The sequence below is a fragment of the Macrotis lagotis genome, chromosome 6 (genome assembly GCF_037893015.1).
Source record: "Macrotis lagotis isolate mMagLag1 chromosome 6, bilby.v1.9.chrom.fasta, whole genome shotgun sequence".
Taxonomy (NCBI): Eukaryota; Metazoa; Chordata; class Mammalia; order Peramelemorphia; family Peramelidae; genus Macrotis; species Macrotis lagotis.
In genome coordinates this window covers 136,857,539-136,929,627 of record NC_133663.1, presented here as the reverse complement: position 1 = coordinate 136,929,627, position 72,089 = coordinate 136,857,539, and the positions used below count along the sequence as shown (strand labels likewise).

General features: G+C 33.3%; 1 pseudogene; it reads right to left on the bottom strand.

The window, feature by feature from the left end:
• Positions 1–31,683: 31,683 nt before the first annotated feature.
• LOC141491840 (gamma-aminobutyric acid receptor-associated protein-like 2 pseudogene) lies at positions 31,684–32,527 on the bottom strand (annotated as a pseudogene).
• Positions 32,528–72,089: the final 39,562 nt, after the last annotated feature.

Genomic DNA, 72,089 nt, shown 5'->3' with positions numbered 1-72,089 from the left:
AGATTCATTCCAACTTGGGTTGAAAAATCTAACTTACTCAACAGGGAAGGAGATTATAGGAAACAGGATACATAAGGGAAGAAAGGAATGATACAAAGGAAGGAAAGGTATATGTGAAAATAAACTGAAAGTTTAATTCCTAAAAGAAAAGTCATAAAGGAAAGGTAGCAAAATTTTGGTGAGGAGGAACAAGAGAAAAGGGAAAAGATAAATATAAATGGAGAAAGATAGCATGGAAGGAAATACAGAATTAGTAATCTTAACTGTAAATGTTAATGGGATGAGCAGTCCCATAAAACAGAAATGGATAGCAGAATGGATTAAAAACCAGAATCCTATAATACATTGTTTACAACAAACACATTTGAAACAGAGAGATACACACAGTGGAAAAGTTAAAGACTGGAGCAAAATATATTATGCTTCAGCTAAAGTAAAAAAAAACCTGGGGTAACTATCCTAAACTCAGACAAAGTAAAAGCAAAAATCAATCAAAGGAATACAGAAGGAAATTACATTTTCTTAAAAGGCACCATTGTTATGTCATTACTAAACATGTATGCCCCTAGTAATATAGGGTGTAGATTCCTAGAGGAAAAGTAGAGTGAATTACAAGCAGAAATAGGCAGCAAAACGTTAATAATGGTAAAACTCAGTCTCCCTCTCTCAGAACTATATACATCAATCAAACAAAAAAGTAAATAAGAAGAAAGTTAAGAAGGTGAATGAAAGCTTAGGAAACATAGATATGAGAGACTGCTGGAGAAAATCTAATGGAGATAGAAAATAATATACCTTTTTTAAAGCAGTACATGGTAATTTCACAAAAAATGATTATGTACTAGAGAGCAAAACCCATAATATAAAAAGCAGAAAGACAGAAATAATAAATACACACTTCTCAGACAATGATGCAATAAAAAAATTGCATGGAATGAAGGGAAAGCTAAACCAAAAGCAAATTGTAAATCAAATAACTTTACCTTAAATAATGGGTGAATCAAATAGTAAATAATAGAAATAATCAATAATTATATTCAAGAAAATGGCAATAATGAGATATCATACCAAAATTTATGGGATGTAGCAAAAGCAGTTTTTAAAGCAAACTTTATATCTATAAATGCCTAAATGAATAGCATAGAAAAATAGGAGATCAATGAATTGGGTATGCAATTAAAAAAGATAGAAAAAGAACAAATTATTTATCCCCAATTAAGTACCAAATTAGAAATCCTGAAAATCAGAGGAGAGTTTAATAAAATGGAAAGCAAGTCAACCATTGGTCTCATAAATAAAACTAAGAGTTTGTTTTATGGCAAAAGTCAACAAAATAGACAAACCTCTCGTAAATCTGAGTAAAAAATGAAAGAAGATAACTATATTACCAGTATAAAAAATGAAAAGGGTAAACTGACCATCAATGAGGAGGAAATTAAAGAGATAATTCAGAGCTACTTTGCTGAATTGCATGCCAATAAATTAGACCACTTGAATTAAATGGATAATTATTTACAAAAATACAAACTACCCAGATTAACAGAAGGGGAAGAAAATTACTTCACTAACCCCATTTCAGAAAAATAACTTGAAAAAACCATTAAGAAACACCCTAAGAAAATTTCTTTAGGTCCAGATGTATTTAAAAATGAATTCTACAAAACATTTAAAGAAAATTATTTCCTATTCTACATAAACTATTTTAAAAAATAAGAGAGGAAGGAGTTCTGTCGAACTCCTTTTATAACACCAATATGACACTGATACCTAAACCAGGAAGAACCAAAACATACAAAGAAAATTATAGACCAATCACTCTAATGAATATTGATGCAAAAATTTTAAATATAATTTTATCTATGAGATTGCATGTTATTCCCAGGATAATACATCATGATCAGGTTGGATTTATACTAGAGAGGAAAGGATGGTTCAACATTAGGAAAATAGTCAACATAATAAAACATAACAATAGTAAAAGCAACAAAATTCATATGGTTGTCTCAATAGATGCTTAAAAGGACTGTGATAAAATACCACATCCATTCCTATTGAAAGCCCTAAAAGTTTATGAAATGTAATTTTCCTTAAAAATCATAAATACTATCTATCTAAAACCATCAAAAATATTATATTTAATGGAAAGGAACTCACAGCATTTCCAATAAATTCAAGGGTGAAACAAGGATGGTCAATATTACCATTACTATTCAATATAGTATTGGAAATAATAGCTGATGCAATAAGAGAAGAAGAAATTGAAGGAATCAGAATTGGCAAAGAGGAAGCAAAACTTTCAGTCTTTGCAGATGACTTGATGGTATACCTAGAGAACTCAAGAAAATCATCTAAAAAACTTCGTGAAACAATTAGCAGTTTCAGCAAAGTAGCAGGATATAAAGTAAACCCACATAAATCATCATTTCCACATATGAACAACAAAGCCCAAGATCAAGAGACAGAAAGAGAAATTTCATTTAAAATAACTGTAGACAACATGAAATACTTGGGAATCTACCCCCCCAAAACTGTATGAACACAATTATAAACTCTCCTTACCCAAATAAAGTCAGATCTAAATAATTTGAAAGTGTCAAATCCTCATGGTTAGGTTGTGCTAATATAATAAAAAAGGACAATTCTACCCAAATTAAATTACTTATTCAGTACCATACCAAACAAACTACCAAATACCATTTTTAGCGAGCTAGAAAAAATAGTAAAAAAATTCATCTGGAGAAACAAAAGGCAAGAAGATCAACGGAATTTATGTAAAAAAATATAAAGGAAGGTGGCCTATCTCTACCAGACTTAATGCAATACTATATAGCATCTGTCATCAAAATGGCCTGATAAAGATTAAGAAATAGAGCAATGTTCAGATTTTGTTTTTGTCCTCAATGGGACCAAAATAATTGTCTATAGTCAGTTTCCTTTTTCTCCTGTTACTCTTTCTGAATCCTGCACCTGGTTTGAGCTTCTTCCTGTGCTGTTGAGTATTATCGGGACACCCCTGCAAGGATATCTGTATGAGAACTTCTGACTGCTCTACTGGTCTGTTGAATGCTCACAAGCTCACCCATCTAGGGCCCCAGACTGCAACCAGGGTCTGAATATGGTCAAAGCCCCAAAGTCTTATCCCAGGGATCGAGGACAGTCCTTGTCAGTCTCCCTCCACTCCCTTACCTTCCATGGGATGAATAATCAAGGAGCAGTTGCCAGGTGGATCCTTCTGGGCAGCTCCACAGTCCTGCTCCCATTTCCTTGGATCTGGGCTGCTCTAATGGCTGCAGCTGTGCTGAGGAGGGCCATGCTGGTCTGGGCTTCATGTTCACTCTGGCAGAGGTCACCCTGCTGATCTTCCAAGTTGTATTTATTGCTCTCTGGAGTGGCAGGTCAGGAAATTGCTTCTGCTGCCAGGAGCTGGGGCTCCCGGGACCCAGGCTAACTGGGGCTGTTCCCTGAAGACTGGCTTCACTCTGGCAAGTTGCTGCCCCTTCAATCCCATGGAACAGAGCCTTTCCACTATTTTCCAGAATACCTTAGGCTTAAGAATTGACTCACTAGATCTTTCTATGCATTCTGACTCCCAAAAATTTAGTCATAATTTTAAAGTTTTTGATATAGTTTAAAGAGAGCATCTAAAAGAGGCTGTTCTCCTGTTGCCATCTTGGCTTCATCCCTCCAGAAGCACACTTTGCAAGAAATCAATACACAATAATTCAACTCCAAAAGAAAAAAAATAGAAGAAAAGGTGAAATATCTCATTGAAAAAGCAAGTGATCTGGAAAGAAGTAGCAGGAAAGTTAATGTAAAGATTATTGCAGTACCTGAAATTCATGATCAGCAAAAGAAAAATTGTCCTGATATCCTAGAAGCAGAGGATAAAATAGAAATTGAAAGAATCTTCTGATCTCCCCTGGAAAGAGATTAAAAAGCCCAGTAATATTATAGCCAAGTTCTAGAACTTCTGAGTCAAAGAGAAAATATTACAAGCAGCCAGAAGGAAACAATTCAATGTCATGAGGTGCTCAAGATTACCTAGTGCTTAGCAGCATCTACATTAAGGGCTCATTGAGTTTGGAATATAATATTCGAAAAGGCAAAAGAACTTGAAATGTAACTGAGAATCAACTACCCAGGAAAAGTGAACATCCTCTTCCAAGGGAAAAGATGGACTTTCAATGAAACAGGGAAATTTCAAATGTTCCTATTGAAATGAACAGAGCTGAACAGATAGTTTGATCTTTAAATACAGGGCTCATGTGAAGCATAGAGAGAATGGACGAGAAGGGTAAATTATGAGGGACTTAATGATGATGAGCTGTGTTTATTCCTGCATGTAAAGGTGATACTGATAATACTCATATGAACCTTCTCATTTAATATAGCAGGGAGAAGGAGCCATTGTAGATGAGACATGGGAGAGAGCTGAATTTGAAGATATAAGGTATTGCAAAAATGGAGTCAATAGGTGAAAGCGATATGTACTGGGAGTGAGAAAAAGGAGAGGTAGAATAGCTAAAATATCTCATGTAAAAGATATTTCATGTAGCTTTTGCAATGGTATGCAAAGGGGGAAGGTAAGGGGGAATGAGGGAAGCTCCACTCTCATCAGAAATGTCTCAGAGAAGAAACAGCATACACACTCATAGGGTATAGAAATCTATAGTAAATATGAGAGAAGGGAGACTGGGGAAAGGTGGGATGTGGATGATACAGGAGAGGGTAGATTATAGGAAAGGATAGTCTGATATAATACAGTTTACTTTTTACTTTTATGCAAGCTCGTTGGACCGGGTGGCCTGTCCTGGACCATTGGACTGGGTGGTTGCTAGGTCTCTGGTATGGGATGTAGGCTTGGGGCCTCTTGGCCCCAGGGCCAAAGCCCTGTCCACTGCACTACTTGGATGGCCCATAGCACATTTTTGAAGAGGGGCAGAGTGAAAGGAGAGAGAAAATATAGTAGATGGTATGGGGAGGAATGGGTGGAGAAAATTATAATCAACAACAGCAACTGTGTAAAAATATGGAAATAATTTCTATGATGGTCTTATGATAAAGAATGTGATCCACCCAAGACAGAGCTAATGGTATCAGAACATGCACTGAAATGCAAATTTTTTCTTTCTTTCCCTTTATTTCTCATGAAGTTTTATATTTTTGTGGGGGATGAGGTATTACATTGACTTTTAAACTAGAATATTTTATAAATTTATGAATAAATTAAAGAAAATATTAAAAAATTTTAAAAAGCAATAGAGTAATGGATCAGTGGATTAGGAGAGGTTCAAAAAAACTGCAGTGGATATCTACAGCAATCTACCATATGACAAAACTAAAAACATCAATTTTTGGAGTAAGAATTCACTATTTGATAAAAAAAACTGTTGGAAAAACTGGAAAATAGTATGTCAAAGACTATGCATAGATACACATCTTACAAACTATCCCAAAATAAGGTCAAAATGGGCATAGGATTTAGACATAGAGTGACACCACAGATAAATTAATAGACCCCCAAATATCTATCTATGAAAAAGGGATAAATATGTAATCAAATAAGAATTAGAGAACATTATAAATTGTAACATGAATGATTTTAACAATATTAAATTAAAAAGGGTTTTGCACTAATAAAATCAATGCTGCCAAAAGGTCTCATTTCTAAAATATATAGAGAATTGCATCAAATTTTAAAAATTACAAGTAATTTCCCAATTGATAAATAGTCAAAGGGTATGAACAGTTTTCAAATGAAATAATTAAAGCTTTAAATAATCACATGGGAAAATGTTCAAAATCATAATTGATTAGAGAAATGCAGATTAAAGCAACAATGAGATATTGTCTCATACCTATTAGATTATCCAAGAAGAGAAAAGGGAAGATGATCAATGTTGGAGAGGTTGTGGGTGGGTTTGGACATTGATGCACTACTGATGGAGTTGTGAATGGATCCAACCTTCCTGGAGAGCAATATGGAAGTATATAAAATAACATTAAAACTATCATATCCTTTGACCCAGCAATTCCAATTATAGGTCAATATCCAAAAGAAATTGTTAAAAATGGGAGAAGTCCTCCATGTTCCAATATATTCATAGTAGTTCTTTTTTTGTAGTAGCAAAGATTTGGAAATTGAGAGGATGTCAATCAATTGGGGAATGGCTAAACAAGTTAGGGTACATGAATTTTCTGGAATACTGTTGTTCTATAAGAAACCAAAAATGGTCAGACTCCAGAGAAGCATGGAATAACTTTTGGAATCTGATGCTGAATGAAATGAGTAGAACTGAGAGAACAATGTACACATCAACAACAGTATGAGATGAACAACCTTGATGGAAGCAGCTCTATTTGGAAGTTCAGAGAGCTAGGACAACCTGCCTTTGACTGGAAAAGGATTATATTATCCCTACCCAGAAGAAGAATAGCAAAAAGAAAGCACATAAAAAACCTTCTGAATCTTATGAACACTTTATCAAAATTATCTCTTATGTATCTTTTACCCCAAATTCTAAATCCACATGCCAAATATTACTAAAGTGTAAACATGTTTACCAAAATATATATGTGAAATGCTAACCTTACTATTCCATGCTGAGGGGAAGAGGGTGGGAATGGTGGGTGGAGAGGAATTTTGTAACTTGGAAATATGTGTGTACATTTGGATGAAAATAAATAAATTTTAAAACAGCAAATACAAAAATTGGGAAAAGGAATGCAAGAAAAAATTAACACAATGCAAGAGACAATTAAATTTTGCCACAAAAATGATGAAAGAAAACAAATTCTTTATAAATACAATTGGAAAAATGCCCAAAGAAAATAATTCCCTTAAAAATCCAATTTTTGTTCAATTGAGAAAGGAGATGCACAATGTAAATGAAGAAAATTCTTCTCTTAACAAAACAGGATTGAATATGTGGAACCTAATGTCTTCATGAGGCACCAAGAATCTGTTAAACACAATTTTAAAAAGTGAAAATAATGCAAGAAATATAGAATACCTCATTGGTAAAGCAACTGAACTGGAAAACAGTTCCAGCAGAGATACTTTAAGAATCATGGGATTACTTGAAAATCTTGAACAACATCTATAAAAAGAAAAAAAAACCAGAAATGCATACTTCAGGATATAGTTAATGAGAACTGCCCCAATAATCTGAAAACAGAGAGCAAAATTGTCACTGAAATAATAAATTGATTGCCTCTTGAAAACAATTTCAAAATGAAAACATCAAGGATTATTGTGGCCAAGTTATAGAAATATGAGATCAGTAAGAAAATCCTGCAAGTGACAAGAATAAAACAATTCAAATATAAAGCAACCACATTCAGCATTAGACAGGACTTGGCTACAGCAAGGCCTTTTCCAGAAGTAGCCTTTTCCTTCAAACTTGCAATCTTTTCCTGATAAAAAGAATAGAGCTAAATAGAAAATTTTGTTTTCAAACAGGAGACTGAAGAGAACCATGAAAAGGTAGACAGAGGAAAAGAAAATAAAAACTGTTATGCAATAAGATTAAACCAGTTATTTTCCCGCCAGGGAGGAATATTCTTATAACTTCTGAGAATTGCAACTCTATTAGAGGAAATATTTTTAAGTTGAATATATGGACATATATGGTATGTCTATGAATTTCATAGAATGATATACACTAATCTATAGCTATATATCTATATGTATATAAATATATATGGACATCTATCAGTTATATTTCATTAAAAATGGGTGCCAGTAAAAAGTTGAGATGAAAGAGGACATTGAATGTGATAAATTACATTGCATGAAGAAGTACAAAGGATCTACTACCTTAGAGATAAAGAAGGGAAGAGATGAGAAACCCTTGAGTTTTAGTCTCATCGTATTTGGCTCACACTCAGCTGAGTTTAGAATCAAATCTTACCTTTCAAGTATTGGAGGAAAAGAAAGATGAGGGAATGATGTACTCAAAGGAAGGAGGCAGAGGGAAAAGAGGAAGGGAAAAGAAAATGGAAGGGGGTGGATAGAGGGAGAAGGCATTCAGAAGCAAAATATTGGGAAGGAAAAATAAGATGAAAGGAAGAGTTTATTTTGGTTAAAAAATAAGGGGAAAACCAAATTACTAGTATCAAAAATGAAAAAAGGTGAATTCATCAACAATGAAGAAGAAATTAACACAGTTAAATTTATGTGGAGAGACAAAAGATCAAGAATATGAAATGAAATAATGAAAAATGCATTGGAAGATGGTCCAAAATTATATTTAAAGCATTAGGCATCAAAACTTTCTGGTACTGGCTAACAAATAGTGTGGTGGATTAGTGTAATAAAAAATTAAAACTGAAAGTTTTTCAGAAACAATGACTGATTAAAACTACCATTGAATGTAGTTGAAAAAGTAAATAAAATATTTCTCAAAAAAGAAAAGTAAAATTTGAAATTGGGAAAATAGAACTGGAAAAGATAATTTAAGAATTATTGGACTACTTGAAAGTCATGATCAGAAAATGTGTCTGAACAGATTTCAAGTAAACAAAGGAAAATTGCTCTGATATATTAGAGCCAAAGAGTAAAACAGTCATTTTATGAAATCTAATACCAAGGAATACTGTAGCCAAATTCTTGAATTATTAGATCAAAGAGAAAATCTTTTGGACAGTCAGAAAGAACCAATTTAAATATCAAGGAAATGCATTCAGAATTACTCAAGACTTGTAGCATCCATGTTAAAGTTTGGATAAGTCAGAGAGAAAGGTACTTTTATTACAATCAAGTATCTACTCTCTAGCAAATTTGAGTATACTATTTCAGGAAAAAAATGGACATTCATTGAAATAGATGATTTTCTATTTTTCCTGATGAAAAATCAGAGCAGAAAAGCTAATTTGTTCTTCAAACATGAGGTTCAATAGACATGCAAAGGCAAACCATGGTGGGGGGAGATAATGTTATTCAGTAATATTAAACTTGTTACATCCATACATGGGAGGAAGAAAACTCTTAACTCTTGAGAACTGAACCTTTTTAAAGGCATTTACTTAGACAAAAGGTATTGGCATAAGTTGTTTTTGATGGCATGGTCTAAAAACAAAATAAGACTTTTAAAAAAGGGATTTTACAGTGATAGGAGAAAGCAGGAGGCAGAACGGAATAAATTACATCATGCAAAGAGGTGGAACATATATATTACAATAGAGAAAAAGAAGGAAGGGGATGACAATTGATTGAATATTACTTTCATCTAATTTGGCTCAGTGTCAAACATATACAATCTGTAAGATTTAGAGGTATATCTCACCCTTTAGGGAATTATCAGGGGAGAGGGGAAAGAAAAGAGGAAATGTTAGAAGGGAGGGGAAAGGGAGGGGAAAGGGGGAATAGGAAGGGAAAAGAAAAGGGACAGGTGCTAATTGGAGGGGGTTGGAGGGAGATAGTATTCAGAAGTAAAACACTGATGAGGAAGGACAGGTTGAAAGGAAAAAGAAATATTCTAATGGAGGGAGATCAGATTGAGGTCGAAAAAGAGCAATTACAACTTAGTGTGAATAGGATGAACTGTTCCTTAAAATGGAAGCAGGCAGCAGAGTGAATTAAAAAACAGAATGTTCAATATGTTGTTTACAGGAAATATGTTTGAATCAGAATGATGCACACAAAATAAAGGTCAAAGCCTGGAGCAGAATAAATTAAATTCAGCAGAACAGAAAAAAGTAAGGGTAATAATTCGACATAGCAAAAGCATCCCCAACCAGAGAGAGAAAAACAAAACAAAACAAAGAACAAAACCAAAACAACAACTCTTCCAAATCTGATGAAAACTTTCTTGTTTTCTTTTCTTTTCTTTCTTTCTTTCTTTCTTTTTTTTTTTATTTTTAGGTCTTTGCAGGTTAATGGGGTTAAGTGGCTTGCCCAAAGTTACACACCTAGGCAATTATTAAGTGTGTGAGGCCAGATTTGAACTCAGGTACTCCTGACTCCAGGACCAGTGCTCTATCAACTGCACCACCTATCTTCCCCATGATGAGCACTTACAAAAAGTTATGTCTTACATATCTCTTTCCCTTAATCCTAATTCCTCATACCAAAAATTACTAATTTGTAAATATGTTTAATAAAATATTTATGTAAAATACTAAATTGGCTATTACCTGCTAAGGTGAGGGGGAGTGGGAAAGGAAGGTTGAGGAAATTTGGAAAATAATAACCTAATTATAAAGAATGCATTTATCAAACAGTAAATCATAGAAAGAAATAATGATTTCCTCCAAGATGACAATAACATACCAAAACTTATGGAATATAGCCAAAGCACTTATTAGAGTAGATATTAACTTTCTAAATGCTTTCATGAATAAACCTGAGAAAGGACAACAATGACCTGAACATGCAACTAAAAAAGTAAAAGAACAGACTTCTGGCCAAGATCGTGGAGAGATGACAGGCACTGTGATAAGTGCTCCTCTCTCCCCTCAAAATTAACATGAGAGAAATCTCTTCACAGAAATTTGATCAACAAAACACAGAAAGGGAACCAAAGTGAACACCTACCAAGAAGGTCTGTTTGAGGGGACCATGGGTGAACTGGTAGATGAGAGCAGAGAATCAGCATGGGGACAGCTGCTGGGGAAAGACAGAAGCCCAGCCTCAGTCTTAGAAACTTCAGTGAGTGAGAGGCAAGTGCAAGAACCAACTTTAGCTGCAGACTCTTTGGGGGTGGGGGGAAGGGAGGAGCCATGGAGGATGAGTTCCAGCACAGAGTCTCAGAGCAGCCTGGAGAACAACCAGCTGGGTCGGGGACCTGAGTTCCATACTTTAAGCAGAGTCATTTGCCCAGAACAAATAATGAACAACCCCCCCACCCCCTCAGGGCAACAGAGTTCACTCAAGTTTCCCTCAAGGGAAGGAGATTAACACCCTCCCCCAGGGCCCAGGCCAGTGTTCAAGGTCAACTCAGACCCTGCTGCTGAGGAACTCAAACAATCCAGAGACAGTAACCAGTGCCCCCCCCCCATGGTTGGCCCTTGGAATTACTAAGAAAAGTGAACAAAGACTCTAGGATCTTCAAAAGCTAACCTCTGAGAGCCAGTTCTGCCACCCCAAGCACAAGATCCTAGAAAGATGAAAAAAGGTCAAAGAAAGGGGGCCCCATAGACAGATACTTAGAAGTAACAAATACTAACCCAGAGAGATATAGCACTGCTGAGGAAAATATGAATTGGTCTCCAGCCCAGAAAGACTTCCTTGAAGAATCAAGAAGGAATTGAAAAATAAATTGGAAAAACTGAGAAAACAAACACAAGCGAAAACTAACATGTTGCAAGAGAAAATTAACATCTCACAACAAGAAAATAAATCAGTGGAAAATACACTTGGACAAATACAAATGGAAAATAATTCTCTCAGATTTTTAATTGGGCAAATGCAAAAAGAAAATGATTCTCTCAAATCCTCAATTGGGCAAATGCAAAAAAAGAAAATGATTTTCTTAAAAATACACTTGGGCAAGTAGAAAAGTTCTTCAAAAATAGAATTGGACAACTGGAAAAGGTGTTGCAAAAGATAAATGAAGAAAAATATTATTTTCTTCAAAAAAAGATGAAATTAGGTGAAAACTAATGACTTCATGAGGCAGCAAGATTGACTTAAACAAAATCAGAAAACCAAAAAAAAAAAAAAAAGAAAAAATGTAAAATACCTCATCAGCCAAACCACTGACCTCAAGAACAGATCAGGATGGGAGAACCTGAGAATTATTGGCCTTCCTGAAAACACTGAAGTGAAAAAAAAAAAGCCTGGACTTAATATTACAGGAATTAGTGATGGAAAATTCAGTGATATAATGAAACCAGAGGGCAAAATAGTTATTGAAAGAATACACCGATCCCCTCCAGAAAGAGATCTTAAAATGAAAACACCAAGGAATGTTGTGGCCAAATTTAAGAACTATCAGATAAAAGAAAAAAGAAATCCTGCAAACAGCCAGAAAGAAAATAAAATTAAATACATAGGAGCCACAGTAAGAATTACGCAGGACCTGACCACAGCAACATTAAGGGATTGAAGGGACTGGAATGAGATATTCCTAAAACCTAGGGAGCTTGGAATGCAGCCAAGAATCCACTACCTGGCAAAGCTGAGCCTTCTCTTCTAGGGAAAATGTTTGGCATTTAATGAAATGGGAAACAAGATTTCATGATGAAAAGGCCAGAGCTAAATAGAAAATTTGGACATCAAACAGGAGGCTCAAGAGGCACATGAAAAGGTTAAAAAAACTGCTATCCAATAAAATCAAATTGGCTATACAGCCACTTGAGCGAAAGAGTCTCATAACTCTTGAGAATTGTATCTCTATTAAAAACAATGATTTAAGAACGATACCTCCTTAAAAGTGGGGGCAGTAAGGAGAAGGGAGATTGGGGTAAATCTCATTATATCAAGAAGTATAAAATATCTATTGTAATTGAGAGGAAGGAGGGAGGAGGTGAGAACCACTTGAATCTTCATTTCATCAGACTTGGATTAAAGATAGCAGGGGGGGGCAATAAAGAATTAGTACTTATAGCTTTCAATGTGAATGGGTTGAACTCTCCCTTAAAACCAAAGCAGATAGCAGAGTGGATTAAAAACCAGAATCCTGCAATGTGTTGCTGACAAGAAATTAATTGGAAGCAGAGAGATGCATATAGAGTAAAGCCAAAAGGTTGTAGTAAAATATATTTTGCTTCAGCTGAAGTGAGGAAATGTGTAGCAATCCTTATCTCAGAAAAAGCAGCTGCAAAAATTGATTGTGTTAAAAGAGATAAGGAAGGAAACTATATCTTCCTAAAAGGTACCATAGATAAAAGTAATTTCAGTACAAAATGTGTATGCACCCAATGGGACAGCAGCCAAATTCTTAGATAAGATGTTGAAAGAGCTACTGGAAGATATAGACAGGAAAACTCTACTAGTGGGAGAACTCAAACTCTTGCTCTCAGATATAGATAAATAAAATCATTAAATAAACAAGATGGAAATTAAGGAGATAAATAGATTGTTAGAAAACCTAGGTATGATAGACCTATGAAAGAAATTGAACCAATAAATAAAACCAAGAGTTGTTTTTATAAAAAAAAATAAAATTTATAAACCTCATGTCAATTTGATCAAAAAAAAGAAAGGAGTAAATCAAATTGCTTGTATCAAAAATGGAAAAGGTGAACTCACCACCATTGAGATGGAAATTAAAATAATAATTCAGAATTATTTTGCCCAACTATATGGCATTAAGTTTGACAACCTATGTGAAATGGATGAAAATTTGCAAAAATATAAATTACCCAGATTAATTGAAGAGGAAATTAAAAACCTAAATAACACTATCTCAAAAAAGAAATTCAACAAACCATTATTGAACTCCCTAAGAATAAATCTCCAAGGCCAGATGGATTCACAAGTAAAATCTATCAGAAATTTAAGGAGTAATTGGTTCCAATTCTATAAATATTCTTTGGAAAAATAGGTGAAGAAGGGAATCTGCCTAACTCTTTCCATAACACCAATATGGTGCTGCTACCTAAACCAGGAAAAGTTATAACAGAGAAAGAAAATCTCCCTGATGAATAAATATATATATATATATATATATATATATATATATATATACATATATATATATGCAAAAATCTTAAGTAAAATTTTAGCTAAACGATTACAACAAGTTATCACTAGGATAATACATTATGATCAAGTAGGATTTATCCCAGGAATGCAGGGTTGGTTCAATATTAGGAAAACTGTTAGTATAATTAATTATATCAACATACCTATCAGAAATCATAATATTATGTCAATAGATGCTGAAAAAAGCTTTTGATAAAATACAGCACTCATTCCTAATAAAAATACTAGAGAGTGTATGAATAAATGGTTTGTTCATTAGAATAATAAACATTTTCTATCTGAAACCATCAACAAGCATTATATTCCATGAGGATAGACTGGATGCATTCCCAATAAGATCAGGGGTGCAACGATGATCCCCATTATCACCACTAATATTCAGTATTCACTTTCCTATTTGAAATGTTAGCCTCAGCAATAAGAGAAGAAAAAGAAATTGAAGGAACTAGAATAGGGAAGGAGACAAAACTTTCACTCTGCCAATGACATGATAGTATATAACTAGAGAATCCCAAAAAATCATCTAAAAAATTTCTAGAAGTAATTAGAAACTTTAGCAAAGTAGCAGGATATAAAATAAACCCACATAAATCTACAATATTTCTATATATGACTAGCAAGATACAGCAGAAAAAGCTAGAAAGAGATTTCCATTCAAAGTAACCTCAGATAAAATAAAATACCTAGGAAACTATCTTCCAAGGCAGACTCAAAAGCTTTTTGAAAACAATTACAAAACTCTTTTCACACAATCCAAATAAGATTTACATATCAAAGCAAACACCATCTGTTCATGGATAGGTTGAGCTAATATAATAAAAATGACAATTCTACCAAAACTAAACTACTTGTTTAGCACTCTACCAATGAAAATTCCAAAAAATTATCTTAATGACTTAGAAAAATTTGTAAGTAATCTTATATGAAGAAATAAAAAGTCAAGAATTTCCAGGGATTCAGTGAAAAAAAGGATAAAAGAATTTGGCTTAGTCTTACTAGATCTAAAATTCTATTATAAAGCACTTGTCTTCAAAACTATCTGATATTGGCTAAGAAACAGAGTTGTTTATCAGTGGAATAGACTAGGTACAATAGCAGGAAATCATTATAGTAATCTGCTGTTTGATAAACCCAAAGAGTCCAGCTATTGGGCTAAAAACTCTCTCTTCAATAAAAACTGTTGGGAAAATTGGAAGTTAGTATGGAAGAAACTTAGATTAAACCACCACCTCACACCCTATACCAAGATAAGATCCAAATGGCTACAGGATTTAGACACAAAAAAAATATTATAAGCCAATTTGAATATCAAGGAGTAGTTTACCTGTCAGATCTATGGAAATGGAAACAGTTTATGACTAAGGAAGAGATAGAGATCATCATTCAAAACAAACTATATAATTTTGATTACATTAAATTAAAAAAGACTTTTGCACAGACAAAACCAAAAAGAAATGTAGTAAATTGGGAAACAATTTTTCCAACTAGTATTTCTGACTAAGGACTCATTTCTAAAATATACAGAGACCTGAGTTAAATTTTCAAAAAAAAAAAAGCCATTCCCCAACTGACAAATGGTCAAAGGATATGCAAAGGCAATTTACAGCTGAGGAAATCAAAGCAATCTATTCTCATATGAAAAATTGCTCCAAATCATTACTTATTAGAGAAATGCAAATTAAAGCATCTCTGAGATACCACCTCACATCTCTCAGACTGGCCGATATGACCAGAAAAGATAATGATCATTGTTGGAAAGGATGTGGAAAACCTGGGACACTATTACATTGTTGGTGTAGCTGTTAATTCATCCAATTTTTCTGGAGAGCAGTTTGGAACTACACCCAAAGCGCCAGAAAAATGTGCATTTGTTTTGATCCAGCAATACCATTACTGGGTCTTTACCCAGAAGAGGTGATGAAAAAGGGTAAATACATCACTTGTACAAAAATATTCATAGCATGTTTGTGGTGGCAAAGGATTAGAATTCAAGTTAATGTTCTTCAATTGGGGAATGGCTTAGCAAACTGTGATACATACATACATAATATATATATATATATATATATAAAATGGAACACTATTGTTCCATTAGAAACCAGGAGGATGGGAATTCAGGGAAGCCTGGGAGGATTTCCATGAACTGATGCTGAGCAAGATGAACAGAACCAGAAAAACATTGTATGCCCTTACAGCAACATGGATGTGATGATCAACCTTGATGGACTTGTTCATTCCATCAGTGCAACAACCAGGGACAATTTTTGCCTATCTGCAATGGAGAATATCATCTGTATCCAGAGAAAGAATCATGGACTTTGAGCAAAGACCAAAGACTATTACCTTCAAATTAGAAGAAAAAAGTTAACATATTATGTAGTTTTTCTATTGCATAGTTTATTTTTCTTCCTTATGGATTTGATTTCTTTGTCATCACTTTCAACTGATATCAGTGTATGACATGGAACCATTATAAAGACTAACAAAATTCTTTTTGTGGGGAGTGGGGGAGGGGAGGGAAGCAAAAATGGGGGAAAATTGTAAAACAAAATAAATAAAATTTTTCAAAAAAAGTTAAAGAACAAATTAAAAATCCCCAATTAAATACAAAATTAGAAAGGCTGAAAATTAAAAGTGAAATTAATAAAATAAAAAGAAAGAAAATTATTGAGCTAATAAATTAAATCAGGAATTGTTTTTTTTAAATAAAAACATTAAATTTAAAGAAAGAGGAAAACAAAATTGCTAGAATCAAAAATGAAAAAGGTGAATCCACAACCAATGAACAGGAAATTTAAGTTCCAATTTGGATCTATTTTATCCAACTGTATGCTGATCATTTTGATAATCTAAATGAAATGGGTGAATATAGAAAAAATATCATTTTCCCCAGGCTAAAAGAGAAAATTAAATACCTAAATAATTCAATCTCATAAAAATCGAATAAGCCATCAGTGAAATCCTTAAGAAAAAAACTTCAAGGCCAGATGGATTCACATGTAAATTCTACCAAACATTCAAGGAGCAATTGTTTCCAATTCTCCATATACTATTTGAAATAATAAATAGAGAGCCCTGACAAATTCCTTCTATGACATGACTGCACTGCTGATACCTAAATGAAGAAGAGTCAAAAGAGAGAAAGAAAATTAGAGACCAATTTCTCTAATGAATGTGGTTGCAAAAATTTTTAAATAAAATTCTGGTAAAGTGATCAACATCAAGTTATCACTACGATAATACCGTATAATCAAACTTAATTTATACCATGAATGCAGAATAGGTTTCATATTAGGAAATCTATTAATATAATTGACCATATCAATAACAAACATAACATATTTTATGATTATCTCAAAGGATGCAAAAAAAAAAAATTTGTGACAAAATACTTCCCCCATTCCTACTAGAAGTTCTAGAGAGCATAGGAACAAATGGAATATTACTTAAAATGCAAGCAATATCTGTCTGAAACTATCAGCAAGAGTCATATGGTCATATGTAATGGGAATATGCTTGAAGCATTCCCAATATGATCAGTTATGCAGCAAGTATACCTGTTTTTAACCACTGTTATTCAATATTGTATTAGAAATGTTAGCTTTATCAATAAAAGAAGAAGAAAAAGAACTAGAAGGAATGAGAATGGGTAATGAAGAAACAAAACTGTCACTCTTTGCAAATGGTATGCTTTGGGAACACCAGAAAAATAAATGCCAAGTTTAGCAAGGTCGCAGAATATAAAATGAAGCTCCACCAACAAAACATTAGTGTCCCAGTTATCCTACATCCCTTCCAACATTGAACATTGTCCTTTCTGGTCATATTGGCCAGTCTGAAAGGTGTGAGGTGGTACCTCAGAGATGATTTAATTTGCATTTCTATAATAGGTAGTGATTTAGAGCAATTTTCCTTATCAATATGGATCACTTTGATTTAATCATCTGTAAATTGCCTTTCCTTTGATCATTTGTCAATTGAAGAATGGCTTTTGTTTGATAAATTTCATTCAGTTCTCTATGTATTTTAGAAGTGAGTCCTTTGTCAGAAATACTAGCTGTAAAAATTGTTTCCTGACTCAGTACATTTCTTTTTATCTTGGTTACAGTGTTTTGTTTTGCTTTGTCTGTGCAAAAGCTTTTTAATTTAATGTATTCACAATGATCTAGTTTGTTTTTAATGGTGTTTTCCATTTCTCTTCAGTGATCATAAACAGCTTTCCTTTCCATAGATCTGATAGGCAAACTATTCTTTGCTCTCCTATTTTCTTATAATATTGTTTTTTTTTTATGTCTAAATCTTGTATCCATTTTGATCTTATCTTGGTATCAGGTATGAGGTATTGGTCTTATCCAATTTTCTGCCATACTAACATCCAATTTGCCCAACAGATTTTATTGAAGAGAGCTTTTTATGTCTAAATCCTCTATCCATTTGCAACTTATCTTGGTTATAGGGTGTGAAGTGTTGGTCTAATCTGTTTCTTCCATATTAACTTCTAATTTTCCAAGCAGTTTTTATCAAAGAGAATTTTTATCCCAATAGCTGGACTCTTTGGTTTATCAAACAGCAAATTACTAAAATCATATCCTGTTAGTGTGCCTTGTCTATTCCACTGACTTACCACTCTATTTCTAAGCCAATACCAGACAGCTTTGATGAATGATTCTTTATAATATGATTTTGGATCAGGTAGGGTTAGACCACCTTCTTTTGCACTCTTTTCATTGAATCTCTGAAAATTATTGACTTTTTATTTCTCCATATGAATTTACTTACAATTTTTTCTAACTCATTAAAATGGTTTTTTTGGGGGGGGATTTTGATTGATAGGGAACAAGATAATTAGTTCAATTTAGGTAGAATTGGCATTTTTATTGTATAAGCTCAACCTATCTATGAGCAGTTGATATTTGCCCAGTTTTTTAAATCTGATTTTATTTGTGAGAGAAATGTTTTGTAGTTGTTTCCATAGAGTTTCTGAGTCTGCCTTGGCAGGTAGACTTTTAAGTATTTTGTATTTTCTGAATTTATTTTGAATGGGATTTTTCTTTCTAGCTCTTTGATGGTATATCTTGCTAGTAATATATAGAAATACTGAAGATTTATGAGAGTTTACTTTATATCCTATGACTTTTCCGAAGTTGCTAACTGTTTCTAGTAGTTTTAGATGATTTTTAAGGCTTCCCTAGGTATACCACTTGGTCATCTGCAGAGTGGGAGTTTTGTTTCTTCCTTCCCAATTGTAATTCCTTCAATTTCTTTCTCTTCTCTTATTGCTGAAGCTGATATTTCTTACATTATACTGAAAAGTAGTGGTGATAATGGGCATCCTTGTTTCACCTCTGATCTTATTGGGAATGCCCCCAGTTTATTCCATGAAAAATAATGCTTGTTGATCGTTTCACATAGATATTGTTTATTATTCTAAGGAATAGAAATGGTTATTATATTTTGATAAAGGCTTTTTCAGCATCTATTGATATAATCATGCTATTTTTGATAGGTTTATTATTAATACAGTTAATTAAACTAATAGTTTTCCTAATATTGAAACAACCCTGCATTCCTGGGATAAATCCTACTTGGTCATAATGTATTATCCTAGTGATAACTTACTGAAATCACTTTGCTAATATTTATTTAAGATTATTCATCCATATTCATTAGGGAGATAGGTGTATACTTTTCTTTCTCTGCTTTGACTCTTCCTGGTTTAGGTATCAGCACCATACTGGTGTCATGGAAAGAGTGAGGCAGAGTTCTGTCCTCACCTATTTTACCAAAGAGTTTATATAGAATTGGAACCAATTGTTCCTTAAATGTTTGATAGAATTCACTTGTCAATCTGTCTTGCTCTGGATATTTTTTCTTAGGGAGTTCAGTGATGACTTGTTGAATTTCTTTTCCTAAGATAGGGTTATGTAAATATTTAATTTCTTCTTCATTTTATCTTGGGTGCTTATAGTTTTGTAAATATTCATTCATTTCACATAGAATATTAAATTTATTAGAATACAGTCAGGTAAGAGAATTCCATACCATTACTCTAATTTCCTCTTCACTGGTGGTGAGTTCATCTTTTTCATTTATGTTACTGGTAATTTAGTAGTCTACTTTCTTTTTTTAAATCAAATTAATCAGAATTTTATCAATTCTTTGGGTTTTTTCATAAAACCAATACTTATTTTTATTTATTCTATAGTTTTCTTGCTTTCAATTTTATTAATTTCTCCTTTAAATTTTACAATTTCTAATTTGGTATTTTATTGTGGGTTTTTACTTTGTTTTTTCTTTAATTTTTTATCAGCATGTTTAATTCATTAATTTCCTCTATCACCAATTTATTCATGTAAGCACTGAATGATATACTATATCCCCTGACAACTGCCTCTTGGTATGTTGCCTTGTTATGATCATTATCAAGGGTGAAATAATTGATTCTTTTTATAATTTGTTATTTGATCCACTCATTCTTTAAATTGAGGTTAATTAGTTTCCAATTAGTTTTAGGTCTATCCTCCCTGGCCCATTATTGCATGTGATTTTTATTGCATTATGATCTGAGTAGGATGTATTCACTATTTTGCCCTTCTGCATTTCATTATTAGGTTTTTAATGGCCTAATAGATGGTCATTTTTTGTGTAAGTGCCATGTACAGTGGGAAAAAATGTATTTTTTTTTCTATCCCCATTCAACTTTCTCCACATTTCTATCATGTTTAAGATTTTTAGTATTCTGTTTACCTCCTTAATTTTCTTTTTGTATATTTTATGATTAGATTTTCTAAACCTGAGAGATGGAGGCTGAGGTCTCCCACCAATAGAGTTTTACTGTCTATGTCATTCTGTAACTCATTCAAATTCTCCTCTAAAATTTTGAATGCTATACCACTTTGTGTATACATATTTAGTACTGAAATTGCTTCATTATCTATGGTAATGAAGGATATGGTTTTAGGATGATATAGTTTCCTTCCTTATCGCTTTTAATGAGATCTATATTTGTAGCTCCCTCGTCTGAGAAAAGGATTGCTACTCTTGCTTTTTTTTTCACTTTAGCAGAAGCAAAATATATTTCGCTTCACCATTTTACATTTACTCTGTGTGTTTCTCTCTGCTTCAAATGAGTTTCTTGTAAGCAGCATATTGTAGAATTCTGTTTGTTAATCCAGTCTGCTATTCCCTCATGATTTATGGGAGAGTTCATCCCATTCCCAATCAAAGTTATAATTACTAACTCTTTATTGCCCTCCATTCTATCTCCCCCTCTATTTATACTTTCCCCCTTTTTTCACTTTATCCATATTCCACAGTATTTTGTTTTTGAATACCACTATCTTCAGTATCATTGCCCTCTTGTATCCAACCCTTCTCTCTTTTCTTTCCCCTTTCCCTTTGCCCATTCTTCCTTCTGTTAGTTCCTCTTTTACACTTGCCTCCCCTTTCCCCGTTTTATTCTTATATGGTAAGATAAGTTTCTCAACTTAAGAGAGGGTGTGTATATTAACTTTAGGTCTAATCTGATGAGAGTAAGATTCAGATGGTTCTCACCTCCTCCTTTCTTTCCTTCTATTGCAGTAGGACCTTTGTGCCTGTGTAATGTCATTCATTGCATTTATTCTCCTCCATCCTCCCATTTCTCTACTGTCCTGCATGTTTAAGGAGATATTGTCTTTAGATCATTCTGTCAGTCATGGATAAGTCATGAGTGTCCATCACTTCTGGATAAATATATTCTCTCTAATATATTTAAAATTCTTAAGAGTTATGAGAATCTTTCTACCAGGAGGGAATATAGCCAGTTTCATCTTATTGGATAGCAGTTTTTTCTTTACCCCTTTTTTCAAATCTTTTTATGTGACACTTGAGTCTACTCTTTGATGTCAAAATTTTCTATTCAGCTCTGCTCTTTTCATCAGGAAGAGATGTAAGTTTCACATTTCATAAAATGTTCACCTTTTCCCCTGGAAGAGAAAGCTCAGTGTTGCTGGATAGTGGATTTTTGACTGCACTCCAAGCTCCCTTTCTCTTCAGAATATCTTATTCCAGGACCTTTGATCCCTTAATGTTCATCCAGCCAGGTCTTGTGTAATCGTTTCTGTGACTTCCTGGTATCTAAATTATTTCTTTCTGGCTCCCTGAAGGATTTTCTCTTTAACCTGATAGTTCTGGAGTTTGGCCACAATATTCCATTTTGAAATCTCTTTCTGGAGGTGATTGATGTATTCTTTCAATAATTCTTTTGCCCTCTGGGTTCATGATATCAGGGCAGTTTTTCCAACACTAAATACTATAATATCAAATCTAGGTTTTTTCCCTCTTCAAAGTGGTCAGGAAACCCAGTGATTCTTACCTTGTCACTCCTCATTTTTTTTCAAGGTTAGTGGTTAGTGGTTATCCAAATGAGGTATTTTACATTTTCTTCTATGTTTTTTTACTTCATGATTTTGTTTGACAGAATCTTGTTGTCTCATGAAGTCATTAGTTTCCACAGATTACATTACTTTTTTTTAGAGAATAATTTTCTTCATCTACCTTTTGCTACTCCACTTCCAATTGGTCAATTTTATTTTTTAAGAAGTTTTCCTTTTGCCTAAGTTTAGTTTGAGAGAATTATTTCCTTTTTTGCATTTTCCCAATTGAGGATTTGAGAGAATTATTTTGTTTTTCTCTTTATCCTTTTGTATTATCCAAGGATTTGTTTTCTTGTTTGCTAGATGCTAATTTTCTCTTGAGTTTCTTTTTCAATTTTTCTCATTGATGTTTAAAGGAGATCCAGTTTCACAATTTCCTAGATAAATTTACAATATTTATTCTTAGAGATCTGCATACTTCTTTAACCTCCAGAGCCACAGATTGTCCTAGGTCAGGGTTCACTGAAGAGCCAACAAATCCTTATAATGAGCAAGCATACATATCTCTGATGAAATTTTGGGTTTCTTCTAGGAAGTCTAGGAAGTCTTTCTCTTTTTAGTGTCCTCAGAAATTCTAGATCTCCTGAGTTGGGGTATTTACCTTCTAGGTAGGTTTTAATGGGCCCTGTTCTCTGGCCTTTCTTTGTTTTCCTAGGATCTTATGTTGGGAGAGAGGCTAGCTCAAAGAAGTTTGGTTTTGAAATCCCTAGTCTCTGTTTACTTAGTTTAGTAACTGGGAGTGGGCTGGCTAGTAGAGGGTTATGGATGTTTTCTCTAGAGTGTCTGTGGCTTTGATTTCTGACCCTCTCCCTAGGCCTGATCTGGATTATCCTTGAACAATGTGTGCTATGCCCTGAGGTGAGAATTTTAATCTCCCTTTCAGCTGAATAAACTCTGCTGCTCACACCTGAGCCAGGAGTTGTGGAGGCACTGTTACTGTGTTTGTTCTGGGAAGAGGACTTTGCTGAAAGTATGGAGCTCATGCCTTGAGCTGAGCTTATAGATGTCTTACAGCATTCTGCAGCTCTTTGTGGTGAGGCTCCCCAGACCTCTGCTTCCATGGCCAAAGCCTCCACAGCCTTGGATCCAGTATTCCAGGGTCACAGCCTCCACATCTGCTTAGGTTCATCTAGTATTCTTCGCACCCCAACTGTCTCTCTGCTCTCTGACCCAGGTTCACCCACAATCCCAAGAGACAGACCTTTTGGTAAATGTTCTTCTCAAAGCTTCTCTTTCTGCATTTTGTCAATAGGATTCCTGTACAAAGGTTTCATATTCTATTATTTCTAAGAGGAATCAGGAGACCTTAGCTCAGTGCTGGTCTTCTCTCCACCATCTAGGCTGGCATTTTTTGGAAGTCTCTTAATATGACTTGATGGAACACCAAAAAAAAATCAGAGTTCTTTGATTAAGATATCTTGGAGGAAGTTTAGTAAAAGTCAATCTAATGTGGGTAAAAAGGGGGTATATAGTCCAGCATGGTTGGGAGAGCTAGAAATTCAGTGGAAGATTCTTGGCCATAAAAAAGATCAAATGCAGGTTCAGGAAGTTAGAAGTATAATAGCCTAGCAATAATGATTGCAGTTAAGCGTCAACTCCTGGGAGTGATTTACACATATTCTTGGTGTTCTTTTCCCATCAGATATATCTATGTATTCTTGTTCATTATGTAGATTTGTTGGCTCTCCAGTGAACCCTGACCTGGGACAATCTGTGACTCTGGAGGTGGTTGTAAAAGGCTTTTCTGATAGAGAAGTATGCATATTTCTAAGAACAAACATTGGAAATTTACCCAAGAAATTGTGAAACTGGGTCTCCTTTAACTGGCCATTCCTGAGATAGGTTTTTGTTATAAAAATTCTGAGTTTCCTAAAATAAAACCAGTAGATTCTTGCATCATGACCTTGTGTGTTTGTGTGTACATTTTTACTCAACCTGAATCTCCTTTAATGTCCAGACCCACACCAGAGCTATCCTGGGTGGTAGATAACCAATGTCTTCTTGGAAGTCCAAGTTTGAGTTCCACTAATGTTAGGGCAACAGATAGGACTGGTTTGGATTATCTAAGGAAGAAAGAAATACCAACTAAGACAACATAGGCAATGTCATAGGCAAGTGATAAACAATGGACCAAACCCCCAGTCCCAGAAAAAGTAAACAACCAAAAAAACTGAAATGGAAAAAAAAGTGCAAGCATTAAAAAACCCCAAAACTATTATTCTGATATGGATGATAAAAAAATAGCATCTCAGAAGATGAAAATAAGTGACAAAATGCCTACCTATGAAACTTCAAGGGGTATTTTGAACTACTCTTAAATCAAAAATAAAACTTCTTGAAATTACCCCAAAAGAGTTTTAAAAACAATAAGAAGAAAAGGAAGCAAAGAAATGAGAATTAATCGACAGAATACTGAAAAAATGACTGAAGAAAACAATACTTTTAAAACTTAAAAAAGTAAAATTGAACAAAAGGAAAACGATGTCACTCTTTAAAAAGTGAAGTGAAAACTTGAAATAGAAAGAATCTCATCTAAAAATAAAATTAGCCAATTAGAAAATGAAACACAAAATCTAACTGAAGAAAATGAAACCCCTGAAAAAATTAAAATTGATCTAATGGAAGTTCATGATTCTATGAGACACGAAAAATCCATTAAACAATAGTAAAACAAAAAAAGTAGAGGGAAATATATGTCCCTGTTAGGATTAATGACTGATATAGAAACTAAGTACATGGACTGTTGATAACCTGATAACCATGATCAGGAAAAGAGCCTAGGCAAAATCTTGCAGGAAATTATCATGGAAAACTTCCCTATTTATCCTAAAACAAGAAGATAAAATAGTCCATCAAATAATTCATCAGTTTTCCCAAAGTGATATCTCTAAATAATACCTCCAAGTTATATTGTAGTGAAATTTCATAAGTCTAAGTTTATAAAAAAAAATACAACAATTTGCCAAAAAAAAAAGGAAGTAATTTACTTTTAGGGGAGTCATAGTCAGAAATACAGAGGACTTATCATTTTCAACATTAAAGGGTCAGAGTGGCTGGAATATGATATTCCAGAGAGCAAAGGAGCTTGAGAAACAGCCAAGAATCAACCTCCATTCAAAATTCAGTATATATTTTAAGGAAAATGATAGATTTTCAACAAAATAAAGGATTTTCAAATAACATGATAAAAACACCAGAACTGAAAAAAAATTTTGATCTTTGAAGTGATTCATAAAACATAAATGGGATGAATGAAAAATTAGTCAATAAGACTAAGGGGATAATGATACTAATTAAGACTAAACTGGAAGATAGTATCTGTGACTCTTGAGATTTGTATTTATCTTAGGATAGATGAAAGGAAAATAATTAGACAAAGTGTGTGGTCTAAATTGAACAAGTATTGATATTTTAGCTCATAAGGGTTTAATTTATATTGGAACACCTGAAGGAAGGGTACATGGTCAGAAATTTTGTGGATGTATTTCCTATGGTAATAATCTCAGTTGAAAGGAATATAATTTGATAGAGGGCATTGGTACCAGATAGGTATAAAAGAAGATATGAAAAAAAATTTATACTGGGAGAAGAAAGTGCAGTCATTAGATGATAAATATTATCACATGAAGAGGCAGGACACATCATAGTAGAGAGAAAATAAATAGAGTATAAAGAGTTGAGTAAATCTTACTCACAACAGATTTGCCTCAAAGACGGAACAGGATATATTCCAAACTTCATTTAGAAATTTATCCAACCCTATAGGTAAGGAGGAGGAAACAGGGAAAAAGACAGATGAGGTTGAAGCAGAAAAAAACCAAAAATTCATGAGGAAGGATAATGGGAAAGGAAGATAGGATGGAGGGAAAGATAAAGATATAAGAAAGAATTCAAAAAGTTGGGAAATATTTTTCACACGGATTATTTCTGATTAAAAAATTTCACTTCTCCAATATATGCAGAATTCAGTTAAATTCATTAGAATGCTCCCAAGACAAACACAGAAGCTTTATGAATACAATTGTAAAGGACTTCTCACCCAAATAAAACCAGATCTAAATAACTGTAAAAAAGCGAAATACTCATGGTTAGATTGAGTTAATATAATGAAAATGATAATTCTACCCAAATTAAATTTCTTATTTAGTGCCATACCAATCAAACTCTCAATTAATTACTTTACCAAGTTAGAATAAATAGTAACAAAATTCATCTGGTGCAACAAAAGGGCAAGAATGGCAAGGAAATGGTTGAAAAAATGTAAATGAAGGTCACTTAGCTTTGCCAGATCTAAGACTATACAATAAAGCAGCAGCCATCAACACTGCCTGGTACTGGATAAGAAATAGAGTAATGGATCAGGAGATTAGGCTAGGTTCAAAAGAAATTGCCTAAATGACTACAGCAATCTAGTTTGACAAATTCTGAGACATCAATTTCTGGGATAAGAACTCATTTGACAAAAATTGTTGGACTGGAAAATAGCATGCCAAAAACTAAGCATAGATAGATATACCTTATATGAAAATAAGTTCAAAATAGGTACAGGATTGTGACTTAAAGAACAGCACCAGAGATAAATAAATAGACCAAGAAATACTCTATCAAATCTATGGAAAGGTGATAAATTTATGACCAAACAATTTTTGGTTATAATTGGTTATAATTTGCTTACAATTGTATTACAATTTGTTTATAATTGTATTATAAACTGCAAAAATAATAATTTTGGCAATATTAAATAGAAAACTTTTTGCACTGATAAAATCAATGCTGCCAAAATTAGAAGGAAAGCAGAAAGCAGGGAAACAAACTTCATAGCTAAGAGTTTTAATAAAGATCTCATTTCTAAAATATAAAGAGAATTGCATCAAATTTATAAGTATACAAATAATTCCCCAATTAATAACTGGTCAAAGGACATGAACACAGTTTTCAAATTAAGAAATTAAAGTTATTTATAGTCATATAAAAATGTTCCAATATGAAAAATATTCCAAATTATTATTGATTAGAGAAATTCAAATTAAAACAACAATGATGCATCAGCTCATACCTATCAGTTTGGTCAAGATAAGTAAAAGGGAAAAAATCAATGTTGGAGAGCTTGTGGGAAGTTTGGAACTTTGATGCATTACAGGTGGAGTTGTGAATGGATCCACCTATTCTGGAGAGAAATATGGAACTATGTGCAAAAAACCAATAAAACTGTGCATACCCTCTGACCCAGGAATTACAATTCTAGGTCTATATTCAGAAGAAATTATGCAAAAAGGCAAAAGCCCTACATGTTTCAAAATATTCATAGCAGCTCTTTTTGTAGAGCCAAAGAATTGGAAATTGAGGGGATTCCCAACAAATGGGGAATGGCTAAATAAGTTAAGGTACATCAATACTAAGGAATACTATTGTTCTATAAGAAATAAATGTCGGACTCTAGAGAAGCAAGGAATGACTTAGAGGATCTGATGCTGAGTGAAGGGAGTGGAACCAAGTAAACATTGTACACATCAGCAACATTGTGAAATGATCAATATTGGTAGAAGTCACTCCTCTTAGCAGTTCAGAAAGCTAGGGCAACTGTATTAAACTGGCCATGGACTATGTTATCTCCATCCAGAGGGGCTGGTGACTTGGCACAGCACCCACTCACTCAAATACATTTCAGGTATTTGTTATGATATTACCTCTCTGATGTCAGGATCTTCTTTGAGAACAAAGGCCATCACCATCATCATCAAATAAAGCAGCAAACAATATATTTGTATTATTCTTTCCTCATAACATAGTTACATTTGCACATTAAAAGGCTGTTGGGTTGATTTTATCACACAATTTTTCATAGTCATAACACATAGGAAAATATCAAAAAAAATTTCACCTACTGAAACTACACATTGCCAACATAGTTGGTCATTTAACAAATATTAGAATTCCATAATATGGCAAGGTCTTGAAAAAGCATATTTTTAATCAAAGGAAAACAATGAAACAAATTATAGGAAAATAAAGGTCTAAGTAATAATATCCAGTAAAAGGTAAGCACCTAGAGGTCAAAGTGGTGTATATCTTGTTTTTTATCTTTTAATAGTAAATATTTTGCATTGTATTTGCTAATGAATAGTTGGTGAATCAAGGCTTGAGTAAATGAGTGCAATTATTCTGTTTAGAAAATATTTTATTCTTTTTTCATGTAATCTAAATGTATATAATAAATACTGCTATCATATATATACATATATAATGCATAATATGCTAGGATAAAAATAAGCAATTAACAATAAGTAATTAAGCACTTACTAAAACTAAAACTGAAGAACTTTGCCAGTATCTGGGGATACAGAGAAAAATCAAGAAACAAATGCTTCTGCCCTTAAGTAGCTTTCATTTGAATGGTGAATTTAATATGTGCAGAAGGAGCTATATCAAAGGTGTATGCAGTGCAACTCAAAGCTAACCAGAAAAATGAAATTAATTCAAATTTGAGACAACTAGATAAATCCTCGTCAATAGACTTTATAGAAACAGGTATAATAAATTACTTTTCCTCTTGTTTCCATCAAAACACAGTTTAAATATCAACTTCTAGCTCAAACTTTGTGGTCCCTCCAAACTGTACTCAATTACTTTCACATATATTTATTCTATATGTTATTATAAGAATAAAATGTCTTTTTTTGTAGGAATGCAAGTTCCTTTATTGGCAGGGAAACATCATTTCTTTCTTTGGATCTCTGTTACTAACGCAAAAAGATTCATAGTACCTGCTTAGTACATGTTTATATACTGATCATCATATTAATAATATATGAAATAGTAAACTAAATGAGTCTTCTTCATCTTCCTATTAATTTGGTTGCAATATAAAGGCAGCATTATGCATAATGGATACAGACACATACCTGGAGTAGATATTGGACCTATGTTTGAAAAACTTGCATCAGAAAAACAGATTGAGAGCTGAATTGAATTTTAGAAGACATATAAAATTACCCCTGAAATTTTAGAGGAGTAATATTAGGAAATAAATAAATTTTGGCTTCTCCAAGGTCACACAAGCAATGTCAAGTGATTCACAGGAAAAGCAAATATTAAATAAAATAAAATCTCATTAACTCAGAATTAGTATTTAGACATATAAAAATGATTCCCACTGAGCAAAGTGCTTAAAATAACTTCTTCCTCAACAAATTTTAGGGTCTGACTCATGAATAATGAAAATACACTCAGAAGTTCATGGATTTATCTAAACAATAACTTGGGAAATTAAGGATCACTTCAATACGTCCACAATCTTTAGGTCCAATGACTCATTATTATAGGTTAAGGAAATTCTATTTATATGAGACATTAATTTATAATTTTGGCTTCTAGAAAGGATAATGTTTTCATTAACCTCTCATTTTACTTATCAGTACTCATTTATATTGAGTTAACAACAAATATTCATTAAAAATAAGGTTGTGCTTTTATAATATTCAATAATTCTGTTGATTTTGTTATAATTGCCTAGATTGATGCTCATAAAATCAGACTTTAAAGAGTATAATAAAGGAGAAAATCCAAATTTTATTTGCAAAGATTTTTTTCTGTATTCAACAAGAACCAAGGCATTTCATATAGAGATCACCTAGTTCAAGCTCTACTACAGCGTCACTAATTATATTAAAATTATATTTAAAAGATCATTTGCTTTCTTTAAAGATAAAAATAAGACTGCATTTTTATTCAATAAGACTGAATATTCAGCATCCAGGTAATCTATTATGATTATCCTTTCCATATGACACAGGCATCTGAAAGCATTAGATCATTGTAAAGAGTATTTGACATGGAATCAAGAAAGTGTGAGTTCAAATTTTGTTTCAACACTTAAAAATTGTGTGACCATATTCATGTCACTTGACCTCTGTTGGCTTCAGCTGATTAAAAAAATAGTATCCAAGTCTCAAATCATATGAAATAAACTAAACCAATTTATGTATAAAACTTTAAGTACTCTATAAATGCTACCTATATTTATGATCATCAATAGCAATAAAAGAAACTTAATAGCGAGAAACATGATCCCTACTATATTTGCTCTAAAGTTTTGCACTCCTACTGGATATTCTCTTTTTAGGGGACAATCACAAGAAGTCTATTTTTCCATGTTTTTACTTCTTTTCATAACAGGTATCTCAGGGTTACTATTGATTGCTGAATGGCTTGAGAGGAGCCACATTCACCATAGTTGTTCATCTCCGTGTACAATGTTTGCCTGGTTCTGCTCACATCACTCTGTATCAGTTCCTGCAAGTCTTTCCATACTTTTCTTATGTTTAGTCACTCATTATTTCTTTTTTTTAGCAATGAATTGAGATTTATTTTAATTTCTGAGAACATCAACCAGAACCCCCACTCCCAAGTAACAATTTTTAGACTACAGTAAATTGTGAATGCTTTTTAATTAATTGCTAGAAGTTCAAATAACAAAAACAATGAAAATTCAATAAAAAAGTAATGTTTGATGCTTAAAATGGTAGTCAATAAAGTAAAATAAAAAAAATTTCCAGAGTTCACAAATGGGTGATTTAACAACAAAATACATTGAAGAAGAGTCATTATTTTAAAGTTATTACAATAGACAAGAACATGTTATACTTTTTAATCCTTTGCTTTGGATCTTTTAATGTGTAAAATCACTAATATTTTATTACTAAACAATTAATTATAGTGTTGATAAAGTATTTAACTATTAAAACAGAGAAAAACATTAATCCCATGAATTCTTTGGTTTTGTCAAAATAAGTTGTTTAACAAAGAAACCTAAAATACTTAATTTAAATGAGCTATCTACTAATCCTCCATCAATTTTTGTATTTTTAAGCTATAGTTTTCCTCAAGGAATATCAATAGTTATAAGACCAAAATTTCATTTTTCTTTTAACATATTTATTATTTCTATTCCTGAACAGTTTGATCTTTTATGGCACCACATAATGAAGTTAAGGGAAATGATTTAAGGAGAGGTGAGATCTCTTCTAAATTCTCTTTTCTATTTTGATTTATAGATAGGTTGCTATTTGAAGGTCTAAAGCAAATTACTTTCAAGTATATTTTCCTATAATATGTTTGTAATAATATTTTCTTTTAAAAAAACTCTTGTCCAAAATTGAGGTTTTTATTTAGAAAGAAGAAAGGATTCCTCTGGGTCAGTCAGGATTGGAGAAAGTGGGGGAAATGGAAAGGGAAGTGTGTGATGGATACCTCTCAATTTTTAATTCTCTGCTATTACAAAAAGAGTTTATGACCATATTTTTAAACAATCCGTCAGTCTTTGCAGATATTATGATGGCATACTTAGAGAATACTAGAAAATAAACTAAAAAGTTATTTGAAACAATTAACAACTTTAGTAAAGTAGCAGGATATAAAACAGAGCCACATAAAACATCAGTATTTCTATAAAATAGCATCAAATCTCAACTGCAAGAGATAGAAAAAGAGAAATTTCATTTAAAGTAGCTATAGACAATATAAAATACATAGGGCTCTACAAACAATGATAAATTCCGAAAATATAAGAACAAAATTGCAAAACACTTTTCTTTTTGTGTGTGTGTGAGAGGAAATTTTATTTTAATTATTCACCTCAATAGAATTCAGAAAGAACAGATTAGCTCAGTCCAACATGATTGGCAGTTGGAATTATCTAGTGAAGCAAGTGACCTGACTGCTAAGGATTTAACTTAGATGCTTTTAATACTTATCCAACTAACACCTCAAACATAATCCAGAAGAATGTCTTATCTTCCCCCTTTTCACTTGAGTCCCCCAACTACCTCATCTCAATATGGAAATAACTTCATTAAATACGAGTTCCAGAGGAACGGAGCCCCCTGGAACTTGCAGCCATGAGGACAACGCACAACAGAGAAAAGAAAATGAAAACTCCGACAATTTACCAGTCTAATAAAACAAGACCTTTCAATATATTAAGAAATAAATCCAGTTACAAATGCACTATGGGTCAATGGGAAGAGAGTCTGGTGTAATAACTGAAAGTGACTGGTTATTTACAAGATCCACAAGCAGGAAAGATGCACCTCACTGGGTGCTGGCTGTCAGAAGCCAAATGTATTCTCTCCACTGTAGGCCACGTACAAGAATCCATCTTCATCTTTTTCCTTCTCATAAAGTTGTCCCATAGTTAGGCTGGAGTGAGGGACGGTGTTGTCCACGAAGAGGAAGATGGCTTTCTCCGAGGGCAGCTGGATGCTTTTCCTGATGATCCACATGAACTGGGCCACCGTGATGTCCGAGGGCACCAGGTACTTCTGCTTGTCGATGCCCACGATCTGAGAGCCGGACACTTTTTCCACGATCACCGGGATGCGGTCGGGTACTTGGCTCGGATCTTGGCGGACTCCAGCGAGTGGTCCTTCTTGAACATCCACTTCATGGCTGCGGCGGCGGAGGGACGAGCCGGCTGTGGGAGCCCGGCCTCGAGGACAACGGCAGCAGCAGCTGCAGTGGCCGCAGCGAGGCAGGAGGAGGAGGAGGAGGAGGAGGAGGTGAAGGCAGCGGCCGCGGCGGCACCAGAGACAGGACTTCCACCCGCAAGACACTTCTCAAACAAAGACTGATCTAAATAATTGTAAAAGTATGTCAAAAGTTCATGAGTAGGTCAAGTGAAAAGAATAGTTCTATCCGAGTTAAATCATTTATTCAGTGCCATTACAAACTACAAAAAAAACATATTGTGGAACTAGAAAAAAAGTATATTCCATTTTCATTTGACCAATTCTATTTTAAAAGAGTTGTTTTCTTATTCCATTTGTCCAGATGTAATTTTAGGGACTTGTTTTTCGTTTTCATGTTCCCAATTCCATTTTACAAAGACTTATTTTCTTTGTCCTTTGGCTCAATTCTATTTTTAAAGGAGTTGTTTTCTTCAGAAACCTTTGATGTTTCCTTTTCAAGCTGTTGAATCTTTCTTGCATACCTTTCTTTTTTTTGCAAAATTCTTATTTAATTTTCAAGTAGATTTTTTTTTAATTATTCAAGAGACCATTTCGGGCTTGCCACCACTTAATATTCCCCTCTGGGGGCTATACATATAGATATTTTTTTTCCATTATCCTCTTCTAAGATGTTGTTTGGATCTTCCTTTTCACTATGCTAGCTGTCATGATAAGGACTTTCCTCTGTGTCTTTACTCATTTTCAGCCCAGTTCATGGTGTTTAAGGTAGACCTGGGCTCTTGGGTCACAGGTAACTACTTTTCTAAGGTGTGTGTGCTTGAGATCACTGACCTACCCCATGCTGGGGTCTCTGTTTTAAGTCATTTCCCTAATGCACTGGGTTTGCTTTGTCAGTAACCCCCGTTGAATGGAGGTTATTTCATTTACAATTTGCCTTCTATGCTGGGTCAGAAGGTCTCTCAGTAGGCCTACTGTGTCTCTAACTTGCTGAGCTAGGGGCCTGAGTTGGTAAGATGGCCTCCAATTGAGATTCTCCCATTATCTTTTCCACACCCATCTTTGTTGGCTGATGAACATCTTACAACTATAGACAACTAAATTGAAATCCTCCAAGATATATTAAGCTGGAAATTGCTCCAGTAAGTCTACTGGATTGTTCCTGACACTCCAGAATCTGGTTAGTGACTTGATTAATACTAGTTTTCAGTAAACTTAGAAAAGCTCAGGAAGTTCCTGATTTCTGTCTGCTATCTAGACCTTGAATATAAAATCTTAAAAAATGTATGTTAAAAATTATTTTTTATATATTAAAAGAATTAAAAGGAATTTTAAAAATGCTCTAAATCAGCTATTGACTAGAGAAATGCAAATTAGAACAACTCTCACACTTATCATATTATCTAATGTGACAGAAAAGTAAAACCATAATTATTAGAAGAGATGTAGGAAAATTAATATACTTTTTTGTGGAGTTATGAGAAAATCCAAATTTTTTGGAGAATAATTTGAAACTATGTTCAAAGAGCTATAACTCGTTACCTAATCTTTGATCTGATGTTTGTACTTTGTTCTTAAAGAAGATCATGAGATCAGGGAAGTGATATGACTGGACTTGAATTGGATTTGAGTGTGGACGTGCTATTATGCTAAGTCACCAAGATCACTTTCTCCTTTGGAGTGATTGGGTCCAATGGCCAGACATGGATCAGAATGACTGGAGATGGCCCTGAATGTAAGCCAATCAGAATTAAGTGACTTGCTCAAGGTCACATAACTAGTAAGTGTCTGAGGCTAGATTCAAATTCTTGTGCTCCTAACTCTAAGGTCAGTGTTCTATCCATTGTGCTCCAAAGAAGTCATAAAGAATGGAAAAGAGGGGCACCTAGGTGGCACAGTGGATAGGGCGCCGGTCCTGGAGTCAAGCATACCTGAGTTGAAATTTGGCCTCAGACTCTTAATAATTACCTAACTGTGTGGCTTTGGGTAAGCCACTTAACACCATTGCCTTGCAAAAACCTAAAAAAAACAAAAAAAAGAATGGCAAAAGACCTAAGTAACCAAATATATTTATAGGGACTCTTTTATAGTGACAAATAATTGAAAATTGAGAAGTCCATCAACTGTGGAATGGTTGCAGATGTCCTGGAATATTCATTTAATTGAATTTTATTGTGCTATATGAAATGATAAGCAGGCAAATTTCAGAAAAACCTGGAAACACATAAATGAAATGATGCTTAGTGAGGTGACCTGAAGAAGGATAGCATTCTATACAGTGACAGTAACTTAGTATGATGATCAACTATGATAGATATATAGACATATATAGACATATATAGACAGATTCTGAACAATGGGGTATTTAAAGAAAATTCTAAATGAAGTGAGATGAAAAATTCTGTTAACATCCATTGAGAAAACTTTGGACTCTGAATGTAGATTAAACCATGCCAGTTTTGCTCTTGTATTTATTTTGTTTTCTTTCTCATCCTTTTCTCTTTTTTTATGGTTCTCCTTTCACGACATTAGTATCATGAAAACTTGTTTTCTACATTGTGTATTTATAACCTATATCAGATTGCTTATTCTTCTGGGAAGCAAGAAAGGACAAAAGCAAAATTTTGAAGTCAAAATTTTATAAAAGTGCATTTTTAAATTACCTTTACATGTAATTGCAGAAATACTAATAAGATCATAAAAACAGACAATTTTGGTAGCTTACAAAAAGATTGTTTTATATATAAAATGATTCATATTGGAAGCTTATCTCTCTAGAGTTTAGTTTTAGACTTTCCTTTATATGCTGACATTTTCTTTCTTCATTAATGACTCAGAATTGTTGTATATGAAAAAATAAAAAAAAATGGAAATCTATATAGCAGTTGTATGACTTCACTATTATGTAAATGCATAAAAATAAATTTTCTAGTTTATATAAGCACAAATGATTATTTCACAGCATGATAAGCTATGCACTAAACACTTCCACTCTAAACCTATAAGGTTACTTGCTGTTTATCCAGACTGCAAAAAGCAATTCCAGACTGCAGCAGAACTACAATGATTTGTTTTCACATCAAGATCCCTGGAGCACTACTAACATAGCCAAAAGGGGATTTAATCTTCCAAATTTTCTATCTCACTACAATGTATTGTTCCTCTGAGACAACTGACTGTTTTCAGATCTAACCCTTTTATTTAATCCCTCAATCTAGTTTTTCTCTATAAGAGAGATAGGTATAAAAGGGGGAGTTTTGTTTCTGTCATTACTATAGGAAAAAATACCTCTTTACTCAATTAGCTAAAACCAACAAAGCGTATCCAAATGGAAGATTGTGGGGAGCACAAATGGGAAATAAATGTTGAATTCTAAAGCCTAACACAATCATCCTTGAAAGAAAATAGTGACAAAGAAATGTGAATAACTTATTGTGATTGTCTTTTTTTTCTAGTAAAGTCAAAAGTAGTTTTCCTGTAAGTCCTCTATGTGCATTTTTAAAATGTAGTAGTTTGATTTTTTGTCAAATGCTTCAGTCATGGCACAAAACAAACCATTGGTTATTTAAACCTTTTGTCTTGCTCTTGCAATAATTTTTATCTTGAATTTTAATTTTCTCAGTTACATGTAAAACAATGTTTAACATTTATTTATAAAAATTTCAGATGCAAATTCTCTTCCTTTCTCCTTCTCTAATCCCCTCATTTAGAAGATAAAAAATCAATATAGGATATAAGTGATATTATAAAGACAATTCTATAATAATCCTGTTGTGAATGAAAATATAGTCCAAAAAACAGACTTCAAGAAAAAAAAAGTTCAAGAAAATGTTTTCATCTGTACTGAGTCGCCATCAGTTCTTTTTCTGAGGATGGAAAGCATTATTCATTATGAGTCTTTCAGAGTTTTCTGGGATCAGTATATTTCTAAGAATGTCTAAGTCATTCACAGTTTATTACTATACGATATTGATGTTACTTTATACATAGAACATTTCAGTTTACATCAGCTTATGAAAGTCTTTTCAAATTTTCCTAAGAACATTCAGTCCATCATTTCTTATATTTTTCCTTTGCCTTTTATTTTTTCTAATTATATTCAAAGATAGTTTTCAATATTAATCCTTTTGTAAACGTTTGAGTTATACATATTTCTACTACCTTCCCTTCCCTTCCCCTTTCCCTATTCCCTTGGAAGTAAACGATCTGATTGACCTTGTATATGCACAAGAGTAATATATTTCCATAATAGCCATGTTGTGAATGTAGAATTAGAATTAAGATGAAAACATGAGAAAAAAAGCATAATAGAAAATTTTAAAAATGTCCATAGAATGCTTTGCTCTCCATTCAGATTCAATAATTTATTCTCTGGATGTAGATGACATTTTCTATAGCAGGTATTGTCTTTGTATTGTCTTTGATTAATGAAATACTGAAAGGAACTAGACCCATTATAATTGATCATCACAAAATATTGCTATTAATGTGTAACTATGTTCTCTTAATTCTCATCATTTAGCATGAGTTAAAACAAATCATTCCAGAATCTGATGAAGTACTACCACTTGAGATTTCTTATAGAACAGTAGTAGTCCATAATATTCATATGACATAACTTGTTCAGCCACTCTGTAACTGAAGAACAAGTCCTCAATTTTAAATTCTTTTACATAAGAGCTACTACTATAAATATTTTTGTACATCTGGATCTTATCACTTTTTTAAATAATATTTTTGGGATATAAACTTAGTAATGTTATTGCTGGTGCAAAGAATATGCAATTGTATTGCCCTTTAGGTATATTTCCCAAATGCTTTAAAGAATAGCTGGTTCAACTGACAATTGCAGCAAAAGAGCATTAATGTCCCAGTTTCCCCACATTCTCTACAGCTTGAATAATTTTTCTTTTTTGTCATTTTAGCCAATCTGAGAGGTGTCAGGTGGTACCTCAGAGTAATTTCAATTTCCATTTCTATACTTAACAATGATTTGTAGCATTTTTTCTTATGAGTATGCATAGCTATAATTTCTTGATCTAAAAATTTCCTGATCACATCCTTTGACCATTTATCAATTGAATAATGAAATATATAGTTTAAAATGTCTCAAATCTCTATATGTGTTAGTGAGTCCTTTCTCAGAGACATGACTTGTGAAAATTGTTTGCCATTTCTATATTACTTCAATTCTTACTTGCATTGGTTTTAGTTATGCAAAAACCTTTTTTAATTTAATGAAGTCAAATTATCCATTTTCCGATTTATTATGCTCTCTCTCTCTCTCTCTCTCTCTCTCTCTCTCTCTCCCTCTTTCTCATTTGTATTAAACTCCTACTTTCTCCATAGGTTTCACTTATCCACTATCCCTTGTTCTCATAATTGGCTTACAGTATTCACCATTTATGTCTAAATTATTTACCAATTTTCCCCTTTTCTTGGTAAAGAGTGTGAAATGAAATTCTATGCATATATTTGCTGAAACATTTTCGAGATTTGTCAGCTCTTTTTTTCCTTCAAATACTGAGTTCTTCTCAAAGAAGTTAGAGTTTTGGGGTTTGGGGTTTGGCAAACCCCAAAATCTCCTATAATCATTTAATAACATTTCTTTTGTTCTAATCTATGCAATTTATTTATGGAATTAGCATAAAACATCTCTATTCTTTTGCTAGCTTCTGTTTTTGTCCCACTCAATTATTTTTAATTACATGCAAAGATAGTTTTCAACCATCTTCCTTTTGTAAACTTTTGAATTTCACATTTTCAACCACTAATCCTTCTCTCCTACATCCCCATGACAGTAAACAATCCAGTGCAAGTTGTATATCTACAATCACATTTTACATATTTCTAAATAAGTCATGTTGTGAAAGATGTAAGGGGAAAAACCATAAAAAAAGAAAAAAAAACAAAATATTTTATTTATTTATTTCCATCTACATTGAAATATAATTGTCAATAGTCTTTTTGGTAAGGTTTTGAGTTACACATTTTTCTCCATCCCATTCTTCCTTCCCATTTTGCTGACAGAGAGAACTCTAATATGGACTATGCATGTATAACAATGTTAAAGATATTTCCATATTAATCATTTGTGAAAGAAAAATCAGAACAAAAAGGACAAAAATATAAGACTTGAAAACATAAAACAAACTTTGAAGACTGAAAATAGTAAAATATGATCTGAAATTCAGACTCCTTAGTTTCTGTTCTGGATATGGATGGTATTTTCCATCACAAGACTTTTAAAATTGTTTTTAATAATTGCATGCCTGAGATGAGCAAGTCCATCATAGTTTATCATTACACAATTTTACTGCAAATGTGTTCAGTGACATATTCGTTATGCTCATTACACTCAGCATCAATTCATGCAAGTATTTCCCAGCTTTTCTGAATTTCCTCCCCTCATAATTTCTTACCAAGTAGTAGACTCCATCACCTTAATATGCTAAAAATTGTTCACTCATTCCCCTCAATTTCCAAACAAAAATAACCAGGTTTTAATACTTTCTTGTGATCTCTTTGGCATACAGAGCTAGTAATGGCATTGTTGAATCAAAGGCTATATACACAGCATAAATTCACAAGTATTTAATGTTATCTGCAGTTAATTTAAATTGAATTTCTCTTTTGAGCTCTTAATGTTGGGCTTTCTTGTTCTTTTATAGATAAGCTGATGATTTATGTGGGTTTCTTTTAAATCCTGATGCTTTGTTAAATTTGTTAATTGTTTCAGGCAATTTTTTTAGATTATTTTTTATCAGGTTCTCTAAGTCTTGGTTTCCTCATTGCCAATTCTGATTCCTTCAATTTCTTTTTCTTCTTTTATTGCTAAAGCTGATAATTCTAATACTACATTGAAAGGGAATGGTGATAATGGGCATTCTTGTTTCACATCTCTTCTTCATGTTTATACTATTATAAAATATTTATTTATGTTTTTCAATACTACTTATTAATTTCAGGAAGGCTACATTTATTTCTATACATCTAGTGTTTTTAATGGGAAAGAATGTTGCATTTTATCAAAGACTTTTTAAACATTTATTGAGATAATCTTGTGATTTTTGTCGGTTTTGCTATTGATATATCCAATTCTGTTGATTGTTTTCCTCATCTTTTACCACACCTGCCTACCTGGTATAAATCCTACTTGATTATGGTGCATTATCCTACTTTAAAACTTGCTGTATCACAGCTAATAAAAAAGGCCAGAATCAGGTCAAAATGGGTACAGGATTTAGACTTAAAAAGTGACACACAGATAAATTAATAGAAATACTCTATCTATCAGATCTATGGAAAGGGGATGAATTTATGACCAAATAAGAATTAGAGCACATTATAACCTATGTAATGAATGGTTTTGACTATATTAAATTAATTTTTTTTTGCACTAATACAATCAATGGTGCCAAAGTCAGAATGAAAGCAGAAAGCTGGAAAACAATATTCACAACTAGGAGTTCTGATAAAGATCTCATATCTAAAATATAAAGAGAATTTCATCAAATTTGGAAGGACATAATTCATTTCCAATTGATAAATGGTCAAAAGTTATGAACAGACAGCTTTCAATGAAAAAAGTAAAGCTATAATAATAATAATAATAATAATAATAATAATAATAATAATAGTAAAATGCTCTAAATCATCATTAATTACAGAAATGCAAATTAAAACAAAAATGAGGTATCATTTCACACTTTTAAGATTAGACAAAAAAAGAAAAATGGGAACTATCAATGTCGGAGAGGTTGTGGGAGGATTGGGATATTGATGCTTTGCTGGTGGAATTGTGAGTGGATACAACCTTCCTGGAGAGCAATATGGAACTATGCCCAAAGAATAAAAAAAAAATATTCATACTCTTTTACCCAGTAAATCCAATTCTAGCACAATATCTAGAAGAAATTATATATATATATATATATATATATATATATATATATGTATGTGTATATATATATACACATACATATATATATATATATATATATATATGAAATAGTTATGTGTGTTCTGAATCATAGAAGGCCTGGATCAAGAAGAGAAGCTGGAAAACATCCTGAAGGAAACTATAAAGGAAAACTGTTCAAATCTACTAGAACAAGATAACAATATAACCATTGAAAGAATCCATAGAACCACTCCAGAAAGAGATGCAAGGGCTGTAATTGCCAGGATAAAAACTCCAAGGGCTGTAATTGCCAAATTACAGAACCCTCAAATAACATAGACAATATTTCAAGCAACAAAAAAAATAACAATTCAAAGATAAAGGTAACAGAATCAGATTCACATAGGACATATCAGCCTCAACATCAAAGCATCAGAAGACTTGGAATAGCCTATTTTGGAGAGTAAAATACCTGGGATTGCTACCCAGAATGCACTACCAGGCAAAATTCAGTATAAACTATCATGGGAAAAGATGGATGTTCAATGTAACAGAGAACTTCTAGAATTTCTTGACAAAAAACCCCCAGAACTGAACAGAGAATTCAATTGCCAAATATACAGTGCAAGTGTTACATAAAAAAAGGTAATTGAACAGGGGAAGGAAAAAAAACAAAACAAAACAAAATGTTGTAATGACTACCAGATTATATACCACCCTAAAAAGGAAGATATAATACTTCTAATTCTTTTGGACTTTTATTTCTCTGGATAATTAGAGAGAAGAATATAATTGAAGAGAATGAACTTAAGGATATGAGTATGATTGGATCTTATCTCTCCATTGTAGAGGTGCAAGATCACATCACTATGATTGAGATCAAAAAGCCCTGAAGAAAAGTAGGCATGTTCACTTAAAGTGTCTCATTATCCTTTCACTCTCTTTAATCACAAAATGCTTAACACCTTGTCTAATGATGGCATCATAAACAGTGAGAACCTGAGTCAGTGTCTCTCTAACTTACAATCATTTGTAAAGTTCTCAGGTGAGACCTCCATAGCCTTCTAGTAATTAGAGATTTTAAGATTCTTAGAGTTAATTAGATCAAGTTTTGACTTAAGGAGTGCTTTGCTTAACAAGGGATTAAGTACCATGGATGGGGAGGTGGGCGAAGGGGAAGAGAGCATGTTTCACTTAACAAAGTGTTAAATATCCAAGGTGGGGAGGGTGGCAGGAAAACTGAAAGAAAATAGTGTGGGGGAAGGGCACAAAAAGTTCTAGAAATAATAAGACTTTGGATGATACTTTGACTTTTCAGGAGGATTGTGTGTACTTGAATGATACTTGAAAAAGGTGGTAATTACATTATTTATACACATATATAATTATAATTTGATGCAGTTTGAGTCAATGCTGCTAATCAAGCAACCAAATAATAAAACTATTATTGATGATACCTGATTAATAATATTTGAGTGATAAATAACACTAAGGGAAGAGGCACTAAGATTTATAATTTTAGAGGAAAAGAAAGGAAACTGTGAATTCTGAGTAATCCTATTGAATAAGAAATTAAGATTCTTATATGAGTATGTTCATTCAAGCCTGTATGAGAATGTGTCCTTCCCCTCTGGAACATGTCCTATGTGATTTGACCACGTTTTTAGAGTTCCAGTAACTAGCCATTCCCTAGGAACATAAACAGTACTGAAAAATAGGGGAGGAATGCTGGTGATATATAAACCAGGAAGAATCAAAATAAAGAAAATTATGGACCAATCCCCCTAATGAATATTAATGCAAAAATCTTAAATAAAATTTTAGTAGTGAACCTTCAGCAGGTTATTACTAGGAAAATGCACTATGATCAGCTTGGATTCATATCAGACAGGCAAGGATGATTCAACAATAGGAAAATACTCAAAGTAAATAAACATATAAGCTTCAAAGCCATCAGAAATCATATGATTATCTCAATCCAAGCCTTTGATAAACTACAACATCCATTCCATTTAAAGCCACTAGGAAATTATGTATAAATGGAGTTTTCCTTAAAATAATAGCTACTATCTATCTAAAGACATCAACAAAGATTATATTTAATGAAAATAAGCTCAGAGCATTTCCAATAAAATCAGGGCTCAAATCAGGATGCTCATTATTACCATTACTATTCAATATAGTACTATAAATGCTTGCAGTAGCAATAAGAGAAGAAAAAGAAATTGAAGGAATCAGAATTAACAATGTGGAAGCAAAACTTACACTCTTTGCAGATGATACAATGGCATGCCTAGAGAACCTGAGAACATCATCTAAAAACATTTCTATATATGATCAATGAAGTCCAAGAGCAAGAGATAGAAAGAGAAAATTTAAAATAACTGTAGACAGCATCAAATACCTAAGAATCTACTTCCTAAGACAAACCCAGAACCTGTAAGAATGTGATAGTTTTCTTGCTACTTTTAGTTTTTTTTTTTTTTTTTTTTTTTTTTTTTTTTGCAAGGCAAATGGGATTAAGTGGCTTGCCCAAGGCCACACAGCTAGGCAATTATTAAATGTTTGAGGTTGGATTTGAACTCAGGTACTCCTGACTCCAGGGCTGGTGCTCTATCCACTGCGCCACCTAGCCGCCCCCCCCCCCCCCAGCCACCTAGCCACCCCCGAACACAATTCTTTATAAAACAATCCTTGTCCAAATAAAGTCAGTTATCAATAATTGGAAAAATGTGAAATGATCATGGTTAGGTCAAGCTAATATAATAGAAATGACATTTCTCCCCAAATTAAATTATGTATTCAGTTCCATATAAAAGTACCAAATATCAACTTTCCCAAGCAAGAAAAAAATGGGAACAAAGTTCATCTGGAACAACGAAAAGGTAAGAGTAGAAAGGAAACTGATGGAAAAAATGTAAAGGAAGGTGATCTAGCTCTAGCAGATTTAAAACTATATTATAAAGCAGGAGAAAACAAAACTGACAGCTTCTGTTTAAGAAATAGAGTAATGGTTCAGTGGATATGGATAGATATCAAAGACGCTGCAGTAAATGGTTACAGTGGATTAGAACAGGTTCAAATAGGGAGGAGAAAGTTAAGAAGATAATTCAGAGCTACTTTGCCAAACTGTTCAAAAGAACCTGTAGTAAATGACTACAGCAATCTATTCGCTAAACCCAAAGACATCAGCTTCTGGCATAAGAACTCACTATTTGACAAAATATGTTGAAAAAACTGAAAAATAATATGCCAAAAACTAGGCATAGATCTACATCTCACACCTTATGCCAAAAGAAGGTCAAAATGGGTACAGAATTTAGACATAAAGAATGAAAAAATAGATTACATTAATAAGCCAAAAAATACTCTATCTGATCTTTGGAAAAGAGTTAGATTTATGATGAAACAAGAATCAGAGTAGATTATAAACTGCAAAATTAATGATTTTGACTATAATAAATGGAAAAGTCTTTGTACTAAATATGCTACTAAAATTAGAAGGGAAGCAGAAAGAAGAAACAATCCTCACAACCAGTTCTGATAAAGTTCTCACTTCCAAAATATATAAAGAATTGCATCCAATCTATAAGATCACACGTGATTCCTCAATTGATAAGTGATGAACGGATATGTACAGATTGTTTTCAAATGAAGAAATTAAATCTATATATAATTATATGAATAAATGCGCCAAATCACTATTGATTAGAGAAATAAAAATTAAAGAATAATGGGGGGGGGGCAGCTAGGTGGCGCAATGGATAGAGCACCAGCCCTGGAGTCAGGAGTACCTGAGCTCAAATCCGACCTCAGACACTTAAAATTGCCTAGCTGTGTGGCCTTGGGCAAGCCACTTAACTCCATTGCCTTGCAAAAAAACAAAACAAAACAAAACCTAAAAATAAAAATAAGAATAATGGGGTATCATCTCACACCTAATAGAGCAGCCAAGAAGAGAGAAAGGGAAGATGATTAATGTGGGAGAGTTTGTGGAAGGAGTGGGCCATTGATGCATTGCTGATGGAGTTGTGAATGGATTTAAACTTTCTGCAGAGTGATATGGAACTTTTCCCAAAGAGCAATAAAACTGTTCATACCTTTTGACCAAGAAATTCTAATTCTAGGACTATATCCAGAAGAAATTGTAAAAAATAGTTGTAAAAATTTGGGCAAAGTCCTACATGTTCCAAATTATTCATGGGACAGAATTGGATATTGAAGGGAAGCTCATCAATTTGAAATGGCTAAACAAGTTATGTTACATGAATACTATGGAATATTATTGTTCTATAAAAAACCATAAAGGGTCAGACTCTAGAGAAGCATGGAATGACTTATGGGATCTGATATTGAGGGAAGAAAGCAGAAATAAGAGAACAATGTACACATCAATAACGACATTGAGATGAAAAAAGTTGATGGAAGCAGCTCCTCTTGCAGTTCAGAGACCTAGGACAGCTCTGTTAGACCAGCTGTGCACTATTTTATCCCCATCCCAAGGAAGAAAAATAAAACAACACACACACACACACACACACACACACACACACACACACATACATGCACAAACAATCCTCCAAAATTTGTTGAACACTTTGTAAAAATTGTCTCTTGTATCTCTTTTTAATAATAATAATTCCTCCTATCAAAAATAACTAATAGTAATCTGTAAACATGTTAATCCCAATATGTATGTACAATGCTAACCTGACAATTCATCATTGAGGGGGAGTGGGATAGGAAATTACTGTTAAAGGAAATTTTGTAAGTTGAAAATATTCATGTACAAATGGATGAAGATGAATAAATAAATTTAAAAAACTTGCTGTAATCTCTTTTTTGAAATTTTATCTAATAATTTTGCATAAATATTCATTAGGGAGATTGGTCAATAATTTTCTGTCTGATGTGGTTCTTCCTAATTTAAATATCAGTACCATATGACTATCATTAAAGGAATTTCACAGAGCTCCATTTTTTCCTAAATTTTAAAATAATTTATGCAAACATAATGCTTCACAGAATTCACTTGCAAATCCAACTAGTTGAGGAGACCTTTTCTTACATAGTTTACTGATGGTTTCTTCAATTTCTTTTTATGAAATGAGGATTTATGTATTTTATTTCCTTATCAGTTAATCTGGATCATTTGAATTTTATTTTGTTGAACAGCCATCTTTTCCTCTGCCAGTATATGCTAAATTTTGCAGTGTATCTTTTGCCTGCCTATTTGTAGTATGCCAGGTCCTTCAGTCCTTCATTGTTGAAGCTGCTAAATCCTGTGTAAGTCTGATAGGTTGCCTTTGCATTTAAATTACTTCCCTTTTGCTGCTTACAGCTCCTTTATTGAAGAATTCTGGAATTTGACCATAAAAACCTTTGTAGTTTTTATCCTGGGATCTCTTTCTGGAAGAATTCTGTGTATTCTTGCAATGACTATTCTGCCTTCTTGATCTAGCAGATTTGAACAGTTTCCTTGATAATTTCCTGCAAGATGTTTTTCAACTTCTTTTTTGATGTGCTCTTCCTGGTAGTCCATTAATTCATAAATGATCACTTCTGGATCTATTTTCAAGGTCATAATTTTTTCTGAAAGGTACTTTATGTTTTCCCTACATTTTTCAGCCTTTTTAATTTTGTTTGATGGAATCTCATAATCTCATAGATTCATTGGTTTCTATTTGTTCAATTCTACTTTTTAGGGCTTTATTTTCTTCAATGTACTTATGTGATTCCAAGTCCAGTTGGTTGATTTGCTTTTTTTCAAGAGTTACATTCCTTTTCCAATTGGTTATTTTTACTTTTAAAGGAATTGATGACTTTGTCCCATTTTTCATAATTTTATTGCATGACTCATTTCTTTTTTTTATTTTCTTTTTTCTTCTCTGCAACTTCACATACAGTTACCCCTTCTGCCTTTTTACTCAGATGGTATTTTGATCATCCTTATCTCCAAGGAAACTTTCAAAAGACCCTGCTTTTCTCTGCTATTTCTTACCTATTTTTGAGATTTGTTACTGTGCACAATTGTAATGTTCTTATATTGGAGGATTGACCCACATTTAGACCTTGATTCTGAGAAACCTAGATCTGGGGTTGCCAGCATTAAGAAATCCAGGGGATTGTTCATTGGACCCACCAATAAGAAATGACAGAAGCTTTCTCTCTGAACAATCTGCATTGTAGATGCCAGTTGCTGATTCTCTGGGAAGGTTTGAAATGGTGAGAAGAGCTGGGGTTTGCTTGATGGGCTATCTTTGCTGGAATGCCAGTAGCTTGCTCACTGGCTTAAGCCCTCCAAGCTAGAAACATTAAGGGCTCACTGTATGGGTGAGGCTGTCCAGTCCACACATTCCAATTGAATGGGGGTCTGGTGCATTTTTATTGAAGCTCTACCAGCTGTCTGGATGCAAAGCTCACTCACTGAGTCCAAATGCCAATGGCCTGCTCTGGAGATCTCTTCCACAGATGAGAACCTTCTGTTGGTCCATGTCTTGCCTTCAGAACCCTTGAACTTTTTTTTCATTTCCTTTTCTGGGTACAGTCACAATTTCCCAAAGACAGATCTTGCAAAAAATTCTTCCATTATGTTATTTTTTAGGCTCTATTGCTCCAAAATTTGAGTCAAAGCTTGATTAATGATATTTAAAGGGAAAGCAGGAGTTTAAGTAACTTCCTGACTACTCTCCATCTTCTTGCTCATAAGACCTTAATTCCATTTCTGAACGAATCTTTACACTGAATTTTGCAGGGTAGTAAATTCTTGGATATAATCCCAGTTCCTTTGTGCTCTGACATATGGTATTCCAGGACATCTGCTCCTTCATTGTTGAGGCTGATAGTTCCTGTTTGTGCATCTGTTTGTGCTTCCCTTGTATTTAAACTGTACCCTTTATTCTGCTTGAATAATTTTCTCCTTTAATTAAGAATTCTGGAATTTGTTTCTGGAGGGGTTCTATGTGTACTTTTTATTATTTAAAGATTTTGTTTATTATGAGTTTTAAAATTTTCCCTCTAATCTTGCTTTCCTCCCCCCATCCCTCACAGAAGAGAGGCTGTTAGTATATATACATTGATCTAAGCTGAATGTGATGAGAGAAATCATATCCTTAAGGAAGAAAATTAAAGTATAAGAGAAAGCAAAATTACATAATAAGATCACAGTTTTTTTTTTCCTAAATTAAAGGTAATTGTCTTTAGTCTTTGTTTAAACTCCACAATTCTTTTTCTGGATAAGATGGTAATCTCCTTTGCAGATAGCACCAACTTGTCCCTGATTGTTGCACTGACAGAATGAGCAAATCCATCAAGATTGATCATCACCCCCACACAATCGTCAGGGTATACAATGTTTCTCTGGTGTTGCTCATCTTGCTCAGCATCAGTTCATGCAAATCCTTCCATGCTTCCCTAAATTTCCATTCCTCCTGCTTTCAAATAGAATAGTAGTGTTCCATGACATACATATACCACAGTTTGTTAAGCCATTCCCCAATTGAAGGACATTTACTTAATTTCCAATTCTTTGCCACCACAAACATGGCTGCTATGGATATTTTTGTACAAGTGATGTTTTTTACCCTTTTTTCATAATATTTTCAGGGTAGAGAACCTATAGTGGTATTACTGGATCAAAGGGTATGCACATTTTTGTTGCCCTTTGGGCATAGTTCCAAATTGCTCTCCAGAAAGATTGGATGAGTTCACAGATCCACCAACAATGGATTAGTGACCCAGATGTCTCACATCCTTTCCAACATTGATCATTTTACTTTCTGGTCATATAGGCCAGTCAGAGAGGTTTGAGGTGGTACCTCAGAGATGTTTTAATTTGCATTTCTCTAATAAGTAATGATTATTTTTTCATATGACTAAGGATCACTTTGATTTCCTAATCTGTAAATGGCCTTTGCATATCCTTTGACCATTTGTCAATTAGTGAATGGCTTGATTTATTTTTAAAATTTGACTCAGTTCTCTGTATATTTTAGAAATGAGTCCTTTGTCAGATATACTAGTTGTAAAAATTGTTTCCCAATTTACTACATTTCTTATGATCTTAGTTACAGTGATTTTATCTGTTAAAAAGTTTTTTAATTCTATGTAATCAAAATTATCTAATTTGTTTTTGATGATGTGCTCCATCTCTTCCTTGGTCATAAACTGCTTCCCTTTACATAGATCTGACATGTAAACTACTCCTTGACCTTCTAGTTTGTATATAATATTCTCTTTTATGTCTAAATACTGTATCCATTTTGATCTAATGTTGGTATAGGGTGTGAGGTGTTGGTCTAATCTAAGTTTCTTCCAAAAAACTTCCAATTCTTCCAACTATTTTAACGAAGTGAGAGTTTTTGTCCAAATAGCTGTACTCTTTGGGTTTATCAAACATCAGATTATTGATTTTCCAGGTTCTTTTTTTTTTGGATCTATGCAATTGGATGATTTGTGAAATATATCTTAATATATCTCCTGGATCTATTTTCCAAGTCAATTGTTTTTCCCAAAAGTTTCTTTATATTTTCTTCATGTTTTCCAGCCTTTTTATTTTGTTTGATAGAATTTTGTCATTGCATAGATTTATTGTGTTCCATTTGTTCAATTCTTTTTTAAAATTATTTAAATTTTTTATTTTCTTCCATTTGAACATACATATTTCCAAGTTACAAAATTTGCCTCCACCCCCTTCCCCTCAGCAGGAAAAATCAGGTTAGCATTTTCCATACATATTTTTGTTAACCATTTACAAATTAGAAATTTGACATAACAAATCTGGACTGAAGGAAAGAGATCAATAAGATGTAATTCTTATAAAGTGTACATCAGATTCTGAAGGGTTATTTTCTTCTGTTGATTTTGTTTTGTTTTGTTTTGGCTTTCTTCCTCTGTTTGGGATTAATATAGTCCATAACTAGACAAATTCAATGGTTCTAGTTCTCTGCACTGTCAAGAAGAGTTGCTTCCATCAAAGTTGTTCATTTCATATTGCTATTGATTTATACATTTTGCTCTTGGCTCTACTCCTTTCAGTCAGTATCAGATCCTGTAAGTTATTCTCAGATCCCATAAGTCATTTTATTTGTTCAATTGTAAGATTTAGTTATATTTTCTTCAGTTAACTTTTATGTTTCCTTTTCCAGCTTGATATCTTTACTTTTTTTTTTAGGTTTTTTGCCAGGCAAATGGGGTTAAGTGGTTTGCCCAAGACCACACAGCTAGGTAATTATTAAGTGTCTGAGACAGGATTTGAACCCAGGTGCTCCTGATGCTAGGGCCGGTTCTTTATCCACTATGCCACCTAGCCGCCCCTGATAGCTTTACTTTTTTTTTTTTTTTGCAAGGCAAATGGCGTCAAGTGGCTCGCCCAAGGCCACACAGCTAGGTAATTATTATGTGTCTGAGACCAGATTTGAACCCAGGTACTCCTGACTTGAAAGCCTGTGCTTTATCCACTATGCCACCTAGCTGCCCCAATATCTTTACTTTTAACAGAGTTGAATTCTTTCAGTAACTTTTCATAATTTTACTGCATGACACTCATTTCATTTTTTCCATTTTTCTTCTTCCACTCTTCCTTGTTTTTTTTTAAAGAATTTCTATCAGCTTTTGGATTTGAGTCCAATTCATAGACTGCTTTGATACCTTTTCTGTGAGTGAGTTTTTTCACTGATTTCTTCTTCTAACATGGTAGTGATATCACCTTTATCTGCAAAGTGGTTTGCTATAGTAAGCACATTTTTTTTTTACTTTTTTTGCTCATCTTTGTTCTTTTAGTTCTTTTCTTGGAATATAGGGAGTATAGATACAAGCTTTTTTTCTGGTTCTGGGGACTGGTCCCTGCCTCGATATTGAGCAAGATGTAGCCTATGTAGACTATAACTTTCCTTTGCAGAAGTTCATTTCCTCCTTCATGTCCAGGTTCTGTATATGGAGTGATTTGCTCCCAAACAGTCCTGTCTTTTACCCCAGCATTCTCAGGGTTCAGACGTTGACTGGGATTGTTATGCTCCCTGCTAGCTTGCTATCTAGCTTCCTGGACCTATGCTGTTGCCAAGTTGTTGGGTCCTGGACTGCACTGTCATTTAAAGAGTCCCACTGGATTTTCCCGTTCTTCCCTTTTACTTCTTGTTTTTTTTTTTCTCCCAAAGAGACAGATTTTCACTGAAGATCCTCCAAGATGCATGCAATTAAAAACTTTTTTAAATCTTCTCTTTTTCTTACTGGCATTTGTAGTTCGAATGTTAGTGCAAAAGCTTATTTGAACTTTCTTAGGGAGGAGCTCTGGCATTTTAGCTTCATGCCATCATTTTCACTCCACCAAGAAGTTTATTATCATTTAGAAATATTATTACTATTGTTATTAGTAATTTTAATAAACAGTATTGTTATTACAACTAATAGAACATTTCCCAAGAGATAAAATTGATGCAAATGTCACAAATAGAACAAGAACACTGAACTTAATGATGCAAAGGATAGAGAGCGATTTTGCACTTCAGGTTTTTGGTGATTTAGTAAGATAATATATCACAAGTGCATATCATATTGATGACTTTGCCTGTGAACATTAGTAATTAATACCCATTTGTATAATTACTTTTGTTAGAAAATTTTGTTCTTTATGAGATGTGAGATTTAATTTTTCCTATACTATCTTGATTTATTTTCTGTTGATAGTAGTCATTGTCATCAAATTTAAAAATATTCTGAAAGACTAACACCTCCTTCAGAATATACTGCATTTGGAAGCTATTATTAAAATACTGGCCTCACTGTGTTAATAATAGATTGTCCATTATTAAAAATATGTAAGATAGATAGTAAACCAAAAGGTCGCCTTTTAAGGTTCATCTCACATCTTTCTAATTCTTTCTGTTTTATCTGACAACATTTTGATATTTTTCCTTCTTAGAAACCATCTTATAAAAAATAGATATCAGTGTTATCTACATTTGTATGTAAGTCAATCAATAAACATATATTGAGAATTTATCATATGGTAGACAATGTCCCCAGGAACTGGTGAAAAAATCCTCAAAATGAAACATTATATCTTCTCAAACATCTTCCATTTTATTGAGAGAAACAATAGGCATCCATTTCCACGGCAAAAAGTATATTTAAATTTAGTTATGGAGATTTGTTCTATGCTTTTCTGCACTTAGGGAACTTCTCTGAAATTTATATTTTCTTAGAAGGTTGACTTGAAGACAAAGATTAAATAATTTGCTGAGGCCTATGCAGTCAGTTTGTATAAGAGATACAATTTGAATCTAAATCTTCCCAGTTTGAAGTCAGATCTCTGCTATTTACACTACAGTGCCTTACTCATATATTGATTCCAATGTTAATGCAAGGAAAATTCAAGTTTGTTTAATTTGAAGAGACATTTTGGATTACGACATTTTAGTTGACAATTGATAGAACAATTTCAGAAGGTAAATTACTAAGCAATGGTAATGAGAAGTTAGAAATAAAGCCTATGTAAGCAAGAATAATCAGATAACTTTTACAGTAATATGAACTTTGTTTCCTTTTTATACTCTTTCTCAGGTGGCACATTGGATAGAAACCTGAATTTGGACTCAGGAGGACAGGAGTTCAAATCTGGCCTCAGACATTTGACTGTTACTAGCTGTACAACCTTGGGCAAATCAGTTTATTGCCATGTTTCCAGGGGTCACCTCCAGTCATCCTGATACATATCTGGTCAGATATCCCACATGACTCTGGAGAAAAAACTGAGGTTGGTAATTAGCAGAGCATTCCCCTTACTCAAATTCAATTCATGTGCTTATCATGGCATCATCAACATTATGTAAGGGTCTTCTTTGAAAATGAAGGACAGTAGTGGCAAAGAACTGGAAATTGAGGGTATTCCCATCAATTGGGGAATGGCTAAACAAGCTATGGTACATGAATACTATGGAAGATTATTGTTCTAAAAACAATCATAAATGGTCGGACTCTAGAGTAGCATTGATTGCCTTAAAAGATCTGATGCTGACCAAAGGTAGTAGAGCCAGGAAAACAATGTACACATCAGCAACATTAAGATATGAACAACTTTGATGGAATCAACTCCTATTGACAATCCAGAGAGCTGGGATAAATGCATTAGACTGTTAATGGTCTATATTATCCCCAACCAGAGGAAGAAAAACAAAGCAAAATAAAACAAAACACAAAGAAAAAAATACCCCGACCAAATCTGATGAACACTTTATAAAATTATCTCTTATGTATCTCTTTCCTTTAATTCTAATTCCTCATGCCAAAAAACTACCCCCTTACTGGGGGTGGGGGTGTGGGAAGGAAGGATAGGGGGAAATTTTGTAACTTGAAAATATGCATATGCAGATAGATGAAAACCAACAAAAAAAAATTAATGGAAACAAAAAATGAAGAGACAAACGTCATTAGAACCAAGAAAGAAAAACAATTAAAATGAAACCTATGATAGATCTATATTTAATAAGTGGGTTGAAAGACAAAGTGGTTTTTTTTGAAGTTAACATGGCATGTAAATTTCTAAATGGAAAAGTCAAGTGACAACAGAACATAAGCTCTACTTTTGTTAAATATATTGTATTGGAGGACCTGTGGCCAAGAAGAAAAAAAGGCAGAGATTGTTAATGAATTTCCCAAAACATTTCTAAAACCTTTACATAATACGTCAAAACTATGCCCCAGAATAATCCACAAGAAGACAGGTAAAATAATTTTCTTATCCAAGGCAACATAGAAAGTCACAAGGAAAAAGTCAATTTGGTCAAATTGACAGTAGAGCACAGACCAGAGTATACCATGACCTAGCAAATAAGCCATAGGGCACGGGCCAACTGATTTAGAGGTGGGACAGTTTCCCAGGCTCTCAGTCAACTCAAGGTAACAATCCCAGGATGAAGAAATGCACAGAAATTGCACAACAGAAGTCTGAGATGAACTGAGACCTTGGTCAGAGGTCCAGGGTGGTCATTCACCAATCAGAGGATAGAAGTGAGACAGATAGAAGGGAGAATAGGAAACATGCATCACCCTTGATCATACCATTTAGAAAGAACAAAAAACTTACAGGTTTTATCTAGATATAAAGGAGGAAACAAAGCTCTGCAAAGACAATACCTGGACTTCATAGGCAACATCTTGACCAACGATAATCCAGGAATCAGACCCCAGCCCCAGCATTAAAAGTTTGGGCCTATACTCCCTGTAAGTTAAGAGCAGAGCTCAAACAATCAAAATGAGAGAAAAAGTTCAAAAAAGTGAAAGAAAAACAGAATTCACTACTCTTCAAAAATCAGCATATATATTGCCAGGGGGAAAAGATTCAGTGAAATAGAGCATTTCTAGAATTTCCTGTCATGAAGCCCACAACTGAACAGTGAATTTAATCACCAAATAAACAACTCAATAGATGTATTATAAAGGTATTACAAAGTAAATTTTAGTCAAGACCATCAAATTTAAACAATCCTATAAGGGAAGATATAAAATTTAAAATGCTTTAAATTTGTGCTTCTCTTTTGATAATTAAAGGGTCAAATATAATTGAAGAGATTGGACTTTGCAGATATGGGTATGGTTGGAATCTTTTCTTTCCACTGAAGATGTCAAAGATGGCATCACTATGTTTAAAACAAGAAGCCCGGATGAAAAGCAGGGCAATTTACTCTAAACTCAAGTGTCTCACTTTCCTTTAACCTAGTCTAATTCTGTTGTGTTCACAAAGTTTGGCACTTTCTCTGATGAAGGCATCATAAGCTGGAGGGTCCTGTGTCTGTCTCTCTTAACTTACAATCAATTGTAAAGATCTTAAGAGCATCCCAGTACTTAGAGCACTTTGAACTTCCAATAGTTAATTAAATCATGTTTGGACTTACTCTATACTTTACTTAACAAAGGGTTAAATACCCTGGGTAGGGAGGTTAGGAATTGTGGGAGAAAGTATGCTTAGGTGAAAGGGTACAAATACTGAATGAAATGATTGGGCTTTGTATGATACTTTGACTTATGGTGATTATTCGTCTTTGGAGGGCACTTGAAATGGGAGTAAGAAAAAATGATTGTAATTTAATAATTCAAGACTATTTGAAAATTTACTTCTACTGAGGAAGAAAAGGGTAGCATACTAAGTGACTCTGAGGCAATGCTGCTTATCAAAAAATCAAGCAATAATCAATTTATGTAGTATTATGATCACACTTTAGCTTATCAAGCAGTTAGTTAATCAAGCAATGAATGATGATGTCTGATTGAGTCTGTACTTGAGAGATAAATGAAAACAGGTGAAGAGGCACAAAGATGAATAATTTTAGGGGAAATAAGGAGGGGTGTGAACGAGTAAATAGTGTTTGATAGATTGGATACAGAGAACTAACAAGATGCATTCCCACTTAAAGATCCATCCCACTCTAAAGGGCAAGGAGGATGGGGAAGGGAAAGATATGGGGAAATAAACTGAATAACAAAATAATAAAAGGGAAAATAAACTGAAAGTAAAATTTTAAAAGAAAAGTTAAAAAGAGAGGGGGGGAAAATATTGGGGAGGAGAAATAAGAGAAAATAAATAGAAAAATAAAATGGATAAAGAAGATATGGAAGGAAATGCAGAATTAGTAATCTTAACTGTAAATATCAATGGAATGAACTGTCCTATAAAACAAAAGTCAACAGAAAATGAATTAAAAACAAGAACCCTACAATATGTTCTTTGCAAGAAGCAGATTTGAAGCAGAGAGATACACACAGGGTAAAAGTAAAATGATGGAGGAAAATATACTATGCTTCAGCTGAAGTAAAAAATCAGGGGTAGCAATTCTGACCTCAGATAAAGTAATCAGTCTCACCAAAATGGATAAGGAATGAAACTTCTTAAAAGACACCATTGGTAATGAAACTGTATCATTATTGAACATATATGCAATTAGTGGCATAGCATCCAAATTCCTAGAAGTAAAATGAAGTGAATTAGAAGGGAACATAGAAAAACACAACTTTAATAATGGGGAACTTCAACTTCCCTCTCTCAGAATGAGAAAAATCTAATTGCAAAACAAAAAAGAAGGAAGAAAAAAGGTATGTGAAATCTGAGAAAAGTTAGAGATGATAGATGTCTGGAGAAAACATAATATGAATAGGAAAGAAAACACATTTTTCTTAGCAGTACATAGTACCTATACCAAAATTGACCTTGTGCCAGGGCATAAAAAACTTATAGTCTAATGCAGAAAGGCAGACATAATAAATTGAATAGTTCTCAGACCATGATGTCATAACAAATTATATGTAATAAAAGATCACTGAAATATAAACCAAAAATTACTTCAGAGCTAAATAATTTTAAATATGGGTAGATCAAAGAGAAGATAGTAGAAATAAACAATAATTATATCCAAGAAAAGGATACTAATGAGAAATTGTATCAAAATTTATGCGATGCTATCAATTCAGTTTTGAGAGGAAAATTTATATCTCTAATGGTTTAAATGAATAAAATAGAGAAAGAGGAGGCCAATAAATTGGGGGTGCTATTAAAAATTCTAGACAAAGAACAAATTAAAGATTCTTAATTAAATATTAAATTATAAATTCTGAGACTCAAGGGAGAGATTAATAAAATTGAAAGCAGGAAAACCATTAATCTAAGAAATAAAGGTTTTATGAAAAATCAAATCAAATCAAATAAATTTTGTTTTTTTAAATAGATAATCAAATTACAAGTATTGAAAATGAAAAGTGTGAAATAACCACAAATGTGGAAGGAATTGAACAACTAATTAGGAAATACTTTGCTGAAATGAATATCAATACATTTGATAATCTGAATGAAATGGATATATCTTCATAAAAATATAAACCGACAAGATTAAAAGAAGAGGAAATAACATGCTTAAATAATCTCATTTCTGAAAAATGAAATTAAAAAAGTCAATAGCCTCCCTAAGAAATAGTCTTCAGGTTTAGATGAATTTAGAAGTGAATTCAAACAAACATTCAAAGAAAAATAAATTCCTCTTCTACCGAAACTATTTACATAATAAGAGGAGTTCTACCAAATTCCTTTTTTGATATAAAATGGTGCTGATACCTAAAACAGGAAGAACAAATAGATAGAGAGAAAATTATAGACCTAATGAACATTGAGGAAAAATTTTAAATAAAATTTTAGTAAAGAAATTACAGAAAGTTAAAGGAATAATACACTATGATCAAGTAGAATTTATACAAGAGAAGCAGGGATGTTTCTGTATTAGGAAAACACTGAATATAATTGAACATATCAAAAGCAAAACCAACAAAAAACCATACAATTATTTCAATAGATGTTGAAAAAGCTTTTAATAAAATACAATATCCATTCCCATTAAAAACAATAGGAAAGTTTTAGAATAAATGGAAATTTCCTTAATGAGTATTATCTGAAGCCAACAAGAAATATTATATGTAATGGGGATAAAATGGGAGTCTTTCTAATAAGATTAGGGGTGAAACAAGGATGTCTTTTTTCACCATTATTATTCACTATAGCTTTAAAAATGTTAACTCTAGCAATAAGAGGAGAAAAAGAAATTGAAGGAATCAGAATTGGTAATGAGGAAGCAAAATTTTTACTCCTTGCAGATGATATACTTAGGGAAACCTAGAAAATCATCTAAAAATATTTCTTGAAACAATTCTCAAATTCAGCACAGTAGCATGATATAAAAGAAGCCTATATATATATATATATATATATATATATATGTACATATATATATATATATATATATATATATATATATATATATATATATATATATATATATATATCATCAGCATTACTATATATGAGCAACAAAACCCATGAGAAAGAGATAAAAAGAGAATTTTCATTTAAAGTAACTGCAGACAACATTAAATACTTGGGATTCTACCTCCCAAGACAAATTCAGAAATTGTATGAACACAAATATAAAACACTTCTCACCCCCATAATGTCAGATCTAAATTAACTGGGAAAATATCAATTGTCAGGTTAGTTTGAACTTATATAATAAAAGTAACACTTTTATCCAAAGTAAATTGCTTATTTAATGACATACTAATCAAACTGCCAAATAATTATTCTATGAGAATATAAAAAAATAGTGACATAATTCAGCTGGAGCAGAAAAATGTAAAGAATAACAAGAGAACTGATGAAAAAATGTAAAGAAAGATGGTCTACTTTTTTAACATCTAAAAGTATACTAAAAAGAGCCAGTCATCAAAGCTTCCTGGTATTGGTTAAGGAATGGAGTAATGTGAGAGTCTACCTGCCAAGGCCTACTCAACAACTTTTTGAAAACAATTACAAAACTCTTCTCACGCAAATAAAATCAGATTTAAATGCCTGGGCAAACATCAACTGTTCATAGATAGGTTGAGCTAATATAATAAAAATGACAATTCTACCAAAAGTAAACTACTTGTTTAGCACCCTACCAATCAAAATTCCAAAAATTTACTTTAATGAGTTATAAAAATTTCTAATAAATTTATATGGAGAAAGAAAAAGTCAAGAATTTCCAGGGATTCAATGAAAAAAAGTGCAAAAGAAGGTGGCTTAGCAGCCATACCAGATATAAAATTATAAAGCATCAGTTCTCCAAATTCTCTTGTTTTGGATAAGAAATAGAGTTGTGGATCAGTGGGATAGAGTAGGTAGAATAGCGGGAAATAACTATAATAATCTGCTGTTTGATAAACCCAAACAGTCCAGCTATTGGGATAAAAATTCTCTCTTCAGTTAAAACTGGTAGGAAAATTGGAAGTTAGTATGGAAGAAACTTAGATTAGACCCACACCTTACACCCTATACCAAGATAAGATCCAAATGGATACAGGATTTAGACATAAAAAGGAAAATTATAAGGAAATTAGAGGATAAAGTTGTAGTTTACCTGTCAGATCTATGGAAAGGAAAACAGTTTATGACCAAGAAAGAGACAGAGAACATCATTCAAAACAAACTAGATAATTTTGTTTATATTAAATTAAAAAAATTTTGCGCAGACAAAACTATTGTACGCAAGATCAATAGAAAAGTAGTAAATTGGGAAACAAATTTTGCAACTAGTATTTCTGGCAAAGCACTCATTTCAAAAATATACAGAGAACTGAGTCTAATTTTAAAAAAACCCAATAAGTCATTCCCCAATTGACAAATGGTCAAAGGACAGGCAAATGCAATTTATAGCTGTGGAGATCAAAGCAATACATAGTCATATGAAAAATTGCTACAAATCATTTCTTATTAGAGAAATGCAAATTAAAGCTTCTCTGAGATACCACCTCATACCTCTCAGATTAGTCAATATGTCCAGAAAGGATAATGATCAATGTTGGAATGGATGTAGGAAGTCTTGGACACTAAATACTTTGTTGGAGGAGCTGTGAACTCATCCAACATTTCCGGAGAGCAATTTGGAATTACACCCAAAGGACAACAAATATGTGCATACCCTTTGAGCCAGCAATAACACTACTGTGGCTATACCCTGAGGAGATTATGAAAAAGGGTAAAAATGTCACTTGTATAAAAATATTTATTGCAGCCCTGTTTTTGGTGGCAAAAAATTAGAAATTAAATGAATTGTCCTTCAATTGGGGAATGGCTTAAGAAACAGTGGTATATGTATGTCATGGAACACTATTGTTCTATTAAAAAGCAGGAGGGATGGGAATTCAGGGAAGCTGGGAATTATTTGCATGAACTGATGCTGAGCGAGATGAACAGAGACAGAACATCTTTGTACACCATAACAGCAGCATGGGGGTAATGATCAACCTTGGTGGACTTGCTTATCTCTTCAGTGCAACAACCAGGGACAATTTCAAGTTATCTGCAATGGAGAACACCATCTGCATCCAGAGAAAGAATTATGAACTTTGAAAAAATATCAAATACCATTACCGTCAAATTAGAAAAAAATGTTATATTATTATGTAATTTTGCTATTTCATACTTTATTTTTCTTCCTTAAGGATATGATTTCTCTGTCACCACATTCAACTGAGATCAAAGTATAACATGAAACCAATACAAAGAGAATGCCTTCTGTGTGTGTGTGGGGGGGGGGTGTAGGGAAGCAAGAATGGGGGAAATTTTGCAAAACTAAAAGTAAATAAAATGTTTCTTAAAGAAATGGAGCAATGGATCAGTGGATCAGTGGATTAGGACACATTCAAAGGAAAGGGTAGTAAATGGATACAGTAATCTGTTATTCAACAAAACAAAGATATAAGCTTCTTGGATAGGAACTCACTATGTGACAAAAATTGTTGGGATAATTGTAAAGTATTATGGCAAAAAACTAGGCAGAAACCCACATCTCACACTTACATCACAATAAGGTCAATGGGTTCAGTATTTCTTCATAGAGGGTGACTCTATAGATAAATTAATAGACTATGAAATACTCCATCTATCATATCTATGGAACTGAGACAAATTTATGACCAAACAAGAAAGAAAGTAAATTATAATGTGCAAAGTGAAAGATTTTGACTATGTTAATTTTTTTGAAATTTGCAGTAACAAAATCAATGGTGCCACAATTAGAAGGAAAGCTGAAATCTGGGGGGAAAAATCTTCACAACTAGGACTTCTAATAAAGGTCTCATTTCTAAAATATATAGCGAATTACGTAAAATTCATAAGGTTTCAAGTATTTCCCCAACTGATAAATGGTAAAAAGATATGAACAGTTTTCAAATGAATAAAGTAAAGATATATATTATATATATATATATATATATATATATATATATATATAAAATCATAGGAATAAATACTCCAAATCACTATTGATTAGAGAATTTAAAATTAAAAACTCTGAGATATAACCTTACAACTGTCAGATTGGCTTAGGTGACAAAAAGTGAAAATGCTTAAGTTTGAAGAGGTTGTATTACAACTGGGACATTGATGCATTCGTGGTGGAATTGTGAAATGATCCAACCAATCTGTAGAGCAATATGGAACTATAGCCCAAGAGCAATAACTCTATTCAGAACCTTTGACCCAACTGTTCTAATTCTAGGCCTATATCCCAAAGAAATAAAAAATGGGAAAAGTCCCACATGTTCCAAAATATTCATAACAATTCTTTTTGTAGTGACTAAGAATTGGAATGTAAGGGCATGCACTTCAATTGGGGAATGGTTAAACAAGGTATGGACCATGAATATTATGAAAAAAATATTGTTCTATAAGAAAACATAAATGATTGGACTCTAGAGAAGCATGGAATGAATTACAGGATCTGTTGCTGAGCAAAGGGAGCAGAACCCAGAGAATAATGTATGTATTCACAACATTGTGAGAAGATCAACTCTGAAGGATGCAGATGTTTATAGCAGATCAGCAAAGTAGGAATACCCTATTAGATTGGCTATGGGCATTGCTATTCCCATCCAGAGGGGAAAAAACCCCAACAAAATAAAACACAATATCCTTCAGAATCTGATGAACATATCACCCACTTTTTAAAACAAATATCTTATGTATTTCTTTTCCTTAATCCTAATTCCTCACACCAAAAATGACTAATCTGTGAATATGCTTAACGTAAATGTGTATGTATTAACCTGACTCTTCACTGCTGAGGGAATGTGAGTGGGAAGGAAGGGTGGATGGGAAGGGAGGGTGGAAGGAAATTTTGTAACTTTAATATATATGCATATATATGTATTTGGAAAAATTTACCATCAATTAAAAAATGAAAGATAAAAACAAACAAATTATACCACGTAAATAAATCATATATGTAAGGGTCTTTTAGCTTCATTTAGAAATGGTAACTTTCTCTGATCATCACCTTCGTGAATTGTCCAAGTAAGCACCCCATTTGCATACACAATTGTAAAGCAAAAGCATATTTACCTCTCATTTTGTACTCCATATTTCTTCTTTTTGCGATGACTTTTAAACTATTTGATAATATCAGGAAAAAAGTGCAATTTTCTCCTTTGTGTTTCTTAAAGGATAAATAATCAGTATTAGAAGACTGTATGTTTTCAACACATGATCCACTAAATTCTTCCACCTCATTGCATTACATAAGATTAGAAATGTGATTTCACAATAAGGAATATGATAATCCCACTGTTATTTGTCTTTATTAAAACTCACAATGATTGTTATGTGAAATTCAGACCCCCCACATTAGGGAAAGATATTTATAAGCTTCTGTACCAGATCCATGGCAGTTTAGGAAATCTGAACATTGCTCTCAGATAAATTTGCCTTATTATCCATCAAGTTGAGGCATTTTCCAGGTGAAGGACCCAAAGAACATATATATGATGACTTAATAGAATCACATACCTCTGTAATTCGATATTACTGAACTTTTAGAAAGCATTGAACACAGGTTTTGTTCATTCAGTTCTAGCACTCTATACTGTTTAATCTTGCATAGGATATTGACTTACTGAGTGTATCATTAACTAAAATATACTATATGATTCATATTTCCACTGAGGCTTAATTTCTTTTTTGTTTAAATCTTTATTAGATAATTGCAAGAATTTCAAAATTGATAGGATTTATTTTCTTTAATATTCTTTCCACCTGAAGCAACAACAAAGCTTGTGCTTAATGACAGATTATTATGCATGTGATTCTGTTTTCTCCTTTTTCTTTCATTCTGCTAGGCAGAGCAGAAGTAGAAGGATGATACGTAAAATGGAGTAACAAATTTTATTTGTATTTTTATCATGTCTTACCAAGAAGTTATGAACAATTTAGACAGGTCCTGATGATTAAATTTTCTATAATTAACTAAGCTCACAATATCCTGTTGATGGCACAGTACTAGCAATTTATTTTTTCCATGATAGATCTTTCTAGAGCTTAAGTTTCAATGGTCTATCATTTAAAATATTTTAATAGTAAATTTTTCTACTACAGAGATAGTTCATAGTAGTGATTTATGGTGTAATGCTTAATAGGGTTATTGTGAAAAACCAAATTTAAAATGTTGGGAAAATTAATGTCCATTCAAAGTCAGCAAGAAATATGATTTTATGAGATTTTTGGTTATCTCATATTGTGGTAGACATGAGAAACTTTAGTCAAAAAAATCATCATGAAAACAATTGTAGCTTATTTTGCATCTTCAGTACTTTAAAGTCCAATCATTTAATAAATTATTTTTATTTTTCCTTTACCAAATAGATCATTGAAAATTATATCATCCAAATTGTTTTAAAATCTACACATTTTCTTCAAATTTTATTATATTTTTACAAAATTTTTGCAAATTGTTGTTTTTTTCCTTCAGTTTGAGAGCACAAGTCTAAATGCATCATCAACTACCTTAATTTTTATAACATAGTTCCTTGCACTTGGGGTTCCCAATGCTTCCATCAACAAGTTCTTCCTTTAGTTTGATTATTGAGTCCAATTCCACAACTCCTCCCCTACTAAATAATTGAACTCTTGTGAAATGAAATTCTATTAGAAATAAAATTATCGGGGTGGAGCCAAGATGGGGACAAGAGAGGACCCTCTCTTAGGAGCTCTCTCATAAAACTTATAAGCTAAGGACTCTAACTAAATTTTCAAGAGACAAAACCCACAGAGGGATCCAATGAGGCAGTTCTCCTACTCAAGGTAACCTGGAAAAGAGCAGAAAGGCTCTGCTCTCTAGGGTTGGAGGGGCAGCCCGCAAGAGGGATGGCCCACCAGAGTGAAAGAACTTCAGCCTCCCGGAGGCAGCCCCAGGGTGCTGGGAACCCTGGTTCACAGCAGCAGGGGAGTCTCCTGAGCTAAGCCCTGGGGAGCACTGGGCACAAAGTGGGGGAAAAGTGTGGGGACCTCTGCCAGAGCAGGCACATGAAACCCAGCCCTCAGAGCACACAGCTAGCAACATGGTCTTTCAGCAGCCCAGATCCAGGAACAGAAGCAGTCATGGCAGGTAAGCAGGAGCCCCCAGGGCATGAGCCCATTGAACCTAGGGAGGGGAATGAAGAGAGAGACTGCCAGCTCTGTCCTCTGCCCCTGGAATAGAACTCTGGGGCTCTGACCACATTCAGATCCTGATCGCAGTCTAGGCCCCCCCATAGAACAGCAACCTCCCCCTACCTCAACCCCCTGGCAGAGGGGGCACTCATGGTCATTCACCAATCAGGAGGGAGGACAGAACCTCACACACTGAGACCCTTGTGAGAGTGTCCCAAAAGCTCAGGAAGCACCCCAAAACCAGGCTAAGGCTGGAAAAATAAGCAAGCAGAGAAACAAGAGGGAGACCATTGAGAAATATTTTGCATATGAGCCCCAAAAGGGTCTGAAGTCTGAAGTTGAGGAAGCAAAAGCTCATGCATCTAAAGACTCCAAGAAAAGCATAAATTGGACTCAGGCTATGACAGAGCTCAAAAAAGACTTTGAAAATCAAATGAAGGAGTTAGAAGAAAAACTGGGAAAAGAAATGAGAGATGCAGGAAAAACATGAAAAATGAAGTCAGCAGCCTAGTTGAGGAAATCCAAAAAAATGCTGAAGAAAATAGCATGCTAAAAACCATATTACTTCAAATGGATAAAACAGTTCAAAAAAATTATTGAAGAGAAGAATGCTTTAAAAAGCAAAATTGGGCAGATGGAAGAAGAGATAAGAAAAGTCTCTGAGGAAACAAATCCTTCAGACGAAGATAAGAACTCAGGGAGATTGATGAATTATGAGAAACCAGGATTCATTACTTCAAAACCAAAAAAAAAATGAAAAAATTAGAAGAAAGTGTGAAACATCTCATTGTAAAAACAATCGATATGGAAAACAGACTTAGGAAAGATCATTTAAAAATTACTTGAATAACTGAAAGTCATGATCAGGAAAAGAGCCTTGACATCATTTTCAAAGAACTACTACAGGAAAATTGACCTGATATTTTAGAAGCAGAGGGCAAAATAGAAATGGAGAGAATCCACCGATTCCCCCTGAGAAAGAGATCCGAAAAAAGCATCCCCTAGGAATATTATAGCCAAATTCCAGAAAACCCCAGTGAAAGAGAAAATATTACAAACAGCCAGAAGGACACAGTTCAAATATCATGGAGCTGCAGTGAGGATCACACAGGACTTAGCAGGAACTACATCAGATGCTCGTAGGGCTTGGATTATAATATACTGGAAGGCAAAAGAGCTTAGAATGCAACCGAGAATCAACTACTCAGCAAGGCTGAATGTCCTCTTCCAGGGAAAAAAGATGGACTTTCAATGAACCAGGAGAATTTCAAATGTTCCTGTTGGAATGGCCAGAGCTGACCAGAAGGTTTGATCTTCAGATACAGGACTCAGGTGAAGCACGGATATTGAAGGAGAGGGAGAAAATATGAGGGACTTGATGATGAACTGCATGTATTCCTGCATAGAAAAATGACACTGATAATACTCATATGAACCTTCTCAGTTAATAGAGCAGGTAGAGGGAGCTTTTATAGTTGAAGCACAGGAGAAAGCTGAATTTGAAGATAAAATATGGTGTAAAAATAGAGTCAATAGGAAAAAAAGGGGAAATGTAATGGGAGAAAGAAAAAGGAGAGGGGGGAATAGACCAAGCTATCTCATGCAATAAGTTTTTTCTTTATTACAATGAGCTATTGCAATGATATGGAAGGGGGAAAGGCAAGGGGGAATGAGGGAATCTTTGCTCTCATCAGAGGTGGTTAGGAGAGGAAACAGCATATATACTCAATGCGGTATAGACATCTGGAGTAAAAAGGGGGGGGGGACAAGGGGAAGGCAGAGGATGTGAGTGATGGGGGAGAGGATGGACCAATTGGGGAGAATGGTCAGATATAACACATTTTCCTTTATACTTCTTGCAAGGGGCTGGGATTGGATGGCCTATCCGGGACCATAGGGCCAGGTGGATGCTGGGCCTAAAGGGTTGTAGGGGGGCTCGGGGCCTCTTGGCCACAGAGCCAGGGATCTGTCTGCTGTGCCACTCAGATACCCTACAGCAGAGTCAGAGTGAAAGGAGAGAGAAAATATAGTACATGGTAGTGAAGAAATAAGAAACGAGGGAGTTGCGATCAGCAAAGGCAATGGTGGAAAAATATGGAAGTAACTTTTGTGATGGACTTACCATAAAAAATATGATCCAAATGCGACAAAGTTGTTGGTGTTGGAACAAAGACTGAAGCACATTTATTATTATTATTATTTTTGGGGGGGGTGCAGGGCAAATGGGTGGGGTGGCCTCCCTGGAGCTGCATAGCAGGGTGATCATTGGGTGTCTGAGGCCAGATTTGGACCCGGGTGCTCCTGGCTTAAGGGCCAATGCTCTGTCCACCACCCAGCCACCCCTACTATTATTATTATTTTATTTTAATTTTGGGTCTTTTTTTTTCTTTTTTGGGTTTTTGCAGGGCTGTGGGGTTGGGGTGGCTTGCATGTCACATGGCTGGGTAATTGTTGGGTGTATGGGGCCGGATGTGGGCTCAGGTGCTCCTGGCTCCAGGGCTGGGGCTCCATCCATTGTGCCACCTGGCCATACCTACAATTTTTAATATTATCTTTTAATTTTAATTTTTTTCTCTCCCCTTTACTTTATCGCTCAAGTGAGTCTATATTTTTTGGGGGGAGGGGGTATTTTGTTTACTCTTAAACAAGAATATTTTATTAATGATTAAAAAATTATTGGTACAAAAAGAGAATAAATATTAAAAAAGAAAAAAAGAAATAAAATTATCAATACGGTAAGTCCTCTCTGCAAGTTTCCAAATAGTTCAAGCTCTTACAACTCTCTTCTCAGACATATATATATATATGTATAGTCCTAATCTCAGATGGAGATAATGCAAATTTATTGAATTTTGCTTTGTCTATTTGATAATTTTTTTCTTTGGATTTTAGCATATCTAGTCATTTCCCCTTATTTCTGCTTTTACTTGTAAATTTTCTTCCACTTGGTATCAATTAAGAAAAATTTCAAAGCAAATCATCATAGTACTTTCAGTCATCACATAGAAATTTTATCATTCAAATTGTTTTGTTTAAGAATAACACTGAACATTTCAAAGAGATGATGAAATAAACACTGCCTGTTCCCTTATTGGCTACTGAGAAGAGCAATAAATGATCCCTATTAATACATTCTTCTGGCTTTGAATCTTATGTGCTTTATAATTTAGGGCAATCTGCCACACTTCTCTTTGACTTTATAATTGCAGTATTTTCCATCAATTGAAGCTCCTTGGATTAATATTTTTAAAAAGATTTTAGTTCCCTGTTTAAAGAGCATTTTAGAAAACCTGTTATTATTGCAGAACCCATTTCTTTGATGTGAAGATGAAAGATGGATAAAGGCTTTAATTGAAAAAATGATTTATTTTCCCATTTATTTCCTTAGTATTTGAAGCTACCTCTTCACATGTTTAATTTGTTGACTCTTATTTTGAATAGGTATAGTTCTCCTTTAGTTTCTGAGTTAATTTTTTTTCATTCACCTATTTTTGAGATTCATATAAAACCCACAAAAGGCAAATTTGACATAGACCAAATATATATTCCTACCTCCCATGTATCATGCCCTTAACCCTTAATTTCTTAATAGCCTCATACTTCTATAAAATGATCTAGATACCTTATCGTCATGTCCTCCTAAACTCCATTAGGTTCTTCATAATCTAAGTAGCTTCCAATTTTCTCAAATAAAACTCCTTTTCTTTTTTTCCCTATCTCAGAAGACAGAATATTTAACCATAAGAAAAATATTGACTTCTTCTCAGTGGAGAATAAATACCATTGACTTAATATGTAAAGAGTACAAAGCATAAAATGCAATATATTCAAAAAAGGTAAAATATCTCATGGATTAAATTTCAAAAAAAATCTTTTGTAGCAAGAAAAATTTGTTAATTATACTAATATCTTAGCAAGTAGATAGTTCTCAATTCCTACCAATGTGTCCAATGCCAGTTGAATATAATTTTATAATTGTTGTTTTAATATTTATTTAATATCTGTTCTTTATCAATCATTTCAGCAAATTAATACATTTATTTATGTGAAGGTGGGAATTGTCCCTTGAGAATACTTTGTCATATAGCTAGTAAACAGGGTTTGAGTTTAAAGTTTCATCTACCCTTTTTAATGCCTAACTTCATCTTCTTGCACTTACTGACATGGTTGACATCTGATGACACAATTTCTCTGTTTGTACTTATTCTATAGGTACTGGTTCTACTTCAACACTTAATTCCCTCCCTTTAACTGATGATGATTAGAGATTTGGAATAATTCCTTGTCCTCGATGTCATTTATAATATCTCTCTCTCCCCCATTCTAATTCAGGAATAGTTATTTGCCAGTCCATTTATAATAGTCTTACATTGTTTTATATGTAGACTGATAATTTTTTACTATGTAACATGAAGTATGCAGAAAAAACACATAGAGGATTCCTTTTACTGTCTCATATGTAATTTTGTCTAAAATTAATTGCAATTATAAATGAAACGTGTCTGTCAATAAAGCTAAAATAATGAAAGTCAAATTTCAAAATTTACTATTTTAGTACAGACAAATGAATTATATGAATTATGAATTCATTGCTGGCATATAGGTGGTGAAGTGCATATAACACTAGAGTTTGGAAGATCTGAGTTCAATTTCAGGTTCAGACATTTACTCATCATCTAACCCTAGGCAAGACTCTTTACCCTATTTCGCTCAATTTTCTCAATCTATAAAGTAAGCCAGAGAAGGAAATGGGAACATGTTCAGTATCATGGCAAATCAAACTCTCAGTGGTAACAAAAAAGAACCAAACTCAACCAAAAAATTACCATACAGCAACATATTTTAATTGTTACATAATAGACTCAATGGTTAATGGCTAAATTAATAATAATAATAATTTTGAAATAACAATTTTAGATCATTCCTAGTCTTTAGAAGAAAATGGATATTTTGTAGTGATGATTATGATCTGGAAACTCATAGTTTCTTGTTTAAAGATAAAATTCAAAGAATTAAAAATAGGAGACAAAAATTGTAGAAAAAGTAATCAAAGACTTTGAAGAATTATGAGGTAATTCATAGTGAAGAAAGAGATGAGGAAACTTCTCAGAATTCTATAAATTACCCAATTTAGGGGCTGCTAGGTGGTGCAATGTATAGAGCACCGACCCTGGAGTCAGGAGTACCTGAGTTCAAATCTGGCCTCAGACATTTAATAATTACTTAGCTGTGTGGCCTTGGGCAAGCCATGTAACCCCATTTGCCTTGCAAAAATTCTAAAAAAACTTATGCAATTTATTGCCTCATATTTGATAAATTAATTATTTGCATACAAATAATAGGGCCATGGATCCTTGAAAGGACATTCTACCTCACACAGACATAAAATTTCCTTAAAGAGTCCATTATTTTGATACTCCTTAGTCACCATAAGATTATATCTGGTAATAATTATGCTCTTATGAGCACTAAGGATGAATTTCATGAACAAGGGAATAGGAAAACTGATGACTAATAATCAGATGAAGGAAGGAACATAGTATGGAAGTGATAACATAGAACAAAGTACACATTCCAGTACACTCTTTTTCTTAAATTTCAACTTTGAAATTTGTTACGTTTATCTTAATGTTGAATGTGAAGAAATGGAATGATTCTGACAGAAATGTACTTATTAATGCATAAATTGGAATTTAAGTGTTCATGTGCCAAAAAGACTGATTTCAGAATATGAATAAAGTGACCCCATTCCAAAATTAAGAATAAGTATTTAACAGTCATCTTTAAATGGAAATTTAAAAAAGTGAACCAGCTAAAAGAGTCTAGACACTTTTTTTAGTTCTTTGTTTTTTTTCCAACTACATGCAATGCTTGTTTTTAAAAATCTTTTTTTTCCAGAGTATTGGGTTTTCCATTTTTCTCTTTCACTCCTTTATCTCCTCCCCTCTCCCTGACAGAAAACAATCTTATATGGTTTCTGCATTTATAACTATGCTAAACAAAAAATCCATATTGATCAGGTTGTGAGAGAAGAATCATAATGAAATAGAAGAAAGAAATCTTTAGAGAAGAAATGTGACATAATACATAAGACAACTTATAAAAATTGAAGACAATAATTTTTGGTCTTCATTTAAACTCCACACTTTCTTTTCTGGATATAGATGGTATTTTCCCACACAAGTCCTTTAAATTTGTCTGATTATTTTACTGATGAAATGGAAATTCCCATGTCCATTATGAATGATCATCACCCCATGTTGTTATTACTGTGTTTAATGGTCTCTTGTTCTTTTCATTTCACTCAGAATTAATCAATGCCAGGATTTCCATTGTTTTCTGAAATTCTGTCCTTCATTATTTCTTATAAAACAATGGTATTCCATCATATGCATATATGGCAATTTGTTCAATCACTTCCCAAGTGATAGGCATTCCCTCAATTTTCAATACTTTGCCACTACAGAAAAGAGCATCATGTGGGATTTTTACCCATTTTATTGATCTTCTCAGGATTCAGATCCATGGGTAGTATTCTTGGATCAAAGGATATGAACATTTTTATTGTCCTTTGGACATAATTACACAATCCTCTCCCAAAAGATATGATCAGTTCATAACTACATCAATAATGCATTAGTTTCACATTTTTCTACATCCTTCCAACACTAATCATTTTCCTTACTAGTCATATTGACCAATCTGAGAAGTGTGAGTCAGCACCTCAGAGATGTTTAAATTTTTATTTTTCTAATAAATAATCACTTAGAGCAATTTTTAATGTGACTATAGCTTTGATTTTTCATCTGAGAATTGCCTTTGAATGCCCTATGAACATGTATCAATTGGACAATGATTTTTCCAATAAATTAGATTCAGTTCTCTATATATTTTAGAAATGATTACTTTTTCAAAAAAACTAATTGTAAAAATGTTTCCCAATTTACTACACTCCCTTTGATCTTATTTGCAGTGGTTTTGTTTGTGCAAAAACTTTTCAATTTAATGCAATTAAAATTATTCAGTTTGTTTTTTATAATATTCTCTAAGTCTTCTTTGGTCATGAACTGTTCACCTTCCCAAAGATTTTACAGCTAAACAATCCTTGTTCTCCTATTTGGCTTATATTATTGCTTTTTATGTCTAAATCCTGCACCCATTTTGACCTTATCTTGGTATAGGTTGTGAGGTGTTAGGTGTTTGAACTATGCCCAATTTCTGCCATACTAGTGTGCAGTTTTCTCATCGGTTTTCATTGAAGACAATTCTTATCCCAGAAGGTGAAATATTTCTGTTTGTCAAACAATAGATTTCTATAGTAATTTATTGTTCTCTTTTTTGCACCTAGTCTGTTCCAAAGATTCATCTTTCTATTTCTAAAACAGTCCCAAACAGTTTTGATGATGGATGCTTTATAATATAATTTTAGATCTCATATGGCTAGGTTAACTTGCTTTGTATTTTTTCATTAAATCCTATGATAGTCTTGAACATTTTTTCCTCGATAGGAATTTGTTGTTGTTTTTCCTGGTACACTAAAATGACTTTTTGGAGTTTGACTGGTATGATATTAAAATAATAATTTAATTTAGATAGAATGGCTCTGAGTTTTTCTTGGGAGGTAGATTGCCAAGTATTTAATAATATCTACAGTTATTTTTAATGGAGTTTCTCTTTTTCTATCTCTTGTTCTTGGGCTTTGTTATCTCTTTTGTATCTCTTTCCCTTAATTCTATTTCCTTGTGTAAAAATTACTAATTTGTACATATGTTTAACAGAATAAGTATGTAAAATGCTAACCTTGCTATTCCCTTGCTGAGGTTAGCGCAGCGGGAAGGGAGGGTGGAGGGAAGGGCTGATGATTTATGTGTGTTTATTTTACATGCTTCTACTTTGCTGAATTTGTTAATTGTTTTAAGGAGGTTTTTCCAGATGATTTTCTCTGGTTTTGGGGGTTGGGCATCCTCTCAGATGCAAAGAGTGAAGGTTTTGCTTCCTCATTGCCAATTTTGATTCCTTCAATTTCTTTTCATTCTCTTATTACTACTGCTAGCATTTCTAATACTATAATGAATAGTAATGATCATAATGAGCATCCTTGTTTCACCCCTGAATCTATTGGAAATGTTATTTGTTGATGGCTTTAGATATGTACTTTTTATTATTTTAAGGAAAACTCCATTTATTGCTATACTTTCTAGTGTCCTTTTTTAATTTTTTTTCATCTTAAATTTATTTTTTTATTCTCATTTTGTACAAATGCTTTTTTACATTAATAAAATATTCTTGTTTACAAGCAAACAAAATATCCCTCCTCCCCCATGAATATAGATATACTTGTTTGGGTGAAAAAAGTAAAGGGGAGAGGAAACAAATTAAAATAAAAAAATAATAATAGTAATAATTGTAGGTATGGCCAGGTGGCACAATGGATGAAGCAACAGCCCTGGAGCCACAAGCACCCGAGTCCACATCCAGCTTCATAAACCCAACAATCACCCAGCTGTGTGACATGCAAGCCACCCATTCCCCACTGCCCTGCAAAAGCAAAAAAAAAAAAAAAAAAAAAAAGGAAAAAAAGACCCAAAATAAAATAAAATAGTAACAATAGTAGGGGTGTCTGGGTGGCAGACAGAGCATTGGCCCTTGAGCCAGGAGC